This window comes from Stegodyphus dumicola, chromosome X2, assembly GCF_044657685.1.
Source record: "Stegodyphus dumicola isolate Sdum_Otavi_A_Nest chromosome X2, ASM4465768v1".
In the NCBI taxonomy this organism is placed as follows: domain Eukaryota; kingdom Metazoa; phylum Arthropoda; class Arachnida; order Araneae; family Eresidae; genus Stegodyphus; species Stegodyphus dumicola.
In genome coordinates, this window is record NC_140781.1 from 73,260,117 (window position 1) to 73,321,064 (window position 60,948).

The 60,948-nt window shown below is 33.2% G+C and overlaps 1 protein-coding gene across 1 annotated transcript; it reads left to right on the forward strand.

Annotated features, from left to right (window-relative positions):
• Positions 1–9,721: 9,721 nt before the first annotated feature.
• On the forward strand, positions 9,722–60,671 carry LOC118195842 (uncharacterized). Its single transcript, XM_035367175.2, has 4 exons — positions 9,722–9,915; positions 24,232–24,409; positions 41,931–42,158; positions 57,654–60,671. Exons 1-4 carry the CDS (start codon positions 9,858–9,860, stop codon positions 58,585–58,587), a joined length of 1,398 nt encoding a protein of 465 aa, XP_035223066.1. The 5' UTR covers positions 9,722–9,857; the 3' UTR covers positions 58,588–60,671.
• The last annotated feature ends 277 nt before the right edge of the window (positions 60,672–60,948 follow it).

Genomic DNA, 60,948 nt, shown 5'->3' on the forward strand with positions numbered 1-60,948 from the left:
CTCTAAAACCGAAAGATTTAGAGCCTGGAAGATATAATCTGATCTTATTGAGAAAATTTCAAACTATAAATATGGAGATGTGTGTATTGTAAAAATAGGTGTAGATGGTGAAGAAACTTCATTTATTATCGTAAAAAACATCATGGGAAAACTTTTGACAATGCAGTAAAGAAAATTAATAAAGGAAATGACATATTCAATTTTTGAGGTATGATAGATGCAGAATATTTGTATTAATTAGGAAATAAATCTTAAAAAATGCATGATTTTTTTTCATTAATTTCTTCTTTTTTTTTTCATTTTAGAAATACATTGTTTTTATAAATATTTTAATCATTTTTGTACTTTTTAGTTTTAATTTTTAATATTTTTTTCACTATCATTACGTCATATTTTTAAGAGCACCTTAGAATGCCATATGAAAAATGTTTGAAATTAGGTTGTTTTCATAAATATTTTAATCCTTTTTCATATTTTTTATTGTTTTTATGCAGAAATAACATAAATATTCGTATCTTAAATTAATGAGTTTTGAATGTGTCTTAAAATGTCATCAAAAGGGTGAAATGTTTCTTAGCAAACAGCGTATGTACCCCACTAAGACAAATAGACAATTTTTTTTCATCAACATCTGTCTAAAACTATCGTTATGTCAAAGTGGTTTGTCTACAACTGAGAGAGAGAAGCTAAAGCCTTCTCAAAGCGGATGAAAACTAACGCCTTTTCAAAGCGGGTGGTCTACAATTGAGAGAGAAGCCTGAAGTGTTTTGGAAGCTTTTCAGAAGTTTGGTATATAGATTTTGGAAGAGATGTCTGGGTCGTATCCGACATAATCCTCTTACGTATGCATATAAAGAAAACTCAACACCACGGAGCCAAGCTTGGGCGTTGGCCTTATAAACTTATAACGTAAAGATTTCATACCGATAGAGACGACAGCACAGAAATGCAGATACTCCATACAGATTACCCAGGAACGACTCAATCATTGGATAGCAAAGCACTATACAGAACAAGTCAAGTTGGCATAATGTCTGTAACATATATAGGAAGATGCGTATATTATTGTTATAATTGTTGCGTGCATACGAGTTCGTAATGAATTGAATGCACAAGTCCGAAGAGAAGTAAATAAAATTTATTCCTATCCCAAGAATAAATGCAAAATGCTTAAATTTCCTTAGAGATATTCATATAATAACACAATCACTTACAGTAGTTATCTTTCAAATTACTAAAACGTTCAACAGAATTTAATTCAAAACAGAGAAAGCTAATCCGATTTCACAGCGAATTCGCTAAATTATTAACAGCGATAAGTAAACAACTGAATTGAGATGTTTTCCTCCAGGTTTTTATAAGCTTTTTAACCACGCACGAGAAACCTCTCGTATTTCCTCGATTTTTCTGGATATTAAAAGAGTACAATTGCACAGACATTAGGTATTTTTGGAAGTAGGCAAGACAAAAAATTAGCAACGCCTTTTCCGGGAATCGAACCACGGACCTCTGGAATACGCGCCCAGCGTGCAGACAACCACACCGCGAAGGCATGTCAAGAAGGTGGGAGAAATACCTTATACAGTTACGATATATCTACTTATTAAATGCGCGTGCTCCTGTATTTTTAATTTTTCCGGCACAGCTTTCTGTTCAACTAAGTCTCGTGTTGCATTGCACGATAATATAAAACAATTTTCATCAATTCTATTTAAAAATAGCTAAATCAATACAAAAACCGTATCACTGCCCCTTTCCCAAGGACTGCATGTCCCGGGCAGTACAATCCCTGGACAGGTAGCTAAACTTACAACTAAGACAAAAATGCAATTATAAACATTACATTACAATAACAAACAACATAAACAATAAATGCAATAAGTAGCAAATCAAATACTAATCAAATGAGTGCATAAATTTTACAAATTTAGAAACAAAAAGGACCATGGTCTTATACTGTTTACAATACTATTTACAATTATATACACTATGTACTATGGCCATAGTAATGAGTTAGCCTGTCGTAATGAACGACTTTAGGTTTAGAGTTCGATGACTTACGGACCCGAACCACGACGTCATTCAGCCTGTTTATGATTGTGTACGGACCATCCCAGAGTGACTGTTATTTCGGACAGAGTCCGTTGCTTGTTTCTGTCGGGCATTCCGGAAAGCGTATTTCCAAACCCTAACCCACTTTTCGAATTTTTGACGTCATGGAAAAATCAACTAGTTTCGCCTGGATAGTAATTCTTGAGCAATGCGCTAAAGGGTGAGAAGTAACATAACAGAACTTTAGCTTACACTTGTAAACAGTATTAAGTATATAGTCTGAAAGTGCATTCCTTTATGTAATTGCATAATTTGGCTGTTTCTGTTGTAAGAATTATATTAATTTTATTAACAGTTAAATTTTAAGTTAAAGTTCCTTTCCTGTCAAATTAACTTCAACTGACTACTTCCGGCCAGAACGTAGTTTTAGGATCACTCTGAATACATAATGAGGAAGAGCGGTGTTTAACCGCGAAGTTCTGCTTGCTGAGTTAGAGAGAATCCAAGTTTCTGATTTGCGCGCGTCTGCCTTTTTTGGCTACTCTCTCTCAAAGCTGTTATTACGCTCGGCCGTACTCAGGCCCTTGATAGCTTCATAGTCAACTAGAGTTAAGGGGCCAACTCTGTTAGAATCTTGATAGCTTAGAGATATAGCCGAGGCTATATCTCTTTTAGTTTAGATTAGTTTGAGTTTAATTCTTAGTCTCTTAAGTTCAAGCCCAAATGGCGGTTTTACTGTATTTCTCCAAGACGGAGTTTGTTAAATCTTAGTTGAAATAATAAAGAGATAGTTACCCTTCCATCTTGTTGTTTCTTGTCACAGGAAATTAAGCGATTATTCGCTTAGCAGTTCTTAAGATTCTTCACTTTCTACAGTAACTGAGAAATACACAAGTGAGAATCCCACACTGTAATAAAAAAAAACTTCATTCAGATAAAATTTATTTTAATATTATTATCTGGTTATAGGATTATACGAAATGCTGAATACTGTAGGTACTATCGTAATCTTCACATAACCTTTCACACTGGATTTTGCCTCATCATTGTAAAATATACTGTATTATAAAGATTAAATCAAAGCAAATTACTTTGTTAGAGATATGAATGTTCTAACTGAATTTTCTTTTTATCACTTATTATTTATTTCTGCTTTGAAAACACATTCATATTTGACAAATAATTATCTCCGCTGAAAATTTTTTGTTTGTTTAAAAACTATATCTGTCAATAATGTATTAAAAACTCACTAATCTAGTGCTTCGTAGATCAATATGACAACGAATTCAAAATGTTTTAAAATCAGTTCTTTAATCTTTAGTATGTAGTAGATGCAACTAAATGGCACAAAGAAAAAATATTTCAATAAAAAAAATTCTCCATGTTAATTCAATAGAAAATTATTTCTATTTCAGTGAGAAATCCACTTTCAATGCTTATATAACAGAGAAATTTAACATAAGCATTTTGGAATCTTTAAAATATAAGCTAAAGGTTTACTATACAATTTTATGTAAGAAACGTAATAATTCACTTTCATTCCTTTTAAATCGGCATATTCGTTTCCAATAGATAACTAAAATTTTTGGCTTAACTTGAACACACAGTATACCGTCACTTAAAATATCAATTTATTATTTCTTTTCATTTAGAGGTACACTTTAATTGAAAATACCAAAGGAAAATGGGTCACGGATCCAGCCTCATTCCTCCTTTGGAAATTTTTCAAAAAGTTTTCTGTCAGTTTTATCATATATTGTTTTAGACAAGAAATCTGTATTATTTTCTTTAGTAAATTCTGAAAAACATATTTCTGTTGTTTTTGTTCAATTATCCTTGCCAAAGCATTAGCTTACTTTTAAAAGCTTCAAAATTGAGCTTCAACATCGTCAAGAGGAGGTATGTCGAATTTAATTACATTTCCCCCTCCAAAACAAAATCCTTGCTTTTCTGTATCCAGAATCAGCTGATGAAACATTTAAATATATTTTTTAGCTTAATACTTCCCCCGAAAATTATGGTCCTCTTCAAAGTGAAGGAAAACTAGAACCTCTTATCAAACACCATTAGCAAAGGGGAAAAAAGTAAAATCATTAAAAATATCTTCCAATTTAAAAAGATTTTACTAGTCTAAAAAGAATATTTTATATTCTACACTTACAGGATTTTATCAAGTTAATTTTAATTTCAATTTTTAGTCTTTGTGAAAAATTGGTTCTAAATTTCATTCTTTATATCTTTACTGATCGGTTTTTAGCAGCATAATGCACGAAAATTCTTGGAAGGATTATAAGTTTTACTTTTAAAAAATTATTTGTATATACATAGTCCAAACACATCTGTATATATCTATTGCACATAAATCTCTTTCTTACATAAAATATATATGAATGTATAAAATTACTAAATAAATTGTAAAGGAAGTCAGGATATAAAATATCCTGTTCTGTTCGCTTAATTAGCAACAATGAATTATTAAAAAAGTAGTATGAAATTTATAATGGCAAACATTAAAATAGATTAAAGTAAATAAAATTTAAATTATAGAATGTACTTTATAAAATTAATAACAAGTGGTTAAAAATATATATTCTTAATTACTTAAAACATGGAAGTTATTTGGCAGAGATTGTTGGGTATAAAATTACTACTTCAAATTTTCAGATTACTATTGTTCATATTTAAAGTCTCAACTTGCAATCTTAATCCACATCATAACCATTGCAAAAATAATCCATTATCATATTCCAAAGATCAGCAGCATACATTTTTTTTCAAAATCTTGCATAATATTAAATATTGGCTTTTGATAGTTAAGTTGATACAAATACTGTTTTTATGATTTTAGGCTAGTAGTTTATTCTTCCATTCATTTACTTTTCTACAGTATTTCATTTTTTATATGCTCGACTATCCAAAATTTCAAGAGCTTTCCGGATATTTTTTTAGTCGAGTTTTTACTGTATACACATTTCAGTATTTACATCGTCAAAAAAGCACAGACACATACTTGAAGTGAATTTACTTTTACAGCTAAAGACAGGAACTGGAAAGCAAAAACGTACTTGTTCGGAGATTGTATTTCTTTTTCGTTCATGAAAATCAGAGTTCATTACACAAACATGCAATCACACTGCACAAGCATGTAAGGAAATTCTTAACTCAGTTAGTAATCCTAATAATTATGTTAAATAAATCAGAAAATATTTTAATGTATTACAGATGAATAAAGTAGTTAAGCTTTTATCAAACAGAACATAATACTACAGTTACGAAGATATTTAATGTTATAAAGTTAGGTAATTTAGTAAATTTCAGTTTCTCACCAAAGCAATGAAGTATTTTGATAATTATGAACTTCCTTGTATATCTTTATAAAAGAACTTTATTGCTGTTTCAAGCAATTAAACAACTGTGCAAGTTATTTTAATAATTTTGAAATATATACACTAAAAGAAACATTAAAATATATTAATATATTTGTCAACCTTGATTTTGGCACAAAAGATTGCAGTATGCTTCGTAATTTTAAAGCACACAGAGGCACTGCAATTCTTATTCCTTGATCTGAAGTTTTCTGCAAGTGTTTTTTTTATTAAAATTACTGTATTGGTTCACATAAAATTTTTTGTATAGTGACTTCAGATCTAGATAAGTTTTTCGAACAATCTCGTTTGCTTTACCGGCGGCGATGAATTTTGCGATGAATGCATCACAGTTATTGCTGAGTATCAACTTCCGGATTTTTCATACTGTTAATGCAGTGAATTATTCTCCTCTTTCCTCAAATACACTACGCCGATAAACAATAACCATTCACTAAAGGTTTTGCGTAAATTTCCACTCATAATAATTTAAATTACGAAAATCTCACAATTAGCACCTAAACGCACTGTTCAGCACCACAATTCTATCGAAAGCGCGCCATAGTAGTCAAAAGTGGGGTACGCCGTCTTCTGTTTGCCAGGTGAAATTAGTCGATATTTCCGTGACATCAAAAATTAAAAAAGTGGGGTAGAGTTTGACGCGATTTTAATTGAAGCCTACTGTAGTCTTTTAAACATTTCTGGCTTAAGCGCAGCTCCAACGCGCCGGACAAACCTTCAAAATCTAGCCTTTTGTTTTCGGGAGGAATCTGAAGGATATCCGCTGCGTCTGCTCTCAGAGAAGCGTCGAGATGACAGGCCTTAACTTGGGGATCCCATCCATTTGCTTCCGCCACTATAGAAAACTGTGTCTTATATACTTGCCAGGAGGTCTTCCCATCGTATGTGGGTAGCTTCAGAAAGGGACGAGTAGGCATGGGTAGAAATTTAAAGCCATCCGAATTGCTCCCAGCCATCGCTACGAATTTCTTTAAATTGTCAACTTCTTTAGCAACTGCAGAAACCCTGCCATCGATTTGTTGTTCGATATGTTCTTGGTCGACAGAAACTTTTTCTTCAAACTGTTGTTTGATTCTCTGTTCGACGGCTGTGACTCCTCCTTCAATTCGTTGCTGCACAGCAGAAACTCTTCCTTCGATTCGTTGCTCCACAGTAGAAACTCTCTCTTCTATCTGTTCTTTTAAAGAAGAATCTCTTTCTTCAATTTCTCCAGCTTTATTTTCAACAGCGTCTATTCTGCCTTCCACAGTCTCAGATTTGCTTTCTATTATGCAGGTAATCTTTCTTTAACATTTAGTTGGCTACCTTCCATCTCTACTTTAACGGATTCTTGGCGCAATATCATCTCTTTTTGACCAGCGTCCATCTTTGCTTTGACTACGTTCATTTCTACTTTAACGGACACTTGTCCCGCTTCATTTCTTCTTTAAAAGAGTTGACGGCCCCTTCCGCCTTTTCTTGGAATGCAGCAAATGCCTGAATCAGTTGCCTGAATTATTCATATATCGCTCTTGTAACTGGCATTCAAAACCCTATACCTGACACCAAATGTGTCGCGTGCGTACGAGTTCGTAATGAAATGAATGCACAAGTCCGATGAAAAGTAAATAAAATTTATTCTTATCCCAAGAATAAATGCAAAATGCTTAAATTTCCTTAGAGATATTCTTACAGTATCGCAATATCTTACAGTAATTGTATTTCAAACTATTAATGCGTTAACAGAGCTTAATTCAAAACAGAGAAATCTAATCCGATTTCACCGCGAATTCGCTACAATCATTAACAGCAATAAGTCAACAACTGAACTGAGATGTTTCCTCCAGCTGTTTACAGCTTTTTAACCACGCAGGAGAAACCTTTCGTATTTTCTCAGTTTTTCTAGATTAATAATAGAGTACAATTACGAGATATCTATTTATTAAACGCGCGTGCTCCTTTATTTTTAATTTTTCCGGCGCAGCTTTCTCTTCAACTAAGTCTCTTGCTGCATTGCACGATAATACAAAACAATTTTAATCAATTCTATTTAAAAATAGCTAAATCAATATCAAAACCGTAACATTATTTTTGTATTTTTATAATTATTAACAATTATTGTCAGAGGTTTATGTTACCTTGGTAATTTAACGGTACTGACTATTCTGTATATTGATATTAAATATTGTCATTATTGCATTCTGAATTTTGTCTTACTGTCATGTTGAATATGCAATGATTTATGCATATGTGATCTCGTGAATTCCAGTTAAATGACACATTTTAGGTAGGACTTTGTGAATGCGAGCAGAGTTATAGTGATACAATAGCAGAGTGATGCAGTGATATTGAACTGAACTTGACACCCCCCCTTTTTTTCGCCGCCGCTAGTGCGGACCTCACTCTCTTTCATCCGCCTCCCACACTCCTTTCACCCTTCTCTTTCTCCCCCACCCGATCTTTATCAGAAGTCGAGTAAAAAGATGTTTCTACATCTTGACACTCGAGAATAAAATACGATCTGTGTGTGTGTGTGATATTGTGATACAGGTGTACATGAAAAATGAAACTTAGATTCTGACTGTAAGATTCAAAAACAAAAACAAACACCACTACTACTACTAAGAACATATAGTGAATTAGCTTCAGAAAGCAGTGCGTCCTTTTACTCTGCATCTGGAAATGACTATTAGTGAAACAAAATGAGTAATGGACAAAATGAGACGAAAGTATAAGTCAAGTGGCCACCATCAGTCGACGAATAAGGTCAGTTTCTGGTGGAAGGTCCAAATCAGTGAACTGAAGAGTCTAGTATGAGTAAAATATGTTAAGAATGGAGAATGTCATATGCATATTTGTGTTTTTCTCTGGTAAATGGAAAGCATCTAAGAGAGTTGATGCAGTTGTTAGGATGAATGAGAACTGAATAAAAGAAATTTTTTTCAAGTTGTTTAGTATAGTTTTGAATAGTGTCTACTTTGAGATCACGGTGGATATACGAATTTGGAACGCGTTGATAGTCTCTCTAAGTGCTTTGTTTTGAAGAATTTGGATCTGTTGAAGGTGAGTTATGGCAGCGTAACCCCGGACAGGAATTAGCATAGAGTAATGCTCGTCGAAATATAGATTTACATAAGAGGAATTTTTATGAAGCGGCCATATGACTTCTGGCAAGAAGTGGGTGCATAGTTACAAGCGTGATATTAATTTTTTTCACAGTGTCCCTGAAATGTTTCTGAAAAGTTATTTTTTTATCTGGAATGACTCCTATATATTTGACTTCTTCAACCCAGTAAATTTCTTCTTCAAACAGAAGATGTCTTGGTGATGTGAAATTTGTTTGCCCTTTACGAAACATTATTGCTTTTGATTTTTCAGTATTTACTGAAATCCTCCAAAGAATGAGCCAATTTTCTAGATGATTGAGGTAATGCTGAAGAAGGAGCTGGACAACTGTAACTGTAGAAGCTTGGATCATAATTGCAGTGACCCTTGGGGCCAAGGAGCCTTGCTTGGGGCACTCCAGCGAAAATGTTTTTTGCGGTAGAAACAGTATTGCCAGTTTTCACTGCAGATAATTCTTTCTTGGATATAGGAAGCAATAAGTCTAATACAATGATCGGAGAAGTTCAACTTGCTAAATTTGTATATAAGTCCCGTTGCCATATCCTATCAAAAGCTTTTGCAATAAACAAACACCAAGTAATCGAAGTTCGCCAACTGCGGTCATCGGCGCGGAGGCGCCAGTAAAGAATTTCGCCCAAAAGTGGGGAAGAGGGAAGAAGTGTTCATGCGGCGTGTCAACAAATTATTTTGCCGGTGTTTAAATATGTGAAAAATTATTTATTATGATTAATGTATGAGTAAATAAAATTGTGCTATTGGAAGCTAGCATCTTCAATGTATCATGCTTTAGTTGCCTTTATTTTACTGGTTATTCAGCTTGCTACAATATGCTGGAACGAAATCAGCGAAACTGAAAGTGTGCCTTAAAGAATAGTTGTTCAAAATACAAAGTAAGCATCATTACATGCCAAGCCTTACTGCAATGAACAAACATAAAATATTAATTAATTATAACCCTTAACCTTGCACAGATGAATAGTAATATTTTATAAATATATATAAGATTGTAATCGAATGTATAATGTTGGTAAGGCACCAAAATCTGTTAAACTGCTTAGAGCTTCTAAAAGTCTTAAAACGGTCCTGCATACATATATATCTGCAAGGTTCCCTTCTCCAAGCTTTGACTACTGTCGTCAGTAGCACAGTGTCTGGATTATTTAGGGCTATTTAAATAGTAACACTTAGCAGATACACAATGGCAACTAGGAATGACAAGTGCTCTAACCGTTGTCTGCAGGTGAATTTTGTATTAAAATTGATTAAAAGGTTTTTCTGGATCACAGAAAACGAATAACATTTCCTATAAATTTGATGCTGATATGGCTGAACTCAATCCTTGTACTTAATTCATGTTTGCCAGTTATTAGAGGTATGTATCTCGCAGTGCTGTCTGTAAGCGTTTAGTTCTTTTATTTTGTTTACTGTATGAATGACAACTTGTTTATATGATTCGATGTAAGTTTTTCCGTCAGTGTTTTAATAACTGTATTTTAAGTTTATATAGTTGATTTCACAGTGTTATAATTGTTTAGAGCACTATATGGATGTGTAAAATGCATGTACTGTTAAAATTCGTTTGACTTTTTATAACGACAATTTGAGTTTTACTGTAGTTTACAAATATATTAATTTTATTTGAAGTTTTTCTAATTTCTTTTTCTCTCGGGAAGCAGTGTTTATTGAAAAAGATCATTGCGATAGAAGGAATCGTATAAGATTTTAGATTTATTTTTTAGTTATTAAAATTGACCCTATTTAAGAATGGGCTAGTTTTAAAAATCTTGTACTAAACGCAAAACGTTTAAAAACTGAGTATTAGTAGTTCATGCATTAAATCACTTGAAAATTCTTTTCTAAATGATTTGTGTTGTAAAAAAAATTAATATATGAAGTATATCGTTCCTTTTAATATTAAAATATACAGGGTGATTCTAAATTGGTTTTACAAATTAAGAGGGGTGATAGTACTCATCCAGATGAGCAATAATTACCATAGAACATAGGGTCGCTTTCCACTCTGAGAGGTAGAAAAGAGGAATATTAGAATTCCAACCTGAACGTATAACAGTGTTGGAAGAGCGAATGAACAAGACCAAAAGTTGCGCAATCAGTTTGATGAAAAACTCACGGAGAGGTCACAAAGTGGATAAAACCGAAAACTTGGCGTTCAAGTGTTAATTCGAGCCCAGACTTTGATGGCTAACCCTCAAATGCACATCATTGGTTTGCAAGGTTTCAACCTCGCAAACGATTGCAACAAGTTAATCAAGGGCTGAATATTATCAACTAACTCCAACTTCCGCTGTATGCCGAGATTAGAATGAAATGTTCATGCTGTGTTTTGGCTGTCAGAACTTCGTGTCCCATAGAGGGGCACTTCAAGTAGGATGAGCACAGCACAGTAAGTCCAGAACAGGAGAGAAGATGGCGAAGGGGGAAAAACTGCTACCTTGATAGTATCAAACCTACCTTGAATTGGAGTTAGTTGATAATATTCAGCCCTTGATTAGATAATTAATGTCTTGCAATTGGTATGAATCTGTTAAAATCTGGTCTTGAATTCATTGATAATATTCAGCCCTTGATTAGATAATTAACTTCTTGCAATTGGTATGAATCTGTTAAAATCTGGACACCATCAAAGTCTGGGCTCCAATTAACACTCAAATGCCAAGTTTTCGGTTTTATCCACTTTGTTCACTCTCTGTGAGTTTTTCATTAAACTGATTGTGAAACTTTTGATTTTGTTCATTTACTCTCCCAACACTGTTGTAAGTTCAGGTTGGAATTATAATATTCCTCTTTTCTGCCTCTTAGAGTGGAATGGGACCGTATGACTTATGGTATTTATTGCTCATCTGAATGAGTATTATTTCCCTTCTTAATTTGTAAAAACAATTTAGAATCACCCAGTATATTAAACTTCTGGTTGTTTCAAAACTGCATTTTAAGATTCCATATGGAAATCTTTTATAGAGCGTGCATTTAATTATAACTATTTCTTAAGATTCAGGTGGTTTCTGCTATCATTTTCAATTGCAGAATATTTACTGGCAGTTTAAAATGATAATGTAAGTGGTTACTTTGTCATCCAGTAATGTTAGTTATGAAGTATGTAAATGTTAAAACTACATTTTATAGAGTTTTAGGTTATATGGGAAGTACCTTATCTAATATTGTATAGTTTAAGATTTTCCAAGGGTTTTTCTTAAATAAAAAAGAAATTAGAAGTTTGCACAACTGTCGTTTGTTTGAAAATTTTTGTACAGCTCATGATTTAGTTGCAGAAATAAATGAGCTGTGCTTTCTTTGCCTGAAATATCAGTAACAGAAATCAAAGTGAAAAGAAATATTTACAAAAATCTGTTGCTGATGAATGTGATAATTTTGTAATTTTAAAATATATAATTATTATATTGTGTATTGTCTTAATGCTCGGTAACAGTGCTTTCCAAATAGGGCAAAACGTAGAATCAGAATAGTATTTGTGCTTTAAAATAGAGTAAGGCATTTTATTTAAAGTTAACACTAAAAAAGATGGATTTTATAAATTTTTAATATTCATGTTGATGTGCTTTTTTAAAATCTTTTATTAATGTTTTATGATTTTTCTAAAGCTGATAGTCTTGTACACATTATGTAATTAGTTTTGATGGAGATACACAAAAGAATTCTTTTCCAGGGTTCATACGGTCCTTAAGAGTCCTTAAATTTTTTGCAATTGATTTTTGGTCCTTAAAAGTCCTTAATTTTGGCCAAAATCAGCAGAAGGTCCTTAATTTTAATCATCTGAAATTTCTGTCTGTTTTTATGACTGCCATTTTCAGTGTGAATTAGCATTTTGGAGGAATATTTTTGGCGATTCACTGACATATATGGTTATCTTTTGAATGGGTTCATGAGTTATAATTTGTTTCTATTTCTAATAAAAATGATGGGATACTAGAGTTTCTAAGCAAGAAGTGAAACATAAGCATTTTGAAATTCCTTTTTTCTAATAAAGAACTCTTAAACAACTTTTCGCTTTTGGAGATGTGAATTCTTTTATTAAACAGCTCTAAATTTGGCGACTTGTCAACATTTTGGCGATTTTAGGATCAATTTCTATAGAAAATTTTTAATTCCGAGATCTGACAATTTTTTGACCAGTTTTTTTAAGCATCATAACATTGATAAATTTCATTAAAATAATGGTAATAATATTGAAATTATATATAAAAAATAACATTAACACTTACTGTGGTCACAAGATAAAATAAAACATTCTATTTTTCATTGTCGTATTATAAAGTTTCATTTTGGCAACTTATACAATATTATGAATCTGATAAATAAGGCACATTGCTATAAAGCATAATTTACGAAACAGCTCTTAGCAAGAGCAAAATTAGCTATGCAATTAATTAAAAATGTTTTCTTTTTAATTTTTTCATAGTAAGCGTTTTTAACATGGAATTGTTTCGGAATATTCAAAATTCTCAGAATATGCAACAGTTTTCTCTGTAAAATTAATTTTACACTTTTTCCCACCTTCTTTTTTTTCAAAATATTTCGGACTTTTTGCTGTTACAGAATTGGTAGAGATAATTTTTCTTTAGTATTTTAGACATTGTAGCTTGAAAAGTTTAGAAGGGTTTGAAGTCAAGATTTATGGACCCACGATTCTAGAAGATTCGAGAAATATGTGATAAAATGAAAAATGTCTCCATGATATCAACATGTAATGGATGTATTTTACAGAAAGTTTGCGATGAATTTCTTACCTTTTGGAGAACCTCTGGAAAAACAATGAAATAATAATATTTAAATGTTTTACTCCTGATACTAGAATCTCTTTCTTAACATGTTTATCTTCCCTTTATTTTCTCTACCTTTCACTAGACTCAAGCATAAAAAATATCAAAAATGCTTCTAATCTTATCACTGGGCAGGCATTATAGAAAGAGATTTTTTTATTAATAAAGAAATTGAAAACTTACAATTGAAAGATTCATCTGATATGCCTTAAATCATCATACACAGAGCTGGCACTAGGCATTTTCCCACCTGATGCAATCTCTGTGGATCCTAAATTCTAAACATTTTGCTATTTCTAGATTTTGTTATTCGGTGTGTCACTAAATTCTAAAAATTCTGCCACACCAGCTTTGTAACCGGGCTTTACCATATATGTTTCATATTTCTTCTGAATGTTCATATTACTAAAGAAATAGAATTAGTCACTTTTTCTATACATTCTAAATGCATTTAGTGTTTTTTAGAATAACAGAAATAATTAGATCCAAAAATTCTAAAATGAAAAAGAACCATGTTGAAGAAAGAAACTGAATACATAAAGAAAGTTACTCCTCAAAGATATGTGCAGTTATTATTATGTAACATACCCAATTGTTTATAATTTCAGCCTTTCAGTTTATGATTCAGTTGGGAGTTTGGGACTATTTAACTTTTACCAGATCAAGTAAACCCTCATAGGTACCTTGTGGAGATATTGACAAGTTAGGAAATAAGCACGCGGAAACTAGCAAGAGCATTGGTTTGCATCTTGAGACAACTCTCTAATTGTTAGAAAAGATGATTAAACAGAAGGAAATAGATATAAACTAGCCAAAATGTTTGGAAAGGTTTCAAATTAAAATGAAGGATAAATATTTTGTTGAGTGTTGTTACAAAACATAAATGTTTTGTAGCTTTTAACGTGTATCCTAATATCGTTTAAGAATCAGTGTCATAAATTACATGTATTTTTTACTGTGAAATTTTATTAGATTTTGATTTTAATAGGCTTTCTTTAACAAGTATTGTTAAAAAATAAAATTTAATAGCAGCCATGTAAATCCATTATGACTAAGGTTATCTAATTACCTAATTTAATTATTTATAACTAACTTCTTACCCTTAAAAGTTATCTCTACGTATTAAAGCGAGTTATTGCCTTTCATTAACACTTACTGTGGTCACAAGATAAAACACAAAAGTTTAAAATTCAAGTAAAACTTATTCTTTGCGTCTAGTGAAACTTAAAAATAATACAAAACAACTTATCATCTGTGGTACTTTAATCGCTTATTGGAACATTAAAGTATATTAACTGGGCTACAATCCCTTGGAACTCTACACAAAGCTATAACACTAACTGCATCAAACAGAGAAACAGAGCCTGACTAAGTTTCAACACTTGCCAACTGTGTCTACATCAGACCTTTCAGGTTTGTTCTAATGATCAGGTCTCTCTCTAGACAAGCAGCAGCAGTGGCAACATTCAGTCTTTTGTTATGAATCATGCTGATTATGATCTTACTTCTCATTTTAACCTATACCGTTTGACATAAAATCTACCTGCTATTTACTAAACCTCTAGACTGACTAAGTATGTAACAAAATGAGACATAAAAAAATCAACATAAAGCTAACTATTAGTAAAACGTAAGTAAATGTCATCTTCTTTCAAATATGTCCAAATATTATAAGTGTAAAATGTTTAATCCTACTTGATAAATTGTATAAAGTTTATTTTATTCTCAAACTTATTAATCATTATGTTAATTAATTCATGTTTAGTAATAATGCATACTACTCAGGGATCTATTTTATTTTTAGGATGGTATTACAAAAGTGAAATTCAGGCATAGAATAGTATTTTTAATTGAATTTATTCAGTTCCCATTTGCTCGTAGGTCCTTAATTTTTTCATTAATGGTCCTTAAAAGTCCTTAAAAGTACTTAATTTCTGTGTGCAGAAATGTGTACGAACCCTGTTTTCATTTCTTTAATGACTGAAAACCTGATTACTTGATTAAGAAAAAGTTTTCTTTTCTTTCCTCCGTTTTTATGTGCATGATTATACCATGCAATATTTGCAGTAAATTTTGAGAAGTGTATGTTTTTTTTTAATGCTACTGGTAAAAAGCTGTGGTTGTTTAAAAAATTATATGTATTTTCATTAAATAATAATTATTGAGGTACTTACATATTAGTGCAACAACCTTGGTGATTTTTTACAGAAGAAAGAGGTGATTTGATGAATTTTCAGATTGCAGTTTATATTGGATATGGTTACCCAAGGAACTGTTATGTGCATGCCTGCCAGAGTTATGGACTTCTAAAAATTTGGCTACTTTTAATAAGATGGTTTCAATAATATTCAAGTACCATTATTGATATATTTTTAATCATAGAGAAGAAGCTAGATTGTAAAGTTAGTTATTGAAATAAATAACAGTAAAATAATACTTTATTTTACATGACTGTTTCATGGGTTGGTCACTAACATTTTATTGTAAGCATGATATGATGATTTTCATGCTTCCAGCTAAACTAAGTTGTATAAACACCTTTTGACATTGGGGAAATATGAGAGAATTGAACTGTCTACATCATCAACTAGTTTTCCCTTCAAATCACTTAAACAGTATTTGAAATCCCATAATGTTTTTATTATATCTTTTTACTTTTTATTAGGCAATAAAGTATAATAGATTTTAGTTTGTTTAGTAATAAAATAAATAATATAATGTATAAAATTATGAATTTTTAACTCCAAGAAAAAGAAAGAATGCTTAAAATTTCATATTATAAGCATAAATTTGATAGAAAAATCATTGAATGTAAAATCTACCAAGTTGTTTTTTATTTCAACCACTTTGAAAGAAAGTGATTAAAGGTGGCAAGATTGTGAATAGTAATGAATAATGCATTCCCCTGTGTACACATTAGATGGAAATAAGTGACATCTTAGAAAGTTTTAGCTTCAAGTGTCTTTCTCTTTGAGTTTATCTTTAGCGGACGTGAATATATTTTTTTTAATGTAGCTATTGATCAGAATGAAATTTTAAAGGTACACTGAGGCGCAATCTATAACCACACGTATAATGTATGTACTTTCGTGCCCATAAGGGAGTGTTTTTTGAAAAATAATCAGAACTTTTGGTGGTGTTATCTTTATCTACTTCCTTTTTCATTTCTCTGACAAGCTTAAGTAAATTTAAATCATCATCAAAAAAAGAAAGTTTATATGTAGGTTTATCTCCCCTTAAACAGTTCTCAGGAACATTTCTCCTCCAGTTCTTTGGCGTGGTTTATAAAATAATAAAATATAAAGCAAGTATTAATCCTGATACTTTAATCAGCCTTTGCATTTAAAATGAAACCAGAATATTTATATTTCAAAACTACATTCTCAAGTTTCCTTAAATATTGCTATTTTTAAGAGCAAATGTCTAATAGAAACTTTTGAAGATTTAAGAAGTCTGCTGTGTATGTATGTGTATATATATATATATATATATTCTTACGAAATGTACAGGCGCAGTGGGATGGCTTCCCCGCAAAGCAGTTTTAGGGTTGCCATAAAATAGCAAGGAGAGCAGGATTGCCACATTTGGTGACAAAATTGGTAATATACATGGACGGTTTAACCCAGAATGTTCTCGAACACAGGCCGAAAGCTATATAAACCTTGTTGGTTTGCAGTCAGTCAGTGTGTGTCTCTCATCGAGTGAGTGTATCTCATCTAGCGAGTCAATCCCTGCGGAAGCGATCACGTTGACAGCCGGCCAGCGAGTGCCGAGTGGGTCTTCGAGTGCACCAAAAGAGTCTCATAGAGTATCGCGGTTAATGCATTGTCGAGAGAGCGTGTTGAGCTCCGGAAACGACTGAACCGAGAGTCAGGAGCTGCGCTCTGTTTGTCGTCGAGTGCATCGCGAGTTGTAGCGTGGAGAGTCTCGAGAGTATGTGGAGTTCTGAGAACGGCCAAGCAGAGTCAGGTGCTTTGCAGGAAGCTGTCTCCACTGTGATAGCCTGATAACCTGAAGGCTGTGTCGCTGATCGTGTCAGCGTGTTTATAGTAGTTCATCGACGACTGTAAAACATGTTTTGGAGCTGTCCTGACAATACTGGCTAATAAAGTGTGTTTCAATACTTCATCAAGTGTTGTCGTTATTCACTCCAAATCTATGAACCCCGTACGAACGTAAAGGAAGAAAATAATGTAACAACTGGTGTCAGAGAAGAGTAAAAAGACGTAACAATATATATGTAATGAAAGCACACCATATTTGAATAACCGATTATAACTAACTTTTAAAATGATGAATTTGCAGATACTACTTTACAAGAATCCAACTGAGGAATAAATGTTCCATTGAGGTTAGTAGCACATAATCCAATCTTGTATGACTAAAAAAATGTAATAAAAGCGCAATTTTGGAAGCACTGATGTAAGATCACTGAGATGTAGAAGCGTAACAATGTTGTTTAGCATAGATACTTGATGCTTAGAGCATCCATCCATTTCAAAGAAGCAGCAGTTGAGCCAAATTAAATTCCATATTTATTTAAATTCACATTTGTGGCCATATTACTTGTTACTCCTATTGTGCCTATTTCCAGAACATTTACAATCTTGATACTATGTCGATTGAAGTTATCATAGAAGCACATAGATGATTGCAGCAGCGTCTTGCCAGGATAAAAACCTAAATGAAAAAAGAGAGTGTTGCAGTAGTAATGCAGAGGAAGAAGGGGGGAGTCAAAATGTTTTGGTTTGCAATTACTTTGATTGGGCAAGAGATATCTGCATTAAGCGTTACACAAGATTGCATGATTTAAATGGCACAATTTAGACTTATGATGCTATTTCTAAGAGAGAGAGATAGATGAAGTCCCTAAATTAAATAAAAAAATAAAAGAGGTTATGGCCAGTTAAATTTAGAAGTTTGCTTTCATATTTTTTTATCTTACATATCTATATGTGTGTGTGCCTAAAATCAACAGTTTTTTTAAAACTTATTTTATAACTGCATAGTATTTCCATTTTAATTATTATTTATATATAAGTTTTTAGTGATGAAATTGCATCTTTTGAGTACAGGAGAGATAAAAACTTTGCTAAAAGTATATTTTAGGGTACCCCTTGGCAAAACGTGGCGATTTTTGGCGGTACATGGATACCAAGTTTGTGCAATTCTCTGACTAATTATCTTGGCTTGCATAATGGTGATTTTTGTGCCAAAAATCGCCGCTACACAAAGCCAAAATAACAAGACAAAGTATTGCACAAACTCGGTATCCATGTACACGTCGACCTATTTCCACTTTAAAAAAAAACAAGAATTGCACAAACTTGCATTGTGCACTCCCTTCACTTTGTCCATGTACACATCGATATATTTTCACTTAAAAAGTCAAAGGAACACCCAGTTCTACAATACAGGCAAACAAAAAATACATAATCTCAATAAACTACATTTTAAACCACACAAAATTCCTTAACAGCATCCAAAAACTTCCTAAAATTATCTGAACCCGAATCCATATATTGGCATCGCCACATCTGAACCTTTCTTCCTACAAACCCATTCAAATCCATCTAAACGTTTTTTACGTTCGACTAGACGCATATCCTTCTTACATACAGGACACTTATAATGGCTACTAAGTAAACTTTCATTTACACACAAGTCAATTAACGCTCTTTACCACTTTCGTTCCAAATCGTACATAAACTTCAAATTAATCTTACTACATTCAGCCATTCTGTCATCTAAACGATAAAACCAACATACACCACAAAAGCACTTACAAAACATCCCATGATTCAAAATTTCCCAGAATCATTCACCCGATTATGTCATAATAAGGTTTCCATAACATTCAACCACTCAGGCTACCATAAACGAAACAACAACTTGGTGATAAATGAAACAATTTCTCCATAATACAAGGGGCACCTTAAAGTCTACTCTAACCAAAACTTTTATTTTGTGTATGTGTGTTTAGAAAAGATTGAATATTTGAAATATTATTCATTTTATTCAAGAAAACTGCTTTCTCTTAGTTTCATGCTATTGAATTAAAATATATGCATTTTTTAAAAACTTGATCAAATATTTCATGATGCACCATAAAGTAAGTATACTGTTTACAATGGTAAGTTATTAGTCAGTGGAAATGCTTTTAACAGTCTTTTTGATTAAAATAACATTGAATTTCTGTATTAGAAAAACATTTAATTTGTGCATTGCAGATTACATATAACTTAAGCTTGTTAGGTTAATTAATTACTGTTAAGAACATAAAAACTACTTATGGCTGAGGACTTAAGCACTTATCTTACTTTCATAAATTTAAAAAAAAAATCCTCTCCTAAGCATTTAAAGATTACCTGCACGTTAAGAAAGCAGAAACACACATAAAAACCCTTCAGTCACGGAAACCAAGCACAGAATAACTCTTAATGTTTTGCAGTCTTCGCCACTATACTTATGGTCTGTTACTTAATCTCAAATTCCATACTAATATTTCTTATTTTTAAAACAGCAGTGACTGCTGTAAAGCCTAAAACTTATTCAGTATGTGTTGTCATCTGTCATTCTTGTTTGCTTCTTCAAGAAAAATGTTTGATCTGAGTTTTATTATAGATGTGATATACCTTAACAGATTTTATATAATTTAACAAATGTTATATATACATTAAAATAATTTGAAATTTTTCGTATAATTTATTGCAGTTTATATATACTAGGTCCTTGTGGTTACAATTTTAAAATGTTACTCTTTTTGACAAAATGTGGTTAGTGAGTGACCAAAGTCATGAACTGGCAGTTCATCTTAGATTCCGTTATCAATGATGAAACAGACTGGCTGCATGAGATTTTTATAGTTTTCCTCACTGTAACATAAATATGGACCTGTTTCCTATAAAAAGTCCTTCGAAAAGTCATTCCTTCTCATAGGCAGATTCCCTTAATAATAAACTTTCTCATAATCTAAAAATGCAATGATATGTGAATCGCCTTTTCAGTAACTTTTAAATGATGTACCTGCACAGGAAAAAAGCCATAGGGTTATTATTATTTTAATTAAATAGTTATTATGATTTAGACCTTTGCTATCACTTCTCTTTTTCTGTTTCCTCACCAGAATTGTAAATCAGTTAGAGAGTATTTAAGATGAGGTTTTGGGATTGTAAGACAGAGCATGTTTCTGCCTCTCAAAGCCATATTTCTAGGTTTTTCAGCTCTGCTGTGACTGTAACTATTCGGCTTTGTGTTTCTGCTGCTGATATTTGATTGTTGTGCTGGTAAGAAGTTCTGAGCCAACTTAGATTTAAATTGAATTGGAAAGTCAAACTCTGTAAAGTATATATGGATTTGTACTGTAGCAAGTAGTTCAAGCTTGTAACTGAGTGGCAAATGATATATTTTCCAGATAATTTCTGAATGTAATTTCCTCTATATGGGTCTGGTAGAGGGATTCTCTGCCTGGAGGGGGATTCATAGTTTTAGGGAAGAATGTGGTCAGTACCCATAAAGTATTTAGATTTAGTTTATGAATATAAGAAACTACTTTTATTCAATTTTTGGTATTTATCAACATTTTCTAAACTTTTGCATTTTTAATTTATAAATCACTTTAAAAAATCATCTAAATTTTAAATAAACATATATGTATTTTTTTAGTTTTGGAAAGGAAGGGAAAATGATCATCCAGCAATGATGAAAAGAATGCATGGGCAAAGAAAAAAAAAAAAAAAAAAAGGTTGACAATCACTAGTCTAGGATTATTTCATTTGATTGATGGCCAGTAGTCAAGATGTCTGAACTCTGGTTTTTCAACTTGGTTTCATTTAAGACTTGCTGCATCAACATTTTATGTTTTCCCCTATGTATTGCATAAATGCAACTCAGTTTCTCTTGGGAAATCCTTATAAAAGTTTTCTGAGCTTAGGCAGCCCTCATGTTGTGGTATATTCAAACAATAAACATCTAATTGGTTCAAAAAGACGATTGCAATTTTACACAAGGGTTTGTGAAAGATGTATGATTGTTGGACATGGTTTTATGAAGAAATAGCAGGAAATTTGGGGGTCTGAGATTATGTCCCACAATCTAGATGAGGGTTCAGAACCTTTCTCTGTATTCCCAGTTTGGGATTTTTAATTTTCTTTTAATAGTGTAACGGTAACAAATATTCCTGAATTTATATATGACAATTATTTTTTCTTTATAATACTGAAAGTAAAATTGTAGTTAAATACTCTAATATGTGAAACTGAGGAGAAAAACTGTTTTATTCTTGGTTCAGTATTCAAATTTTTTTTAGGGGGGGGCACTTGTTACTCCAACAACTTTTAATTTTCTTTCTTCTTCCTCCTGGTCTTTTTTTAAGGGAAATTAGGAATTTATTGTAGTATTGAGATATATGTAGGTTGGGGCAAAAGTCATGGCAACTATTTTTTTTTCCTTGAAGATACCAGTCCGTTTGGAAAATGTGACATATACAGACGAAAGGACAAGGTCTTAACTACATGTGTGGACAATGAATAGCACTGAAATATCGTAACACACGAATTTATTACTGTAGTATATAGGGCAATATGGCCTTCACCATGCAAAAGAATGATAACACAATACACATAAAGTTGACATGACAAACCTTTGCCTAAAGACCCTCAACGTAGTCCCCTGCTACTGTCACCGCGCGCTACCAACGATGTGTGAATACCATCAGCCTCAGCATTTGCAGCACAATGTGTGGATCGGGTCATCTGTTGGTGCACAGCATTAGCAATGTCCTCTCGTGTTGCAAACCAACTACCATGTATTTGTTCCTTAATCTTGGGAATGAGATCAAAGTCACAAGGGGAAAGGTCAAGAGAGTACGGTGGGTGCTCCAATTCTTCCCATCCACAACGTCAGAGTAGCTGCCGTACACACTCTGCTTTATGTGGTCTTGCATTGTCGTGCAGAATTATCGCACTTTCCACAAGATCTGGACACAAACACCACGTCGTACCTGTCGCACCAGGAAGCCCCTGTAGTACTGTGTGGTCACTGTTCTGCCATGAGGAACAAAGTGGCAAACAATGACATCTCTGACGTCATACGGGACGATCACCATCAATTTGACTGGGGAAGGATTCTGATGGACCTTCTGCTGCCTTGGGGATCTAGGATGTCGCCACTCTGCGGACTGACGTTTCAGTTCTGGTTCGTATGCTCTGACCCAAAATTCATCGATGGTAATTATTCGTGACAAGAATTGATCGCCATCCTGTTGCCAGCGTGCAAAGTGGTCGGAGCATATTGCATAGCGCACCCACCTTTGAACTTCCGTCAGTGCATGCGGTACCCACCGCAAAGCGATTTTGCATAGCTGCAGATTATTATGCAATATCCTGTGGACAGTGTGTTTCTCGATGCCACTTGCCCTCTCTAACTCCAGTAACGTCCATCGTCTATCTTCTTCCATGAAGTGCTCGATGGCGGCAAGTCGGTCCGCACACTCACCGGTCGTCCCGAACGTTGCTCATCACTGGTTGACACGTGCCCTTGCTGAAACTTTCCTACCCTCCGTGCTACTGTACGATATGGTAGGGTATTATTCCCAAGGGTTTCTACTAATTCACTGTGACATTCCATCGCATTTCTCCCTCGGAGAACAGCTATTTTGATGTAAGCTCGCTGCTCAACACGGGTTACTTCCATCTCGCATGGCACTCACCAACTGACTGATTTCAGAGCTCTCGCTACCACAGAGCTAGCTATCACAGAGCCATCTGTTATTCTGCATACACACTATGCCTGCAAAACTTCCACATGACACATACACGTTTTGTGATTCGTTCACATATCTACAAGAAAAAAAATAGTTGTCATGACTTTTACCCCAACCCTCATATATTAGCACTGAGAAATCAACTTTAGTCCCATTTATCAAATTCATCATGTATTTGTTGCTATTCCACTTAATATAAATGAGGTCTTATATTTGTACAGAAATAATTATTGAATGTTCACTTTAAAAATATTAGTTACAACCGTGCATGAAATTTTCTGTTGTTTTGAAATCTGATTCAGATTATTAAAGTATATTAGGGAAATACATCTTTTAAGAAAATCAGTTTAGTGTGAAATGGTTAAAATGTATAGATAGAATGTCATATAATAATTTTATGGTGTCAATTGTGAAATTGATTAAATAATTAGATTTAGAAAATCAACTGTTTATTTTTGCACTTTCTGGGGGAGGGGCTCCATTTTGTGCTCTGAATTACTCCATTTTCCCCTTATAATATTTTATGCTACTGCATATGAATTATACATAAAATAAAATTAATACTATTCGAAATTAATTAATCACCACCCAAATGTAAATAAACAAAATAACAGGTCTTCTAGCATCTTCTGTGGAAAAAGCTAAGAGAGAATAGAAGTTTTTTCTTCCACGCACAAAATTATACAAAATATTTAATTTGTTATGTGTAAAATAAAAAGTGTTTCTTTTGTGAGTGATCATTCATGGTATAAAGTAGTCAATTTTGCAGTTTTTTGATCAGTTGATTTGAAGACATATCTAAATTTTTCAAAGCATATTTTCCATCAAAATTTCCATCTGTAGTATCCAAAAGATATCTAATTTCTGTCATTGTTAAAAATCTGCTTATGCTGTTTCTTGTTTTATTTAAAATTAATCCAATATGTCCTACCTGTGACATATTCAATGCGACAGAGGTTGTTTTGAAGGGCTTTCATGCATCCTTCTGTATATTCTTTTCTTGTACATCTTTGCCCTGTATGTATTCTTTTTTTTTTTTTTTTTATTGTCATGCATATGGTACATTTGTTTTAATTACTATTTAAAATTTGTCATGGTTTGAAAAGATTTTTACTTTTCAATTTAGGCAGTATGGCCTCAACATACATGCCTGTTGAGACTATATTAAAAGTAGATGACAGTGAACTTTTGATTGGAGAGAATCAAAAACTTGAGCAGCCTATATCAGCTTCAGCCAATTATGTATCAATCGGCACTCAGTGTGATTGGAAAGTTGAAACTGCTGAAACTGGAGCATCTAATGTGTAAGTTTTCTTTATTAAAATATATTTCATTTAAAGTATGTATCCTGCTGTAGAGAGTGATGGCTAACTTATTTGATACTCTGGTATTATTGCAACCACCTTGCAGCAGTTTGGCAATTTTTTTAATGGTAATCTCAATCAAAAGTTATTTATTTCATATCATACGGGTTATTTGGTTCATATTTTAATTTTAATTCAATATTTATCCCAGAAAACTTATTTATAAAACTACTTAAAAATAAGTTTTTGTTTCTTCTTTGTTCTGCATATCTCCCGCATGTAATTATTTCTGTCTACACTAGTCTTACCAGCCATTCTAAGACTTCCAAACAAAATTTAATTCATTAATGCTTTACCCCACCAGTATAGAAATCTTGACTGCTGTAGTAAATGGCAGACAACTATTCTCGAACCACTTACCACTTTGAATGGTGACATGTTCATTACACCTTTTTCACTTTGCATTTCCAAAACTATTACCAGAAAAATACATGCATCCATTAAAAAAAAGCTTAGCTACTACTGCAAAACTCTGTACATATTATTTGAGCAGGTATGAAATTATCAAAGAAAAGAAAATGTTAGGAAATGGTGTCTTAATTTTTTCTTTATTTCTTTCATGTACGGATTTGCAAACTGATACTTAGTACTGTATAGAATAAATAAAAGTTTTATGTATCTGGATCTTGAAGATTCTGCCACAGATGTTGTAACCGGCCAGATAATTCGTTCAATTCTGGAAAGGCTGCTGCTGTTTTCCCAGAATTACTTAGATGTGTTCTAAGATAAGAAGATTGTGGACTTTGATAACATACAGATCGAGTTTAAGAAATCATTCCAAAAATAACAGTGACCTAAATAACTGCTATTTTCACCACAACTTATGCTGTTTCTTGTGAGAGAGCTCACAAGTGCACACCACCATGCAAATATCAGGGTTCGAAACAAGAAACTGAATACCTGGCTTTCAGTTATTATCGAATAGCTGAGTTGTCTGTATATTTGTGAGAGCTCATCAACAACCCATTTTTTAATTGACACTGAAGCAGAAATATTGGTTATCCCAGTATCGCCATGGTAAAAAAAGCAGCTGATGGTTTGAAGCTGTTCCCTGCTAACAGTATAACAATCAAAACTTATGGTCAAAAATTATTGGAGCTGGATTTAGAGCTATGCAGATCTTTCAATTGGCTTTTTATAATTTCAGATGTCAGCAAGCCTATCTTTGGATCTTTTCATTTTAACTTTATGAGTCAACACTAAAGATGGGAAATTCATTGGTGATATCACCTGACTGACGACTAAAGGTACTTTATGTAATAATGACATCACCCTAATCAGATGGCACAGATCACCCCCCTAATAAACAGATGCATGTGACTCTGTCTTAAGAGTTGTGATCCATCTATTATACAATGGTGAAAAACAACTGCTAATCTCCTTCTCTCAATCCCTATCATCAACATAAAGAAACTAAATTGCTTATAATTGAGAATTACGTGCAATCTACCTAGCCATAAAGCATTTTAAACATATTCTAGAAAGACAATCATTTACTGTCTTCACTGATCATAAACCTATCACATTTGCCTTCCAGCAGAATTTAGATAAAGCCTTTCCAAGACAAGTCCGGCAACTGAACTACATTGCCAAATTCACTACAAACATATGGTACTTTTCTGGAGAAAAAAAAAAATTGTAACAAACACACTATCGAGAATTGAAACTATTGCTTCTTCAGCTCCAGTTGATTATACAGTTATTGTATATTGCCAGGAGGATGAAGACTTCAAGATTCTTAAATCAGATTCCAATTTCAAAATAGTACAAATTTCTATTCCGAATAGCAATAAGAAATTTTATTGTGATACTTCCATATACTAATTTTAACCAGCCATACATTCATAAAGAGTTTCATGAAAGAATATTTTTCTGTATGCATAACATACTGGATTTCATGCTACAAAGAAGCTGGTGACAATAATATTCATTTGGCTTTGCATAAACAAAGACAGTCATCTTTTGACCAAAGCATGCTTGGCATGCCAACGAGCCAAAGTTCACAAACATACCTATGCTGCAGCTGCTGAATTCAAAGTTCCAAATGAATTTCAAATACCTTAATGTCAATATTACTGGCCAAAGATCTTGCAAAAGTTTTAGAAAGCTGTTCCTCTGGAAGACAAATTGCAGATTTCAATGCCCTTGTCGTGACTCAGATTTCCAGAGAAGTTAACATCTGACCAAGGTTGTCAGTTTGAAAGCCAGCTTTTCTAATCCTTGAGCAAATACCTATGTTTCAAAGCTAACATCACCACAGCTCATCACCCACAATCTAATGGTTTAATCAAATACCATCATCAAACTTTAAAAAACAGCCTGAAATCTCACCTTCAGGCATCAAATTCTTGGACTGATCTTCTGCCTTTAGTTCTGCTTGGCATTTGATCTAGCATTAAACAAGATTTGCATTGTTCTTCGGCTGAACTTGTGTACAGCACACCAATCTGTTTGCTTAAAGAATTTTTCAGTAAATCCCCAACTAGTAAGCATTAAGATTTTATACAAAAATTGCAAATCCACATCTAAAATTTAAAACCAATTCCAGCAACCAGCCATGGGTGGGGGAACAGTTTTCGTACACAAGAACGTAGCAAATTATTCACATGTATTTATCTTTAAAAACATAATTTTATCTTCTGTTTAACCAACTTATCTTGAACCATATCTAGTTAAACATCGTTTTGAGGATTTTTTCTATGTGATAGTTTCAGGCAAAATTCAAAGAATATCAGTAGATAGACTGAAATCATGTTTCGAACTCAAAGATGAAGTAACAACCAGTCTTCAACCAAGTGAAGCCAATAACTTCAAAATCTCGCAACCACTTCCTAGTAACAGTGATCTTTCCAGAGACATTGACCCTAGAAACACCAGAGCTGATCGAAGAGTGAGATTTGCTGCATATCTGAAAAACTGTGAGGTATAGCATTTTCACTAGAAAGGGGGTGTGTAGTGACACGTTTGCAATTCTAGAAAAGCGTTCTTCAAACTCTTTGCATTGCAATTTTCTTTTTGCTAAAATGACAATGGTAAAATAGAGTTTGATATAAAAAATTAGAATTTGTTTTTAAAAAATAGAAACTCGTAATTTGTTTTACACTTCTTCTCTTGTTAATAACTTTATATTTAAAGAAGTTTATTCTCAGCAGTGTACTGCTTAACACATTTGTCCTTAATCACATTTAACACACTTAATCTTAATTAACACATTTATCCTTAATCAACGAAATTACATTTCAAATTGCTCATAGGTTTTTTTATTTTTTAAAAAGATTATTGCTTTTAAAATCTCTGCATGTGAATATCCTCTTCGATCACTTCTTCTTTGTTAGCAGTTTCTTCATTACATTTGACCTCTCTGAACATATAAGAAAGCAATTCCAAGTGTATTTCTTCCGTAGTGGAAAAGCAATCATTATAAAAACTACAAGATCAAATTCAGATTTTCAAATCAAAATCTCAAAATAGGCAGAAAATCATCCCGAAGAACTTCATCCTGTTTTATATACCTTAGAATTTTGCTTTTTTTTTTTTTTTTTTTTTTTTGTTGTAGTTGCACAGTGTTCAAACACTTAATTTGTATTTGTTTCCATGGTATAAAAAGTAAGTGATTATTAACCCTTTTCACAATAGCGCACCTTTGTTTAAGACGCTCGTGCGGAACGGAAGGGAATCGAAGGCAGTCACGGTACGGGATGGAGGTTTTGCATCGCTAAGCCTAATTTTATAAAAAAAAAAAATTGGGGAAAAGAAAAGTTTCACTTCTAGCATCGTAATTTTTGGTAACATTTTAGATTATTACTTGAACTCTTATATATGTTAAAATTAGCAATTAATAATGTTTTTTTCTTTATTTTACATGAAAATGTACCTAAAAATTTCCTTATCTTGTAAAATAATTTTCGGAAGCACTATTTTTAATTATTCCAAAGTTTTAATTGATAAAATCCATCAATATAGTTTAAAATTAAGTTAATTTTAAACTAATCCATCAATTTAGTTTAAAATTAATAAAACAACACAATAAAGACTATTTACACTAAGAAGTAACAAAATTTAAAATGAAGACTGAGTCTGGTAAATCTCAAAGCACAGAGAAGTATCGCTTTCTAACTGTTAGAAAAAGTATCACTTTCTAACTCTTTAGAAAAAGAATCATCACTCTCATCTGCATTAGTAAATGATTCATTAACCATACGAGGGTATTCTTCCTCTGATAAATAGTACCTTCCCGCCATAATAGACTGGAGGTGAGGCTTTCCGAAATATAAAGGGAAGAAATGGAAATATATCAGAAGGCAATGCAAAACGTGACAGTTTTGCATTGCACATAGTAATGTTAAAAGACCATATATAGTAGAGGGGGGAAATATAATAAAAAAAGGAATTGGATATAAATCAAACACATGAATATTTATATTAGCATGCAGCAATTTAAAGAGCCCACCTCTGTTTATGTTTTCCCTCCCTCCCCCCACCCTCGCAACAGTTGATGAGTAAAATACCAAAGTCAGACAGAATATATCAAACTCAAGGTCAGGAACCTAAAACTGTATTCATTTCAAAAATAATGCACATAGGGTGCCATCTAGTGGCCTTCAGATAAATGTTCCAGCTTAAAATGCGTATACGCATCACACGTCCTCTGAATGCAATCTCTAGTGATGCATGGATGCAGCTGTAAGAGACGTTCTTAGGAAATGCGTATACGGGATGCCCATCCTGAAAGGGTTAAGGCTGTCTAACTCTAGGTCAAAAAACTTTCTTAATTTTTTTTTATGAGCCCACTTGGTGACACAGCATCATTTCCTCCTCACCAGGTACTCGCCAAATGAATTTATTTTTTTAATTGTTTGTTATCATTTACTTCAAACATCACTTAATAATTAATGACTTTAGTTGGTTATAAACTCCCGTTTTAACTAAAGTTTTTACGTATAATTTTCATGACCTGTGGTGTGTCATAAAATTTATTTGAGTTTTCAGATATTTTTAATTTCTTTTGTTTAAACTTATGAATTTTGTGTATTACTCTGCTTTGATTATTCAGGATGCTGGCTAATGCCTTTAAGTTTTTGGGTTTTTAGATGATTATTAAACATCAATTTGTAAATTATAAATTCTGTTAATAAATCAAAATGTACATATCATTAGAATAACATTAATCTCAGTGATGAACTGAGTGTGAAAACAAACTTGTAAAATAGAAGGTAAGCATTCTTTTTGACATTCCCACAGAGTCGAGATTCTTAATGCACATGTGCTTGAGGGAGAAATCGGGATGTGACATCAGCATCAATGTTGAAGGAAGGGGAGAGAAGGGAAAACCCCACAACATCTCCCTTCTTGGAAAAAATTGCTTTAAAGGTCTGTAAAAGAGAACAAAATATTAGTATTGCACAAATAATTTTGTAAAGTGAACATGACATTCAGTATGAGTTTGGTAATTTTCTTTTGCAAGAGCTTTTTTTCTGGAGACTGTACATCTACTGGACAAGTTGATTGCTGTGATGAGGCCTTGTCAACACCAGATAAAATATGAGGTGCAGATATAGCATTTGGGACCACATGAGAAGCGAGGGCATTGCTCCTTTTTCACATTTCCTGCTTCAAGAATAACCTAATCTCTACAGTGGCGCCCGAACTAAAAAGATGGTCGTCAATAATTCATCATCACCAGGATTGGACGATTGTATTCCCTAATCCCCAGTCGCACTTTAAAAGAGGGAGTACATAAGGTATTTTCTCCCTTCTTCCAGCATGCCTTCATGGTGTAGCACACTTAGCAGGCATTCGAGAGGTCCAGGTTCGAGTCTCGGCAAGGGCATTGCTCATTTTTCATATCTCCTGATTCAAAATAGCCTAATGACTCTACAGTCATTAAATTTTTGTAGGAGTCATTCTTTAAGTTTTTCCTTTCGGCAGGCATAAAGAATTGTTCTGGAAGATAAAGTTAGACCATACAGAGGTTCAGATGAAAAGCAGCTGAATTCCTGTTTAAAAGCGGTTCAAAGTCCTGAAAGAACTGAGAGTGATGCTGTAATTCAGCGCACAAATCTATGACACATTAATGGACTGTTTAAGCAGCCTGTGCGATTGTTGAATGATCCCATTGTCTTGGGGTGGTATGAGAAAGGCAAATAACAAAATTTTTAGCTAGCTCTTGAAAGAACGCATTTGAAACTGACTACCACAGTCAGTGGTAATCTCTGCAGGTACACCGGATCTAGAGATCCAGAATTCATAAAGAGCAGTGGGTATGGCGTCAGCCCATATATCTTTCAGTGGATAAGCTATGGGCCAGCAAGTATACATGGGAGCATATGTCAGACAGTAAGACAACATGTGAGATCAAGAAAGAGGTCCAATCAAATTGAATTCGAAAAAGTTCATCAGGAACTATGAAAGTTCTTAAAGGAGAGTGTACAGGACAAGACACTTCAGCCTTTTGACACTGCATGTAAGTTTTAGCAAAGTAATTGACATACTTTTCCATTCTGGGCTAGATAAACTGGTCACTGATTAATTTCAGCATCTTTTGGCCTATAAGGAGAAAAGTTATGCAGAGCTGAAAAGACAATTTTTCTTTGATGGACTGTCTGGAACAAAAGGATGGATTTTACCATTTGGAATGCCACAATATACAGTCGAAAGTCTTTAATCCGGACGTCCATAATTCGGAATGATCTATAATCCGGGCCTCAAAGCTACAAACCTTCTGTGCATGCGCCAAAGCATAATGAGTTAACGCATGCACATAATACCTTTACGCATGCGCATAATACGTTTACGCATGCGCCTTAAATGTATAACGGACGGTATAAGCTAAGCTAAAATTATCTAATTATCTATTTCAGTTAATGTTGCAGATTGCGTTGTTCCTTAATCTTCTACTTGAATCCGGCTTATTATTTTTTGCAGACTGTTAGAGCAATTTTATAAAAGAAAGCTTGAACTTTCGATTATGTCAAAAAGAATTTCCGATTCTGGAGCTACCAAAGGATCTAAAAAGCGAAAGCATGTTTCGATGTCCATCAAACAAAAAGTAGAATTGCTGCAAAAAATGGATAAAGGCATATTTTTTTTATTCTCTAACCACTCCGAAATATGTTTATCAATTTCACGCTGCTCTGCGGGGGGGGGGGGGGACTGAGTGCTCAATGAACTGGAAGTTGATCTGTCAACACTATCCTTGAACTGGAAGTTGATCTGTCAACACTATCCTTATCTTCAGGGCAGATGTTTTTATTTTATTCGGCTTATACTTCCTTACTAAATGTAGTATTTCATCTCGATGTACTCCGTCTTTGATATGATTTAAATCAAATTCCTCGTCAATATAAATATCACGAATACACATCAAATAGTTTTCTGGTTGCAATTTTCTAATTTCGATTATGCGTAATGTATGCTTTACGCATGCGCGCGTTGAAAGAAATGTTTAATAAAGTAAACAAATAAATGTCAAGCTTTTTTTTTATACCCTTTAGATCATAATTGCTCTTTATTTCATAAATTACGGTTTCATATTTTTAATTTTATAATTTCTGCATGCCATCTTACCAGATTTAAACTGATGATCTATAATCCGGAAAAACCAATAATCCGGAATCGCCAAAGTCCCGACGAGTCCGGATTAAAGACTTTTGACTGTAGTTACATAGAATTCTCGAGCATTTTTAACAACTTTAATTGTGGAATTTTTTTTTTTTTTTTTTTTGAAAAGGTTTGGGAGTACAGTGTCATTCTCTTACACTTGTGATATAAAGTCATAGTTAACAGGAATTATTAACCATTTTGATGCAAGAAAGAGTATTGGCTGGTCCATTTTCTGCACCACTGACTTGTTAAATATCAGTAGTGAACTGACCTATGAAATTCTGTTAATAAATTTGTTGAGACGAGAGCTTGTCATACATTTGGAAAAATACTTTAGTGAGTGGCTTATGATCTGTAAACACTGTAAAGTTCATACCTTCAAGCAGATATCTGAAGTATTTAATAGTGGCAAATATCACCAAAAGCTCTCTATCCTACATACTATATTTCGTTTCAGTATCACTTAGTTTTCTCGAGTAGAATCCTAGTGGTTGTTACATTTGTATGTTAAGTTGCTGTACACAAGACCCTATGGCTTTTTCTGATGCATCACACTTAAGGGCATTTTTTTGTTTTTGTTTGTTTGAATGCACTAGACTTGCAGCTTGTGTTAAAAGCTGTTTCAGTGTTGATGACCAGTCTAAAGATGTCATTTTTCTAACAACTTTCCAACATACCATTGAAAGCAAGTTGAACTTCAGCAGCATAATTTAAAAATCTGCTATAGAAGTTAAGAATTCCCGAAAAACATCTGAGTTAATTCATAGTTGTCGGTTTGGAAAAATCTTGGATTACTTTAATTTTTTCTGGTAAAGGAACAATTGCATTTTTATCAATAATATGAATCTCTTAACAAGTTCTTCAATATGAAGGTTATGTTTATCGAGAGATGATGAAGCTATCAAAATATCATCTATATTGTAGTATTTGGTGAATGTTTGGCAATCAACAAAGAGCCCTTGGCGCATTTAGCCTTTTTTCCAACAAGGGTTACTGTATTTTGGAAGAGTTGCATGTTAGCCTCGGAAGAGGAAGGTACCAGATTTTTCTATGCTGTAGGAGTGACATACTGCTCTGAGTTTAATATCATACTTTGAATGTTATTTTAATAAATCTTTGTTTTGTCTTGTTAAATGGTGCTTTATTGAACCATGAAGCCATTACAACATGCTCTCTTGGCAATCACCAGAGGTTAGAAGCTGAGAGCGTTGAAAAACAGAAATGGCGTAACGTTAAGCTTAATACATGAAAGAAGTTTGCATTTCCAAATGGGAGTAAAAGCATAAGAATTATTTAATCCCAAGTTCAAAAAGCTTGATTCTAAACGAAAATAACCGTCTGAACATTATGACTGGCTTTATCTGGTCATCAGAAGCTTTGCAACTTGGCTTATATTTTAAGATATTTTGCTTTTTTACTTTCTATAATAATGTAAATATCATCTTAATGAATGTAAGTTTATGAAAATACAAACTAAAATAAGTAATTATACAAACTCAATTAATACATACTGTTTAAAAAACCTGTCTTCACCACGGATCTAAAATCCTGTGCCGCTCAGAGGGATAAGAGAAAATGTTCAAAAACATAAAGAAAGAAGATTTAGTAACTGTTTTATTCAAAATTGGCAAAGAAGCATCTACAGATTTGAAGCTGGTAGAACTGAAACAAAAACTCTGTAATAGCAGAGAATACATCGAAGATGATGATTTCGTGAGAGAAATTCTGATTACTTCAGTGAAGAACAGAAAAAGAAAGGAAGAAATGGAAAATGAGATTAGAAGAAGAAATTGGAAGAATGCAAATGGAAGAAAAAAGAACACGGAATAGAATTAGCGAAGATTCGAGCGACTCAAAATGAAGGAAATAGAAGTCCGACACCTTCAATCCAAAACACAGGACGAGAAACCGAAATTTCCCTCGACAAGCTGATCAAAGGAGTAGAAACACTGACTGTACCACTAAAGAGAGCAGAAGCATGGAATATACGAGTATTTTTTTATTCTTTCGAAAGAGCATTTAAGCACAAGAAAATTCCAGAAGAAAACAAATCGAAAATACAATTATTGAAATTAATTGGAGAAAAAGCTTCAGATGTCCTTGTTTATATAAAGGATGAAGATCTGCAAAATTACGAAGAAGTGAAAACTCTTATTCTGAAAGAATACCAACGTACTTCTCATGCCTGTTTAGAAAATTTCAGAACTAAACGTTATTCCGGCGAAACGCATGTCCAATTCGCTTCATTACTAATAGCTACATGGGATTATTACTGTAAGTCAAGAGAAGTAAAAGATTTCAAAACACTCAAGGAGTTAATTATTTCAAGCTTTAGATAGAGAAACAGCTGCACACATTGCAATCCGCAAAGGACATAAATGGTTGAAGCCACAGCAATTAGCTAAAGAATGTGATATCTATTTCACGGCCAAAGGAAAATCTTTTGACGAAGTCCAAAATGAAATTAAATGATCACCGAGATTCCTGGATACAACACATGCAAAAGATAAATATATTCCTCCACGCATGAGAAGAGAATATTCAAGACAAGAAGGATATTCTGCGAGAAGAAAAGAATGTTATATTTGTGGAAGCTATCAACACATTGCAAGAGATTGTCCAGAAAAAAGAAGAAAGAACGAAACTGCAGTAAATAAGAGGGGAAAGGATGATCCCAAAATTAAAAAAATTCAAACAGAACATCAAAAGAAGAAGCCATCGTAGCTAAAGTAGACTCATCCCATCTACAATTTTAATTCACAGAATGCATCGTTCAACCATTGCAAAAAGTAGATGTTTTTATTAACTCTGAGAAAATCAAAGCTATTGTCGACTCTGGAACGCAGATAACGATCGGACATTCATCGCTCATTCTAGATCTGGAAGACGGAGAAGGAAGTAAAATCTTGTTAACCCCTGCTTTCGGAAAACCGATTGAAGCAAAAGTTTGCCGTGTATCTATTTATTATAAGAATCATGAAAGTAATTGATTTAATTTTGTGTATACATTAATTGCAGCTAAATGTGCCTCGTCTAATAACTCTAGAAATACATGAACTGTTGATTAAACCTGCAGGAGAAGAATCAAACAGAGAAAGAAATAATTCCGGAAATGAAAACTTGCAAAGTTTATTCGCCAATGCGCAGTCAAATGATAATGTAGATCCCCCCACCAATGCTTTCGGAGGAGAAGGTGAGCACTTACGTAAACACAGACTTTTCATTTTCCGAAAAACCTGCGCAGAGAGCAATCAACTTGTCCTTCGCTGAGACAAGCATGTAAGTTAGCTGTAGGAAAAAAGGGAATTATTTATTTATTGATCATCTTTTACATCACCAAGAAAATATATTAGGACAGACTGTTTTCCAGTTAGTGCTTCCTCTTAGTAGAGGAACACAAGTGTTGGAATTAGCACATAGTTCCATTTTCGGTGCACATCTTGGGATAAAGAAAACAAAGGAGAGAATCCGATATTAATATTTTTGACCTGGATTAGCACAAGATGTCAAAACCTTTTGTAAAACATGCAAAAATTGTCAGTTGAAGACTCCAGAAAAGCGATCGGACAAGATTCCCAGCACACCCGTCAGAAGACCCGAATTACTTTTAGAAGTAGTGAACATCGACGTTATTGGACCTATTGAACCTATTTCTGCTAGGAAGCATAAATACATGTTATGTCTGGTAGATCAACATTCCCGATGGCCAGAAGCCGTTTCACTGAGAAGCTTGACAGCAAAAACCATTCCACTGAGAAGCTTGACAGCAAAAGCCACTTGAGATGCACTTTTGGAGATTTTTTTGAGAACAGGAATCCCTAATACAATAGCTAGTGACAACGGAAGTAACTTTGTTTCAAAATTAACTACAGAATTCCAGAAAAGAATAAGTTCTCTACACCTGCTTGCAGTGCTTCAAATGGAATTGGTAGAAAGATGGAACAAGTCCTTCAAGCAAATGTTATATCTTGCCATCAGGGCTGATCCTTCGAATTGGGATAAGCACATCTCCCTTATTTGCTCTTTGCTTACCAGGAAGTACCAAACTGCACCACTGGAGTCTCACCATTTCAACTGATGTATGGGAGACAACCAAGAGGTTCTTTAGCAGTACTGAAGTCTTCATGGTCAGGAGAAATACCTATACCACCTAATCTTAAGTGAAGCTGCTATGGATTACTTACAGCATTTAAAAATAAGGTTGGAACAGGCAGCCGAACAAGCCAATTTAAATGCAAGTGAGAAACAACAAAAATATGCTGAGTATTTTAACCAAAGATCAATACCAAAAAATTTCAAAATTGGGGAACAAGTCTATTTACTCATCCCAGATTCAAATACCAAATACTATGCATGTTGGACTGGACCAGGAGAAATTGGGAATCATTGTCCACCTGATACCTATAAAGTAAAATTACCTGATGGAAAGATGAAACATATTCATTCAAATAAAATTTGAAAATTCACGGAACTCATGAAAAAATAAACAACCGGAAATAATGAAATGGAAAGAAATTCATGAGTCAGCATTTCAACAACTGAAGGAACGATGTCAACGGAACTGATCACCCCAACACTGCAGGATCCATATGTCATTCATTCTGACACATCTCAAATCAGAATAGGTGCATGTTTATCACAAGGGAAGAAACAATATCCTGTGTGCTACGCGAGTAAGAAACTATCGAAACCTCAACAAAGCTGGCTGACTATAGAGCGTGAAGCCTATGCTATAGTATGGGCATTGAAAAAATTTGAACCATGGATATTCAGTTCATCTGGGGAAATTGCGACTGATCACAGTCCATTAGCATTTATAGTGAGAAATGCTCCGCAGTCGTCCAAATTACAGCAATGGGCCATAGCATTTCAGAAATACAATCTAGAAATAGAACATTGCCTTGGAAAAAAAAGTTGTTGAATGCCGATGCATTATTCAGACTCCCCAACTTACTGTTGATGTATCTAATTATATTTTATATAATTAAATGATTAGATAGTTTTCTTTAATTTTCTTAGTAATTTTACAATTTTGTGCAAATAAGATATTTATGTGATTGGAAATAGAAGGAAAAAATTTATTGGATAATGGATATTTGAGGTAAGTGGTAAATTTAGATTCTTTTTTCTAAAGAGAAGAACTGTGTTGCAACATCATTAATTCAAGAAAACTCTAATATAGTCTGTTTTAGAGGAAACGACTTTCTGTGTAATAAAAAAAAATCTCTTTTTATTCCACGTAAATGAAAAGAATAGAATTATGTACTTATTTAAGTAATCTGAATAGAAAAATTTTGATAATGTTTTATTGATAATCTTCATATGTAAAAGTAAGAAGCTAAATTTTACATACTTTCATAATTGGAATAATACTAGATGGGTATATTTTAACATGTTTATATAAAAAAAAATATCAACTTCTTTTCTCTGGTTAAAAATTAAGAAATTGTTATAAGAATAATAATATTTGGAACCAGTGGGTGAAGTTAAGAAAAATGTGTTATCTATGTTTATATAATAAATTGATGTGTAATTGTAGGTATTGCATTGCAAATATTTATAGTATTTGAGATTTGAATATTAGGTAGAATGTTTAAATGTAAATGTAGATTTTTTTTTCTTTTTCGCATTGATCGCAAACGGTTGCTAGATTTTAGTTTTCAGATTGATGATTGATTTGTAAACAGCATCAACAACAATCTTACGACAGGGGTGTAGTATCTGGCAACTGTTTGGTGATCAACAAAGCGCCTTTGGTGGACTTAGCCTTTTTTCCAAGAAGGGTTACTGTATTTTGGAAGAGTTGCATGTTAGCCTTGGAAAAGGAAGGTACTAGATTTTGCTATGCTGTAGCAGAGATGTATTACTCTGAATTTAATATCATGCTTTGAATGTCATTTTAATAAATGTTAGTTTTGTCTTGTTAAATGGTGCTTTATTGAACCACAAAGCCATTGCATATATATATATATATATATATCAAACAGAAATTTAAATCTGCAAAATATTTGATCTAGTAATCTTTGCATGGTTTGCGCAACATTACGTTAACCATGTAGTTAAATTCAAATAACCTAAAAGGAGTAACTATTGCCGTTTTGGTTATGTCTTCTTTATTCATTGACACCTGGCAGTGTGCTTTCTTGAGATCTGATGTTGAGAAAAGAGTTTTATTGTTTAAATTGAATGTAAAATCATGTAGATATCTAACTGGATAGTTATCTGGATTAGTGATTGAATTTAATTTGCGGTAGTCCCCACAAGGTGGCCAGGACACATTTGATTTTTTTTCGGCATACAGAGGATTACTCCAGCTACTTTTAGAAGGACTACAAATGCCTTTTTGCACTTAATAAGGGAATTTAGCTTTTGCAGCAACCAATTTGTCAGGCACTAGGCTTCTAGCCCTAGCCGCTATGGGAGAACCTTTAGTGTCAATTATGTATGTAAATAACCCCTTCCCCCCGTACATTCTTATCCAGAGGCAGTTTTGAAACATCTTGAAAGAGAGAATCTTATTTTCTAAGTAAATCATTAAATATAGAGGTTGGAAAAAAATATGGAAACGCCAAAATAAGAACACATTGCTGCGACTAATATGGCATTCGAAACAGCCTGCAGTTTTCTCGGAATGGATGAACAAAAGTCTTGTATGCTTTGCAAGGGTCTTGTAGACTATTTTTCTTGTAAAACGTTGACAAATTCAGTTGACGAAAATGGTGGATAGCGCTCAAGAAGATTTTTTTCCAAAATAAACCACAAAGGCTCAATAATATTGATATCCGGTGACTATATGTGAAATGGTAGAGGTGAAAGTTCACCCTCATGCTCAGAAAACCAGTCCTGGATGAGGAGAGTGAACAGGAGTTCTGTCATCTCTTGGAATACAGCATCACCATTGGGGAACAAAATTTATACCGTGGGGTGGGCATCATAAGTCAAAATGATCACAAAATCCTTGACAGGAATGTGACCTTGCTCAGTTATAATGGGTCTCGTGGAATATAACGATATGGCTGCCAAAACCACGACCAAACCCCCACCATGTTTCATTCTTGACAGCAAATGTGTCTTATCATATGCTTGGGATGGCATTCACCAGATGTAAACTCACCCAGAATTCATAAACTGTCAAAACAAGACTCATCCGACCAAATGACAGTCTTCCATTGCTCTACAGTCCAGGTTTTATGATTTTGGCTCTACTTTCTCTTCTTACTGGCATTTTGATCACTGATGAGTGGCTTTTGAATTGCAGCTCGCCCAAAAGTACCCTGCTTCTGGAGCTTCCTTCATACGGTTTTGGTGCTGAAAGGGTTTGCAAGTACAATGTTCGGTTCAGCAGTCACTTTTGTGGCTGTAGTCCTCTTATTTTGCATCTCAGTTTTCTTTATTGTTGAGAGATCATTTGTCATGATCTCTCAACACACATTTTCAACCACACTGTGATTTATCGGATGCGATTCCTGTATACTTAAAAATCTTGTATACTGTGCTTTCTGAAGCACCAAACACTTCAGCTACATTGGTTATGGAAGCACCCACCATATGAGCTGCAAAGATTTGCCCATGACGAATTCATTTAGCTCCGACATGATGCACCCACAATTTCTCAGAACATTGTCCCGATAGCAAATAACACTTGCAACGCATTGAGTATGTTGTACTGACAGTGTTAGTGAGCAAACAGATCAGCACCACCAACAGCCTTGCAAGAATAAACATTTCAGTTCAAACATGCATTTTAGGAGGTTGTTTCCATATTTTTGTCCAACCCCTGTACATGTAATGGTTATAAAACTGTCATTTTAGGTACAATATCTTAGGATATCTTGCCATCTGACATAACGTTAGTCATGCTGTCAATTAATTTTTTTTGGATTTCAAATTTACAACAATGCCGTAATTACTAAAAAAAAACTGCGCCCAAAATATTTTCCGAGACATTAGCAATAAAAAAAGTCCATGGAAAAATTTGGCAAAGACCTATGTCTAAATTTACTAAATGTTTTTTGTAGACATCTATTTTTATACCATTTTCTGCAACTAAATTCAGTAGGATGTTGGTTTTAAATGGTCTTATGGAGTAGGAGGCAAGGCATACAAATCAGCTCCTGTGTTGACAAAAAAAAAAAAAAAAAGTGTTCTTAAAAGTTTTTTTGTATACAAGGATGCAACAATTACTTTGCCTGTGGGTGTTCATCACCACACATGCTTAGACTTCTAGTTTTCTGATTCAAAATTGCATGGGTTGTCCCATTTAATGGCTTTTTCACAAAATGACTGACAGAGGCACTAGAAGAGGGAAAACTTACTGATGGAGAAGGCGTGATGATGTTTGAAGGAGGCAGGGCAAACAAAAGTGCTTGAGGTGTGCCTAGCAGATCAAATACGCCCAACAGAGTGAATGAAAAACATTTTTTTCAAAAATTTCGTAACATCAATTTAGCGCTCCCTGGATGCTGTGCCTGGGGCCCCTTGACACTCCTAGCTGTGCCACTGTTTTTAAATTTTGCATACTTTCTAGAAAATCATCACAGCATTGTTTAATGATTTTGAAGAGATGGCTTAAATGATAGGCACAGCAAATTAAAGATTCAGTAATATTATAAAATGTATTTCAAAGGACTTACCAATTTCATTAATATTCTTTTTACGCGCAGAAAATAATTTCCTATTTGTGTATACATTTTATGTTATTACCATCAATCGGAAGTTTTTAAATCATATGCTATGAAATGCATAGAGAAAATTACACGAGAGCAACACACAGATGCTTTTTGGTTTTGGTTATTTGTTGGCAAGAATCTAGATCTAGAATTAAAATGACCTCGAGAGTGAGATCAAACACGAGAATACAATGCAAAAAGTTTATCTACTTTTTTTTAAAATTTTAAATCAAATACTTGTTTCTTCAAATTATTCAAAGCATCATTTGCATCAGTAGAATTAGTTACTTTCAATTTGACTACCATGGCATGAAGTTGAACAGGAGTTGGGACTAACACAGGGTGTCAGAGATTTTGTCAGCCCTAGCTGCTAATTTTTTAAGTTTGATATCAGAAGAGGCCAGTAGAGGCCTCTTCTGATTTTTGTGTATTTTGTGAGAGTAAAATAGATGGCTGTTTGTCACCTAAATTGATATCTCTCAAAAGTTTATTTTTTGTTTTACAAAGTCTGAAAAAACTTCAGTTAATCTTTTTTTAAGAGTGTCATATGCATCAACGACTGGAGGAGAATCAATTATATCTCATACGTGACGTTAGATGTTGGTCACGATTGTGGCCCACAATGATGTGATATTTTGTGACATCGGCAGTTATCTTATTATTAATAAACTGGCTTTCAATTTGTTGAAACCATATACTTGGATTGTCTTTTCAGAAAGGTGGCACTTTAACAGAAATTCTGTTAATTTCAGATGCTTGCATTCAAACACTAGTATCACCGTTTATAGACATGTTCGATCTATTAAAAATACATTCATCTCATATCCAGAGTCACTAGTTTGGGATTTTAGATGATTATTAAACACCAATTTGCAAAGAATCAATTCTTTTAATAAATCAAAATACATATAGCGTAAGAATAACATTAATCTCAGTAGCGAACAGTGTGTGTAACAGTAGGGAAGAATTGTTTTTGACAGTCCTGCAGAGTCGAGATTCTTAACACATATGTGCTAGTGGGGAAAATTAGGATGTGGCATCAGCGTCGATGGTGAAGAAATGTGGGGGCAAGGTAAAATCCCACAAGTTAATATGAATAATACTATTATTTATTCTGAAACTTAAACATGTATTTAATTTATTACTGGAATCTGAGCTTTTAATATCATTAATTTTGATATTTCCTTTAGCCTACCTACAGAAAATGGTAGTTCTAAACTTGATGTTATTGGTTCAGATAAACTTCGTATTGGCAACAGGCATACAGAGGAAATGTCATTGGTCATCAGAGACTGGCCTTCCCATCCTGATCCTAGCATCTGCACAGAGCAGAAGCATCTCATACCAGCTGAAGCCCTTTCACAGCAGATTGCATGCAACATTCAGGCATTGCCCATAGATGAAAAGTTTTTCTTGCAGTAAGTGTAAATTAATGTTTATTAAATTGACGTCTCTGTTTTTAGGTGTTTTCTGTGATTATTGCGCTTGGTTTTGATTTGCTCATAAATACCTAAAATATATTTCTTTTATAAATAAGTTTTATATTTAACATACTATTATGCTGTGCACTGTATATGTTCGTTATGAGATGAAAGAGAATAGGCTAACAGTGTACTTTAACTGATATGAAAGAAAAAGTTTTTTAATTTTTATTTCTAATCAAAATGGTTTGAAATTCTTTGGCATGCTCAAAGTCAAAATCTTGTATAGATAATTTTTAGATTATTCTAAAAATACCAATGCATTTATTTATTTACTGCAATTTCAAATCAATATAACAAAGTCATATTAAAAATAAATCTGTAAGTGTATGATTGAACATAATATGAGAAACTACTGTAATAGAAAGTTAAGTTACTGAGTTGAAGTTATTTTAAAATGCTGATTTATAAATACATATTTATCTGTGAGTGTGTGTAGATTGAGAGAAAAGATGTTTAAATTTTTTAAAGTGTTGATAATTTATGAGATTTGCTTTTAAGACAATAAAAGACTTTGTTTTATTCATCACATAAACCTTTTTGATCGGTTTTCAAGCATTTTTTTTCATGTCACTTTGCTTCATTTTGCTAATGTTTGTAAGTATAATATAGCACAAAATCCGGACCACCAGCAAAGAAAAAAAATATATATACCCCCTTTTGATTGGAGAATATAATACTCAACTAAAAAAAGTTGGCACCATGTAAATGTAACTTGTATTTCCACTAATTGAGCTTTCTGCATGCCACTATCAAATATCTGCTGGCTAGTAAATTGCATTGGGACCAATAACAGTATTAACACAGGGAGTAAAATATGTTACCAGTATTTGTACAATTTGGCAAAGGGAATAATTAACATATTTAATTTTAAAAAAACTTTTCTACACCGAAAGGAATTCTTATCTTTAATTGTTTACATAGCATAAAAAAGTAAAATTTACACACATTACCAGTTCCAAACTCAGTGAAAATCCACTAGAAAAATAAAATCATTGAACATGGAGTTAGTAAAACTTTAGATGTGACATCCTTCCAACTTAATTTATCAGGAGGCAGCTTAACCCAAATGGAACATATTAAAGTTTTAAAGTTTTTATAAGTCCAGTCTCTGGGAGGCCTTTATTGTTCTGCCACTTTTGGTTGTAAGCTTCTTCATATCAGGCAGGTAAATCTTTGGTCCACCAGGATTTTCTTCATTCATGTCTTCAGTTCCTCCATTTGTTACCAGGTTTTCAAGTACTACCAAACAGACTTCAAGTGGAAATATTGTCTGCATTGGCCTTAAGAACCTTGTCTTATTGTCTGCATTGGCCTTAAGAACCTTGCTTAGACCTTGTCTTGAAGGAAACTAGACGTGTTATCTTATCTCTACCAGGAAGCAACTGCATTACAGGACCCATTGGCCATTCAACACATTTTGTACCATCATTTGCAGTCAGCACAATGTCAGAGTCTGATTTTTTTTACTATATTTCTCATGCTTATTTCTTTGATTTAAATGTCTTAAACATTCAGGCCTAAAACTTTTTCTAACATCCTTGATAAATTTTTGTTGATACTTTAGCCATTTGTTGAGGGAATTTTCACCAGTTTTATCAAAGTCTGAAGTGTCAGTTTATCAGTAAAAAAATACTATACGATAGACTGCACATGTGTGAATACAAATCAAATATTTGCTTCCTTCCTTTAAATACAAAGGTCATGTCAAACCTGACCTTTCCAGAACAGCAGAATCCTTTACCCTGTTTTATGGGAAGAAAGGACTTATAGAAGTCATGTTCCATTTGCCATGTGTTATGCAGTAATGCATTTGGATATACTAACTGACCTTATAGTTTTTCTCATGTTTAGAATCCAATAATGCTCCCTTAATATAATGAACAAAATCTAGGATCCAGCAGGATGATTTTTAGAATGTTTGGTTATTATCAATTGTTTAACAGTTCCATGATCTGGAGGCAAAATAATGGGATTCCAAAAATCTAAGAAATCTTTCCTGAAAGTGATCCTTGTCTTCAATCGAAGAAGGCCCTCATTATCAACATATGTTTTTAATGTGTTCAATTTCTTATACGTGACTGATGTAAAATATCCATGTTGAATAAATTTCACAACTTTACTTCTTCCATATGCAAAGCACTGATTTTTTCCTTGAGGGCTTTTTGAAGCTTATCAAGCGATATGACAAGTGTCTCAATGTACTTGGTACCTATGTGGAAAAAAAAAGGTATGTCATATCTTTAATGTCTCATTCTATTTTTTGACTTTCATACACAACTCTGACCACAGTCGACAGGGGAAACTTATTTTTCAACTTACCCTCATAAAAACATTGGAGATAGTGGCTTCCTTCATGAATATTGATATGATTATTGCTGTAGTATCTTGAGCAAAAATGGGTGAACTTGTCTTCTCTATCAATATCCATCCTAAATATGTTTCTGTAGCAACTGGTCTACAAGATAAAATCCGTCTTTTTCCTATGAAGAACCTCGCCTCCCCAACACGTTGATGCCAATTAAAACATCAGTTGGATGGTTTTTTGTCATCGGTGACAGTGATTGCAGTGTTCAAAGATTTTAATTCGGCTATCCATTTCTTTTTTATTGAAGAGTATTATATATGTCATATTGGTCAGAAAGATTGAAATTGCAGAAAAATTTACTGTCTGAATTACCTAGTTCAATTTTATATACATTATGTAAGTTTTTCACCAGTTGTAGATCCTCTGAAGAGTGAATAATTTTTGTTGATGCAATAATTTGAAACCCGAACTTTCCCAACCAAATTTAACTGTAAAGTCTGCAACTTAAGGTGAATTAGAAAAAGTAAACAGATTAATTGACTTATCTTTTCTATCTGTTTTATCGTTTGTATTGGAGGTAGATTTTACTATTGCTATTTTATAATTAGGCTGTATAGTACACATCATTACACAATGAACCTTGTTACAAGCAGTACATCTCACAAAATTTTAGCATTTGTCCAAACAATGTCCTACTCTGAAACATTTGAAACAGCATCTTTTCTCCTTCAAAATTTTTGTTTATCTACTTGGGCCATTTTTGGCACTTTGAAGCAGTTCAAACAATCATGTTTACCATTACAAAACGTACATAGCTTTCCGTGTGAATTTTCACAAGCTAGCAGCTGTATGAGATTGCTTGTGAATTTTCTTACAGTTTTTCCCTTTAATTGAAACTCCTTTTCGAAGTCCAAATCCATCCACTACTAAATTTATCTGCTGTTCAGACTCAACTTCAGATTTCAAGAATTTTAGTAAACTGTCGAGTCAGTCATTCAGATCGCTGCCCTGGTCAGTATTTGGGCTTCTTTGCCAAGCTTTAAGAAAATCTTCAAGCATGCATTATTCAACTAAAAGATAAAGTAAAGCAGCACTTTTGTCTGTGGTAATGCCTAGAGATTTAAGAGCTTATATTTGAGTCTCAAGGTTATCATAAAGTGCAAATAAGTCATGATAATAATTGTATGACAAGACATTTTTCACAAGTAGCTTTTCTCTGTCATATATATCTACTAATAAGTCATCCCAACCAAAATGATATTTTATTTCTCCACAGCTTTCAGCTAATTTTCTCCTGCTGGAGGAAAACTTTGAGCAACTTTTCTAGTGACTATGAAGTACATTATTCAAATGATCTTCACATCTCTGCATACACACTTTTGTTCTTTCAATGAAATTTTCCTTAATTTTTAAGCCTTAAGGTCCGAAAATATTGTGGCATCATGGCGTACAGATTTCAAATACTCTCACAGGAAGAAATTACATGTTGTCAGATCACAAGATCTGCATTCATACAATCCAGTTCAAACCACAAAAGCTCTCTTAACAGATTTGGGTTCCATTCACTGTTCACTCTTAATGCATTTCCGATGGTATCTTCAAAGATGTACGGCCCAGATGCAGCCTCTGCCCAAATGTCACACTATACAATCACTCTTTGTGGATATAATGACTTCTCCATAATTACTTGAGGGTCTTCAATGGCATCAGGGATCTAAAGAGCACTTTAGTGCCATAAAATTTGAGACCGCCCAGAAGGTAACTTGTAGTGACCGCCACCCATCAAAGCGTCTGAAGTTCAGAAGCCAGTGGCAAAACTGATCATCTAGACTGTTTAACCAGGGAAATCAATGCCTTGTGGTGGAATAGGCGTGCTAACAAACCTATCCTAAAGTGCTGGAGTTGTGATGATAAAAACCACATGCGAAGGGTCAGCAGAACATCCCATTGCTTGGAAGTTAAGACCATTCCCCAGGAAGGAGACAGAAACAAATTAGTGGCCGTCTCACAGAGCAAAGGTTGCCAGATATTGCGAAGCCCGATTTCAGAGCGAATGTTTTTCTTTTAATTTCGATTCCTAGATCTGTGGGTACTTTTTCAAGATTTTGAATGTCGGTATATTCTTTGAGAATTTGTTTAACATCTTGAATTGATTCATACCTATCACTTACAACTAATATGCCTCAACATATGCGGTTATATAATTTCTTTAATTTACTTGTTTAATGAGAAGGAACAGGGATCAGCCCTTCCTTCAATATATCCTTGTTTGCACATGATTTCAGTTATTTTGTTATTCCGGTTTCTGTCTGCCTGTCTCAGTCCATATGTTACGAAGCGATTAACGATACTAACGCGTAGTTCGAAAGGCTAGTAATAACTTGACTATTCTTGTTCGAACTATATTTTGTTTAAACGAGTTTGCATCAGTGGTAAATTTGATCTTGATTTGGATACAAAATATTCATGACGATATCTTTCATTTATATTTAATGAAAACACCAAAATATATCACAGCAATACACATACATCGCAATGGCGAACTACAGTTACATAATGTAAAAAAAAAAACAGAATTCCTTTGGCGCAACAGCGCCCTCTATCCTATGAAAAATTCCAACACACCCCACCTGTGCTCTTTTAAGAGCACATTAAATTTACATATCAATAATATATTTAGATATAATCAAAATCAATATGCACAAATTAATACTGAAAACTACATTGCAAATTAAGTACAATACATGAAACAAACATATATATATATAACTTTAAACTTCAAAAGGATAGATTAATTGGACGGGTCTTCGATAAAGTCCTTGAGAAGTACGAATCAAACATGAACGCACATACCCATCCCTACCTTTATAAACTTCTATAATTCCAATAGGCCATAAAAATTTTGATTTCGTCGACCCCTCCAGCAATACAACCTCACCCTTTTTAAGATTCCTTTCAGGAGATGGATTTAGAAAAGTATGCGCAGACCGTAATTCGAGGAGATAATTCTCCTTCCACATTTTCCAAATTTGTTTCAAAAGATTAGTTTGATACAGTTTTCTCCTAGTCAAAGTCTGCCTGTTCAATGGTTCATTCCTGAAAAGGTCGGCGAAATGTACAGGATAAGAAATATTTTCTTGCCCTGGAAACAAGAAATGGGCAGGTGTAAGAGCTTCTGGCTCTTTTATTTCATTATGGACATAAGTAAGAGGTCTATGATTTAAAACTAACTCAATTTCTGATAGAATAGTCATCATTTCCTCAAAGTTAAGAAGAGCCCTTCCGAGAACCTTTCTCAAAGGATCTTTGATACTTTTCATAAGCCTTTCATAAAAACCACCCCACCAAGGCGCGTGAGGCACAATATATTGCCAAGTTATGCCGTTTATTGATATGAAATCTTTCAATTTTGAATCTATTATAATTTTTGCTAATTCTTTAAGAATTTCATTAGTGGCTCTAAAGCTCTTAGCATTGTCGGAAATGATAGCTTTACAATTTCCTCTCCTAGCTAAAAATCTCCTTAATGACAAAATAAAATTTTTTGTTGACATATTTGTGATTAATTCTATGTGCACAGCTCTAGTAACACTGCATGTAAATAATGTTATGTAAGCCTTTTGAGGCATATCCTTTCCTGATTTTATTAAAACTGGGCCAGTGAAATCTATGCCAGTTACAGTAAAAGTAGGGTTTTCAGTAATTCTACATTTAGGTAGTTGACTAGTTATTTGTTTAGCTGGTTTCAACTTATACTTTCGACAAATTAGGCAGTTACCTAATACTCTTTTTATAAGTTGTCTACCTTGTGGAATCCAAAATCTAGACCTAATTTTGGCTAGCGTAAATGTAACTCCACCATGAAAAATTTTATTATGTTCTCGAATAATAATTAACTCTGTAAATTAAGACTGCTTAGGAAGAAGTATAGGATGAGCTTCATCCTTTGTAAACGCTCCTTGTTCTAACCTTCCTTTTATGCGCAATACACCACAACTGTCGAGAAATGGGGCTAAATTCGAAAGTGGAGAGTTTTTAGGAATCGATTTACCATTTTTAAGGTTCTGCAATTCTAAGTTGAACTCTATGTTTTGCTCATGTTTTATCCAGTCTATTTCAGCATTTTGAAGTTCTTCTGCTGTGAGGGGACCTGCAATCGTTTGTAGTTTTTGAAGTTTATTAACAAACCGTTTAACTAGTGCAGTTACTCTTAGTACTTTTAACGAACAACTATATTTCCTTAAATCTAAAATAAATTTCGAATTTTCTACCAAACAGTTATTTTGCACTGTACTTTCAAATTCTCTTTTTAGCTCTAAGTCTACGTCTGTAGATTTTAAGTTCTCTCTTTCAGTAGGCCAGTATTCAGGTGATTGGCTTAGCCACGGTGGACCGTGCCACCAAAGATGGTTTGTAGCTAAATTTGCTGCAGAAATTTCTCTGGACAAGATATCTGCAGGGTTATCCTTACCAGGGCAATGAGCCCAATTATTGGTATCTGATAAAGATTGAATTTCTTCTATTCTATTTTTTACGAAATTTTTGTATTTACTAGCTTGTCCCTTAATCCAACATAATGTAATCATCGAGTCAGTCCAAAAATAACTAGAAGTATTAAATTTAAGACATTTACTTACTTGATGGACTAATCTTGCGGACAATAAAGCTCCCATTAATTCCAGTCTTGGTAATGTAAGACCTTTCAGAGGAGCTACACGACTTTTAGAACAAATAAAACTGATACTTATCCTCCCATATTCAGATATAGCTCTTAAATACAATACAGTTCCATAGGCTAAAAGAGATGAATCTGAAAAAGAATGAATTTCAAATGAAATAAATTTACAGTTCAAATTTGAAAAATAACATCTAGGAATTTGGAGATCTTCTAAGTGTTTGATTTCACTGCACCACAACTGCCACTTGTGATCCAGTGACGATGGAAGTTTATCATGCCAGTCTATGTCATGACTCCACAGTTCCTGTAGAATGCACTTCAGCTTTATGATGAAAGGCCCAAGAAATCCGATAGGATCATAAATACGACCCACTACTCGAAGAATAAACCTTTTCGAAGCAGTTCCGTTCTTGACAAACTTTGATAATTCTTTTACGTTAAAAGATATACTGTCCGCATCTGGATCCCAAACTAGACCCAACACCTTGGATGGTGAGTCAAGTCCTGTACTTGAGCTCTTTTCCTCATCGATGTCGAACTCAGCATCTTTCCACAGCTTACGCAGTTCCATGGAATTGATTTTCCATTTTCGTAATATCATGCCACATCTTTTGAGAATTTCTACACTTTCAGTCGTAATTTTCAAAGCCGCTTGCAAGTCTTCTTCGCCTCCAATCAAATCGTCGACATAAAACCATTCTGACAGTAATTTGCAAGTATCGGGAAATTCTTCTTTACATTTATCAAAATGATATTTCAGAGTTGCAGCTAACAAATATGGACTTGGTTTTAGTCCAAATAAAACTCTATTAAAGTTCATTTCTTGATATGAATTAGAACCGATATCATCAGTCCAGAAGAATCTAGTAAATTTTCTATCACTAGGATCGATCAAAATTTGTAGATACGCTTGCTTTATATCCGCTGTGAAGGCGATTGTATTTTGTCGAAACTTTAAAATCATTTCAAATAGATTTGGATACAAGTTTAGTCCTTTAAATAAACAGTCATTAATTGAAAGTTGTCCTCCTTCATGAGAAGAACCATCAAACACGATTCGAAGTCGACTAGTAGATTTGTCCTCACGAATGACAGCATGGTGGGGTAAGTAGAATGACTGCTCAGAATATGACACTTCAGTATCTGACGACGAATTCTCAATGATACCTTCCCTATGATAATCATCAATTACCTTCTTGTAATCCTCATAAAAAGCGGTATCATTTCTAAATCTCCTAACCAGACTATCGAAACGTTTCCGAGCCACTTCTCTATTATTTGCTAATTTCTCCTGCATACCTGGTTTCCACGGCAACTTTACACAATATCTTCCATCTACGAACCCAACAGAATTATTAAATTCATCAAGTATCTCCTGTTCCACTAAAGTCAAACACTCCGCTTCCTTGTTTTCAATACCTAAACTTTCCAGTTCCCAGAAACGCCTGAGTTCAGCTGATACAGTGCTTTGATCACCTAAAACTAAGTTCACAGCAGCCGTTTTACTCATATCATCACAATTTCCCTGCAAGAACCATCCAAGTTCTGTGTTTACAGCTACCAAAGATATATTTAACCTTTCAAAACCTTTTGTCAACTTCCAATAAAAATCTATACCTATTAACAAGGAAATTTCATTATCATCTGACGCTTGATTATAACCCCACGTTAAAGTTAATCCCTTGGCTTCCATTTCAGCTCTTGTACGCTCATTCGGCAAATTAATCGCCGCCCTCGAAATTTCATCTGTTTCCAACGCCTGTATTACGACTTCATTTCCATCTAAAATATTTCCCAATCTCACTTCAACTCTGCGACATGTTTGCAACCTAGGATCCTTTGCTCCAAATGAATAAATCTTTAATGTTTCTGACCCTAGACATTTTAATCCCAACTTCATAGATACATTTCTTTTAATAAAACTCTTCTCACTACCGTTATCAAACATTGCAATAACTATACCTGACAATTTACGACTAACAATTTCTGTCCTAACACACTGTAATAAAATCACATTCCTATCATTTACAACTGAATTCGAAATAGTAGGCTGAATTTCCAATTCCTTTGGTTTTTCTTCTTCCGGTTTTGAATTAGATTTACACTTGCTAGAATTTTCAAATTTAAAACAAATAGCTTTGGCGTGTCTACCAAAGCAGAATGAACACTGTTTAGCATTACATTTTTTCACAAAACAGTTTGTGTTACAACATAACAGACATCTCCTTTTTTTAATTAATTTATCTCTTTTTTGTTGCACAGTCATGTTCTCACATTCAGTCTTACAGTGACCTTGACTGCAGAATAAACAAACTTTGGAAGTTTTCGCCATAAATTCTATTACTGACGCGTGTTGATTATTGCGACTCGGAGGGAAGTTTCGTTTCTGATTTCGAAAATTGTTTTGTTTGTGTTGGTTAGAATGAAAATTATTATATGAAGATACATTATTAGAATTAATACGGAATGCCTTTTCTCTTGCACTAATAGGATTGTGTAAAAACTTCATCAATTCCTGTAAATCATGACAATTATTTATATTTTGCTTAGAAAATTCAAGAGTCAATTCTCCTGGCAGATTTTTTAGTATTATGTTAGTCAGTATTGTTGTGTATGTTTCCGATTTGACATTTAATTCCTCTAAACATCTAATTTGAGTTTGGGCTTCAAAATAAAGGTTACAAAGGGCCTGAATGTTAGAAGCATTTTTTACAGGTGCCAGATTTAATAAATTTGACAAGTGGGCATTTATTAAAATGTCTCTTTGGCCAAATGTTTCAGAAATTAATTTAACAGCCTGTTTATAATTCTCTGGAATAATTGAGAATCCTTTGATGCTAGCTAGGGCTTTACCACCTAATAACGACTTTAAATAGCAAAATTTGTCAACCTCAGTTAAATTAGAATTATTATGTACAGAATTCTCAAACTGATTCCAAAAATCTAAATATTCTGAAGGCTCACCATAGAATCGAGGAAGCGAAAGTTTAGGAAGTTTTCACCTGACTGATATGGAACTTTTCTAATTGATTTAATTTTATTTTGCAAATTTACTTTAACTGGTATTATTTTTTCGTTATATTCATCTACTGTTTTAATTTCATCCTTAATTTCTTGTTCTTCTTTCAACAATTCATCAATGTCACTATTTAGTATGTTAATAATTTCAATTTTACTATTCAACTGTTCTAAATATAAATCACATACATCTATATCAATATCTGATTCATTCAAATATATGTTTATTTTTTCTACTAACTTTAATGTTTGTTCACGATGTGTGTCACGCTTAGTTCGAAGCTTTAACAATTTAGCCATTTTCACAGTTTCTAGCAACAAATTTTACCCCTCAAATACTTTAACAATAAATTCTAATTCTAGAATTCTAAGAAAACAAACTGTAATTTTTAACAACAAATCACACTTCAAGCATTAACAACAAATTCTAATTCTAAGAAAGCACAACATTTTCTTACTTGCAAATACCAATGCAAATATTCAGTAAATGCGAAACCTAAAGTTGTAAATTTTTACCAAACAAGATCAACAACATCAAACAACCCTACTACTTCAACAATTACAAAATATTCTATTCAACCAAATTTTCAACAAAACTATTTACTCACCCCACCATTACGATAATTCCCGGCGACAGCACCACATTTTACGAAGCGATTAACGATACTAATGCGTAGTTCGAAAGGCTAGTAATAACTCGACTATTCTTGTTCGAACTATATTTTGTTTAAATGAGTTTGCATCAGTGGTAAATTTGATCTTGATTTGGATACAAAATATTCATGACGATATCTTTCATTTATATTTAATGAAAACACCAAAATATATCACAGAAATACACATACATCGCAATGGCGAACTACAGTTACATAATGTAAAAAAAAAAAAAAAAAACAGAATTCCTTTGGCGCAACAGCGCCCTCTATCCTATGAAAAGTTCCAACACCATATATAGTTTTGTTTAATTTAGAGACATTTGCTTCTCTTTACAAGAGGTAGCCTTCATGTTGCTTTGTTTGTTCTTTCAGGTCTTCATATAGAAAAGCTGTTTTTACATTGAAATGATTTACATGCATGTTCTTTTGAGCTGCTGTTGCCAAGATAGTCCTTACTGTTGTGTATTTTATCACTGGTGCAAATATTTCAGCCCAGATTTTTAGCAATATCATTTAGCTACTAGACAAGCTTTATATTGCATAACATCTCCTGAAGCATCGTATTTTATTTTGAAAGTCCATTTACTTCCAGTTGTTCTATTTCCTTTTGGAAGATCAACTAGTTCCCATGTTTTATTTTTCTTTAATGATTCTATTTCTTCTTTTGTGGATTTCAACAACAATTCCTTTTTTTGGTTGAAAATGTTTGCAATTCTTGTTAGTGTTTAGAAAAAGCGTAATATTGATTAAAAGAATGATTATTTCTTAATTGATTTTATTAATTTGATTTGATTTCTTCATTCTTTGTTATGCACAAGAATCTGTTTGGCAGGATTCCCTTGGTAATTCTTTGGGGTCTTCTCAGTAATAGGGGAATGTCTTCAATTTTGATTCCTTCTGTTGTCGCATCTGGACATGATTTTTCTTGATTCACTTTCCTTAAAAGTCCATTGTATTTCCTCATTCTGATCATTTATTTGATAAGGTATTTCCTGCTTTTTTGTATTCATCAATATTACGCTTCTTTTAATGGCAGTGTTGTTTGTGTCAAAAAAATTCTGTATTCTTTTTGTACAGTCACTGTATCCAACAAAAATTCCTTTTTCTTCTTTTTCATCCAGTTTATTTCTTTTCTGCTTTGGAACTAGGCAATAAGCTGTGCTGCTGTATATTAAGTCCAAAATTGATTTAGGTCTGTAGTTGTTTAGCTTGCAATACAGCTATTCAGACATCTTGCTTCTGATGCAAAATTCACATTCTTTTTTAATTTCTCTATCAATTCTTATTCTGGTTCCCAGGTCATCATTCTTCAGCCTCTTGACTGATTTAGAATTTCTGTATCCTAGTCTTGTGTGCTAAAGATCCATGCTGTTTCCACTTTTATAATGGGAATTTTGGCTTTTTTCTTTTGTGATTCGTTTATCTTATATAAATTTTCTTCTGTTTTAGCAGTGCCTATGTTTTTATTTTTCTTATTTATTCTGCAGATGTCTTCTTCAAATTCAATTATAAACTCTTTGTTTGTAATGTTTTGCCCTTCTTTGACGTATTCTTCAGGAACGTATAAAACGTCTACAAGTTTTACTTCTATTTCATTATCTTTGTCATCTGTACAGTATAATTATCTTTCTCCGCCTTTGGACTTCATTTGAGTGCTAAATTTCTATTATCGGTCATATGTAGCTCCTGAATCAGCTAACCAATTTGAGCTTTGAAATTTTTCATCTTTGATAACTTTGAATGAAAAAAAAATATCTTGATAACTTCAATGAAAATAAAGATAAGAACTCTTCTCAAGCTTCTTATCTTTATTTTCATCTTCATGTGTATCCTTTTTTACAGCAACTTTCATTTTTTATTTATTTCTGTAATTTCCTTTATTCACTTTCTTTTTACTCTTTAAAAGCGGGTTACTTTTATTTTTTCTTTGTAGTCTCATTGAAGAATCTACATTCTTTTTCTAGATGCCCTAATTTTGTGCAATAATTGTATCTTCATTGACTGAAATGTTTGAATTTTGTGTTGAAATTTGTTTTGAAAACAGTTGTCTCATCTGTTCACATACCTTCTTTTCTTCTTGAGCATCCCTTGATAGTTTTGTTTTTACATATTCCAGCGTTAGCATGTTTGGATGCACTTCTAAAGCTGTAAAAGATTTTTGTAGGTTGCCGGTAAGCGACTGAGTAAGAGTGCTGCAATATGACTGTCCTTTGTTTCTTCACCAATTCATTCACGATCTCAAATGTTTTGTTGATACCTTCTTCAAGCTTGTATTTGCTTTTCTCCTTTTAATGTACACAGTTTTCTGAGAAAATAAATTTTGCTGGAGAATGATTTGGTTGTCTTCTATGAGTAAACTTTTGGTAGCTTGTGTTTATTCATCTCGTTTCATCCTTTCAGTAATAATTAAATCCCATAAATTTTCCTTTTTCACAATCATTTCTATTTCCTTAGCTGATAGTTGTTGTTTAATTTTTCAATTGACTACTTATTTTCACAGCTAGTATCCAGTCTTGCTTCTGTTTTTCAAATGCACAGTATGCAGCTATATTAGTTTTGTCTTGCTTTTCAAAGATTTGGTTGCCTTTTTCCTACTATACCGTGGTAATTTATGACAGAATTTATTTTCTCTTTTTATTCTTAATAGCTTATCTTGGTATGAGTTATGCATTCGGATGAAGTAAACTTGCACTCAGTCTCATAATCAAATGTTGAAGGAATGTACAGTTAATTTGTTTGTCATCTAAACATAAATTCTCCATAAGCAAATATTAAATTAGAATTGAAGTTTCTTACCTCATTAAGGGATAATCCAAACTGCAAACACATGAAATACAATTAGAATGTAAAAACGTATTTGTTATTAACTGTAAGAAAAAAAATATCTTACAATTATACAAGCACTGTCAACTTGCCATCTGTGAAGTGTAGTAAGTTATGTAAGAGAGAGTTTCTGTAGGCTTTAATCTATGTTTCAGTTAAGGGGGTGAAGGTAATGTTAGATGAGCAACTTCCTTCTTCTATTTCCAGTCATGATTCTTCAGATTTTATTCCTCGCATAAAATTTTAAAGTTTTATAATTGTGTAGCCTATATTCATTGCTGTGGGAATTACACCATTTTATTTCTTTTATGAAGAAAAGAAAGAAAAACTGTAAATATTGAATCATGAAAGCTCTTCATGGAATGTGATACAAATTTTACAGTTGCAATTCTACAACTTTTGCATTTTTTGCAGCATTTCTCACACCACAATTTTTTTGGAATTTCACTTTATTATGAATTAAATTTTTTTTAAATTGCATTAATTTATGTCTTACGGGGAGGTTTTTTTTTTTTTTTTTTTTTTTTTTTTTTTTTTTTTTTTTTTCCCCTTTAGCTTAATCCTTCCTGTAACACTATCACATTTTTAATGTTTGCTCTTGACCTTTCAAAAGTAAGATGTTTCAGATGTTTTCATTTTCCTGTTGAAAAAATGCTATCAAAGATTAGCTATAAAATCTACCAGTATTGCACCCAGTGATCAAAAGATGTTTCATCTCCATTTGTGCTGATATATGACGTGTGTTTTTCTGAATGGTACCACTCCATATATTTCCTACATATATAGTAAGCTGCTGACATGATCAGTATAGCTGCTTGCAGTGCTGGCTATTTTATTGTTTGGCCCTTGTTCAAATCCCAGAGAAGGCTTAGATGTTTGTAAGTGTATACTTCCTGTGCAACATACGAGGATGCTTAAAATACTGGCAAATCAAAAGTTCACTTGAAACATTTGGTGGTAAGAGACCCTCAGATCTGTGTCCCAAGGTGTTCTTCATCAAAATTCCTATGCAGCTGTACGGGTAGTGCAGTGAGGACTATACCTGTAAAATCATTTATATAGGTCTGGTGTCCTGCCAACTTCCTGTAAGCAGTAGACTAACTCTCTGATATTCATATTCATGTATTGAAAGTTTCATGAAGCATAACTTTTTAACAAACTTTTTCAAAGCAGGCTATTTTTACAGAGATTGCCAAATACTGGTTTCAGTTATGTCAGGTGTGCAAAACTTGGATGGACTATGCAAAGTATGCATTTTCAGTAATGATTTTGCCTTCACTGTCTTTTCCACTTTTGGGTATTGTGGTCTCTAGGACCATGTTTTGTTCTTTATAATCACATCACTTTCATGTGACACGTTCTAAAGGACATTATACTCTGAAAGTGTTACTGTGTATGAAGATGACCTTGTACCAGTGCACACCAGTAATAGAGCAGTATGAAAAACATGCAAATTAGTTTGAACCACTTCTGTTACCTGCTCAGTAAATTGAACTCAACATGGTGCCTGAAAATGTTTTTTCTATCATTATGAAGCAAACTAACCACTGTTTTGCAAGAGAAAGGAATAAAAATACCTTTAATGTTTATAGAAGGCTTGTGTCAGTTCTTTTCAAGGAGATATTGGCAGTATTCACTTCCAACGGAAGTTTACACCCTATTAATGAAGTATTGTGTTACAAATTGCATCTGTTTGTAGATGAAAAACCAAGCGTTATATACTGAACATTATTTTGAATTAACTCATCTGTTAATAAATTTAAAAGTTTGCTCTGTGTATGCTGCAGTACCTTGATTTCATAAAGTAATTTAATTGATTTATTCTTCAAAAAGAACTAGTATACCCTGTCTGTCATTTTTGCTATTTATATTTTATGTAATGACATCTTTGATTTCAGGAAGAATTATGTAAAATATGTTTAGGTACTGAAGGCATTCTTTTATTTCAGATTTGACTACAAAACCAGAAATAAACTTAAAACCAAGCAGAGACGTTTGGATCCATATTACAGAACACAGGAACGAGTTCGGCAGAGAACAGTTATGAGGATTAAACGTCAGGATCCTCGCTTTCGTGCTGCAGAACGTGAAAAAGGACGATACCGCATGCGTTTAAAAAGGTTAGATCCAGTTTTTCGTTCACAAGAAAGGGAACGCCAGAGAGAGCGTATGAAGATGAAGAGGAGTGACCCATGTTTCCGAGAGAGGGAGAGAGAACAACAGAAGACTAGATTGCATGTTAAAAGACTAGATCCAGCTTATAAAGAAAAAGAACGTGCCCAAGATAGACTTAGAATGCGAATTAAGCGTCAGAATAACGGATTGTATTCTGCTGTACAAGCTGAGATAGCTAAAACAAGCCCTAAAATTGAAAATGACATTGCAGTTACAGAAAGTCAAACTTATAAAGAGATAACTGAATCCCATACATCTTCTGTTGAGATGAGAAACAATCAGGCTGTGTTCCCTGAAAACTTCAATACTAGGTTCTTATCTGTTAAACCGAGGGATTCCACTGTTGAAGGATTTCACTTCAAGAAACAGCACATTCTGAATTTTAATTTTTATAATAGTAGCAAGGAACAGTGGGCTAGTCATGATGAAATGTGTCCTAAAGGTTTAACCAGCTTCAGTGTTGCAGGAGAAAGTGGTAAATTTCAAATTTCTTCAACACATGAAAACAATATTGGCTTTACTCTAAAGGAACATCCTACAAATCAGAAAAAAACACTAAAAAATGATATAGTTCCTAATAATTTGGTTGCAATTAAATCGACTGAAATATTACATATTGAGACAAAGAAAACAAAGAGTTTATTTAGCCATGATACTACAACCATTCCTAGATTTCCACTTCAGTCTACTGTAGATAAATTGCTTTAGAATTGGTGCATAATACTGTTTTACCTTATTAATCTTTTAACAAAAGCAAAGTTTGTAATGGAAAAATGGTACTTGCGTATTTTGTCTTCGACCATTTTCAACAGTGTTACCAAACAGTGCAAATCATCACCAGTAGTTAATAAGCATGATATTACAATACACGTATAAGAACTTTTCTCTGATTTTATGTAACTGTGATCAATAGTAAGCCAGGTTAGGTTTGTAAGGAAAGTTTAAATGAACTTCTGTTTCTGTATTCTTCTCATGCATTTTGAAAATTGGCTAATATTCAGGACCTGCCTCCTAGAAAAAAAACAAATAGGGGTTTATTTTCTGAGTTGTGGGGCTGATTTTACTGATGCATATACCTTGAAACATTAAAAGACTGTGGATTCATCTAAATGATGCAGTTAAAGATATCATGGAACATTGCAAAACCACTAGATTCATATTGAAGTGAATTTATGTGCCATCAAATTCATACAGGTGTTGACAGTTTTGTTGTTATTTTATATTCCATTAGGAATTTTTCATTGCCAAAATGATTGGCACGAGTTTTAATGAATTTATCAGATAAATTCAAAGCTTATTGTCATTTAAGTTTTTATGTATCATATTTGTAATATGCTATATAAAAATTCATAATATGTCTGTTGGTTATTTAATCAAAGTGTGATGTGTTATTATCTAACAAAATAAAGAACAAGCTGTTCCTTTGAACTTCTATCAGAATCATAGGTGCAGTTTGGGCCAGATACCAGCTAACTTTCATGGTCAATGAGAAAATACGTTTGTACAGAAATAAGTTACTTGAAGTAATTTGTATTAGTCATGTATTATAATTGTGTATATGAAATTATATATAAATATCTGCTGACAGTTCCTTTATTTCCAAAAATAATTTGTGCATAAAATGTATTAAAAGTCAAGTTGAATGCACTTAAAAATATGGTTAAACAAATAAAAATGTCAATAATGGCTTCTTTTTTCTAACTCAGATAATTTGAATATTGTATTATACAATTTTGTATCACAGCTGCCAATGTTGAAATATGAAAAATCCGTAATTTTTCACACAAAAAAAGTTTGTGCCATTTCAGAAACTTTATTTCATAACTCCAAACTGGTATAAATTCATTTTGTAACACATGATTTATGTTATTGAGTATAATTTATTAGCGATCGAAATTTCAGATTGACATGAATTAACTTTATAATGCATGGTTTAGGTTTTATATCATATGATTTTGACATAAATTAACTTTATAATGCATGGTTTAGGTTTTATATCATATGATTTTGATATAAAATACTTTAATATTTAATTGTATATCCAAAATTTTATTTTTTTCTGGCTTTGTAAAATTTTATTTTGTAAGTTTCGTACTCTTTTATACTGACAAAAACAGCTTTGATCGGTATACTTGTTAGCACTGCTAGGTACCATGTTGTTGGGTCTGAGTTTGAATCTTGGAGAAGGCTTGGATGTTTATAAAGTATGGAAGAAAGGGTAGACCCTCGGATGCATCTCCCAGGATGTTCTCCATCAAAATTTGGATTCCCCCCTTTCTCATGGGTGTAAAATTGGTCGCCTCCTCTAGTGCACTTGTACAAGGTTCTCAGTGATGAAATGGTTAAATGACCAATGAAGTAATGACCCCTGATGATTAGACATTGCTTGAATCTTCATAAAATTATATCTAAATGTCTACAGTAGATTAAGACAGATTAAGGGCAAATAATATTTAGTAAGAAGCATTGTGCTGAAAACTATTAGGGTAAGAGGATAGACTTACTCAATTTCATTAATTCAATAATGTTATTAATTTCTGGTAAACATTTTCTTTGGTAAAGGCTAAAATTAAAAACCAGGTCATTTGGTGATCTACCAGGAGACTGGGAGATGAAAAACTGCAGAAGTTGGCAGCTGTGATGTATTATAAAAAATTAATTTCTCTTTAAATGATGTATTTGTGGCATGTGTATATATCACTAATGTAGAGCAGCTTTATCCGATCAACATTTGTTTTGTATATAAATTTGCTGTGACTTTTTTTAATAAAACGTTTTACTATTTGTGCAGATTCAAGAACCTAGTAAATAGTAATATTAAAAAAAAATAAACCCATTGCATAATATGGACACTTAATTTCTTTTAATTTCATATAATATCTTGTGTAAGACATTTCGTATTCATAATCTTAATGAATGGTTGCAAAATATGTTTTTTTTAACTAATTTATTTTTCTGAATGAAAAATAGATTAAAATTCCATTTTCGTCTGTTTCTGCATTAATTTGGAAGTCAAACAAGTTATATTTTCAAAATTTCACAGGACTAGTTTCAATGGTTTTACCGAAC

Excerpts from the sequence above, each read along its gene's own strand:
- LOC118195842 (XM_035367175.2), top strand. The coding sequence starts at position 9,858 with ATGCTGATATGGCTGAACTCAATCCTTGTACTTAATTCATGTTTGCCA. Across the intron at positions 9,916-24,231 it reads ATGTTTGCCAGTTATTAGAG|GCAGTATGGCCTCAACATAC; the intron begins GTATGTATCTCG and ends TTTTCAATTTAG. Across the intron at positions 42,159-57,653 it reads GATGAAAAGTTTTTCTTGCA|ATTTGACTACAAAACCAGAA; the intron begins GTAAGTGTAAAT and ends CTTTTATTTCAG.